The following is a 69,437-nucleotide window of genomic DNA, read 5'->3' on the forward strand; positions in this document are numbered from 1 at the left end:
TCAACATACAGATTGAATAACTATGGTGAAAGGATACAATCCTGACACACACCCTTCCTGACTTTAAACCACACAGTATCCCCTTGTTATGTTCGAAAGACTGCCCCTTGGTCTATGCACAGCTTCCTCATGAGCACAGTTAGGTATTCTGAAATTCCCATTCTTTGCAATGTTATCCATAATTTGTTATGATCCACACAGTCGAATACCTTTGTGTAGTCAATAAAACATAGGTAAATATCTTTCTGGTATTCTCTGCTTTCAGCCAAGATCCATGTGACATCACCAGTGTTAGCCCCCATTCCATGTCCTCTTCTGAGTCCGACTTGAATTTCTGGCAGTTCTCTGTCGATGTCCTGCTGCAACTGATTTTGAATGATCTTCGGCAAAGTTTTACCTGCATCTGACATTAATGATATTGTTTGATAATCTTCACATTCTGTTGCATCACCTTTCTTTGGAATAAAACCAAAACTAAACAGTTGCCATTGAGTTGATTCTGACTCACAGCAACCTTATAGGACAGAGTTGAACTGCCCCTTAGGGTTTCTAAAGAACTTCTGGTGGATTTGAACTGCCGACCTTTTGGTTAGCAGCCAAACACTTAACAACTAAACCACCAGGGCCTGTTCTTTGCAATAAACCCCAAAACACCAAACTTGTTCCTGTCGAGTCAATTCTGACTCAGCAGCCCTATGGAACAGTAGAACTGCCCCGTACGGTTTCCAATGAGTGGATGCTGGATTTGAACCACTGAACTTGCAGTTAGTAGTTGAATACTTAACTACTGCACTACCAGGGCCACTAGGGTTAGTAGACAGGCACAAATATGGATCTCTTCCAGTTGGTTGGCCAGGTAGCTGTCTTCCAAATTTGGCATAGACGAGTGAGCACTTCCAGTGTCGCATCTCATTGTTGAAACATCTCAACTGGTGTTCTGTCAATTCCTGGAGACTTGCTTTTCGCCAGTGCCTTCAGTGCAGCTTGGACTTATTCCTTCAATACCATCGGTTCTTCATCATATGCTACGTCCTGAAATGGTTGAATGTAGTCCAATTCTTTTTAGTACTAAAAAAACAGTGACTGTGTATTCCTTCCATCTGCTTTTGATGCTTCTTTCTCTCATCTTCTTCTGATGCTTCCTGCATTGTTCAATATTTTGCCTGTAGAATCCTTAAGTATTGTACCTTGAGGCTTGAATTTTTTTCTTCAGTTCTTTCAACCTGAAAATGCTGAGCATATTCTTCCCTTTTGGTTTTCTAATTTCAGGTCTTTGCACATTTCATTATAATACTTTGTCTTCTTGAGCCACCCTTTGAAATCTTTTGTTGAGCTCCTTCATCATTTCCTCCTTTCACTTTAGCTACTCTACGTTCAAGAGCAACTTTCTCAATCTCTTCTGACATCTCGTTTTGGTCTTTTCTTTCTTTCCTGTCTTTTTAATGACCTCTTCATGTATGATGTCCTTGAGGTCATTCTACAACTCGTCTGGTCTTCGGTCTTTAGTGCTCAATACTCAGATCTATCCTTAAGATGGTCTCTAAATTCAGGTGGGATATACTCAAGGTCATATTTTGGCTCTCGTGGACTTTTTTTAAACTTTCCCCAGCTTCAACTTGAACTTGTGTGTGAGCAATTGATGGTGTGTTCTGCACTTGGCCCCTGGCCTTGTTCTGACTGATGATATTGAGTTTCTCCATCATCTCTTTCCACAAATGTAGTTGATTTGATTCCTCTGTATTCTGTCCGGCAAGGTCCACATGTATAGTCTCCATTTACATTGTTGAAAAAAGGTATTTGCAATGGATAAGCTGTTGGTCTTGCAGAATTCTATCATGCGATCTCTGGCATCATTTCTATCACCAATGCCATACTTCCCAACTACTGATCTTTCTTTGTTTGCAACTTTTGCATCCCAGTCATCAGTAATTATCAATGCATCTGGATTGGATGTTTGATCAATTTCAGGCTGCGGAAGTTGGCAAAAATCTTCAATTTCTTCATCTTTGGCATTAGTGGTTGGCTTGTAATTTTGAATAATAGTTGTATTAACTGATCTTTTTTGTTGTTGTCGTTAGGTGCCGTCGAGTCAGTTCCGACTCATAGTGACTCTGTGCACAACAAAACAAAACACTGCCCGTTCCTGAGCCATCCTTACAGTCGTTGTTATGCTCGAGCTCATTGTTCCAGCCACTGTGTCAGTCTGCCTCATTGAGGGTCTTCCTCTCTTCCGCTGACCCTGTACTCTGCCAAGCATGATGTCCTTCCCCAGGGATTGATCCCTCCGGACAACATGTCCAAAGTATGTAAGACGCAGTCTTGCCATCCTTGCTTCTAAGGAGCATTCTGGTTGTACTTCTTCTAAGACAGATTTGTTCATTCTTTTGGCAGTCCATGGTATATTCAATATTCTTCGCCAACACCACAATTCAAAGGCGTCAGTTCTTCTTTGGTCTTCCTTATTCATTGTCCAGCTTTCACATGCATATGATGCAATTGAAAATAACATGGCTTGGGTCAGGCGCACCTGAGTCTTCAGGGTGACATCTTTGCTCTTCAACACTTTGAAGAGGTCCTTTGCAGCAGATTTACCCAATGCAATGGGTCTTTTGATTTCTTGACTACTGCTTCCATGGCTGTTGATTGTGGATCCAAGTAAAATGAAATCCTTGACAACTTCAAACTTTTCTCCGTTTATCATGATGATGCTCATTGGCCCAGTTGTGAGGATTTTTGTTTTTTTATGTTGAGGTATAATCCATACAGAAGGCTGTGGTCTTTGATCTTCATTAGTAAGTGGTTCAAGTCCTCTTCACTTTCAGCAAGCAAGGTTGTGTCATCTGCATAGCGCTGGTTGTTAATGAGTCTTCTTCCAATCCTGATGCCTCATTCTTCTTCATATAGTCCAGCTTTTTGGATTATTTGCTCAGCGTACAGATTAAATAGATATGGTGAAAGGATACAACCCGGACACACACCTTTCCTGACTTTAAACCAATCAGTATCCCCTTGTTCTGTCTGAACAACTGCCTCTTGATCTATGTAAAGGTTCCTCATGAGCACAATTAAGTGTTCTGGAATTCCCATTCTTCCAAATGTTATCCATAGTTTGTTATGATCTACACAGTCGAATGCCTTTGCATAGACAATAAAACACAGGTAAACATCCTTCTGGTATTCTCTGCTTTCAGCCAGGATCCATCTGACATCAGCAATGATATCCCTGGTTCCACGTCCTCTTCTGAAACTGGCCTGAATTTCTGGCAGTTCCCTGTCGATATACTGCTGCAGCCGTTTTTGAATGATCTTCAGCAAAATTTTGCTTGTGATATTTTTCTATAATTTCCACATCAGGTTGGATCACCTTTCTTGGGAATAGGCATAAATATGGATCTCTTCCAGTCAGTTGGCCAGGAAGTTGTCTTCCATATTTCTTGGCATAGACGAGTGGTCACCTCCAGCGCTGCATCTGTTTGTTGAAACATCTCAATTGATATTCCATCAATACCTGGAGCCTTGTTTTTTGCCAGTGCCTCCAGAGCAGCTTGGACTTCCTCCTTCCGTACCATCGGTACTGATCTTATTGTAGGCGTATGGATATTATCCAATCACTGACATAGTTGTGCTTCAGGATAGGTCTTGAAATCTTCTTCTTGACAGTGAATGCCATGCTGTTCCTCTTCAGTCTGTCCTTCCCAGCATGGTGGACCATGTGATCGTCCGATTCAAATGGCCAATATCAGTGCATTTCAGCTCACTAATTCCTAGGATATCGATTTGTGAGTTCCATTTCATTTTTGATGACTTCCAATTTTCCTAGATTCATACTTTGTACATTCCACATTCCAATTATTAATGGATGTTTGTAGCTATTTCTTTCCATTTTGAGTTGTGCTACATCAGCAGATGAAGGTCTTGAAATCTTGACTCCATCCACGTCATTTAGGTTGACTCTATTTTGAGGAGGCAGTTGTATCTTGAGTTGTTTCCAGCCTGAGGGGTTCACCTTCCACCACTCTCAGACTACGTTCTGCTGCTATTCATAAGATTTTCACTGGCCAGTTTTTTAAGAAGTAGATCACCAGGTCCTTCTTCCTGGTCTGTCTTAGTCTGAAAGCTCCAGTGAAACCTGTCCACCATGGGTGACCCTACTGGTATTTGAAATATGGGTTGCATAGCTTCCAGCATCACAGCAACACACAAGCCACCACAGTATGACAAACTGACGGACCAGTGGCGGGCACAGGGGATAGTGGTGAGCAATTCAGCTAGGAGAAGAAAAAGTGCATCAGAATTTACCTATAGGGGAAAAAAATGCGTATCTACACCATTGGAGTGGGATGACTTTTTGTTCCAAATGCCCACCTGTGTTTGTGTGCGTAAGACTTGATTGCAGTTCAAAAAAGGAGCAAGAAAAGATTGCCTCTTTCCTTTCAGGTAGATTGTTGAAACTGAAGGCCATTTTAAGCCCCGCCTCTTGCTTGCTAAATCCTGTGGTCCAAACCCTAAATCTTCTTGGGTATGTTAACCTTAAATTGCTGCTTTTGCTTGCTTGCTGTGTGGGAATAGCGGCCAAGGACAGTATTATCAGACCTTGACTAATCTCTAATTGCAGCAAGCAGTGAAGGTCTAGGCTTTTCAGACTTTTGAAATAGGAATTCGAGACACTGAAACTTGTGCTGGTGGTGTTTTAAATTGGGACTTGCCGTCATTGATGATACCCTGGGAGAATCATCCATAAGAGACTACCTTAACGGATCCTAGATGTCAGCCTAGCTGTTCGCAAATGTGGTGAGGTGCTTTTGGCTTCTATTCTATTTTAGCTGGTTGCCCCTGTTTTTTGTTCTTCTAATTGTTCTCTCAGCAGAGGCAGTGAATGGAGAATTCTTCCTAAGGTCAGCGTTTAATTAATTGCGTCGCTCTGGCTGCTGTAGTAGTACATCTTTTGGAATATATGGCATCGATCCTACTATTAACATTGGCTAGCGGTTGCCAGCACGTCGACACCGGTCCTCCGGAGACTGCCCGCAGTCAATGACTTGAGGGGGTGGCGCGTTCTGCAGTTTACTATCTTCTTGAGCGGCGGCCGGAGGCGCGGGACCTACCCGATGATTTGATTGGGTCTTGCCCCCGTCCATCATCGGCAGGCTCCCGCACTGACTGTTTTGCAGGAAGCAGAGCACCGCCTCTGGAAACGAGGAGAGTGAAGGGGCGGTGAGGGGAAACGTTGTCCCTATTTCTCTCCTCATTGGATGGCTGCTGTGTCAGTCATCCTCTCCTCTGCTCCCGTTGGCGGGAAGCCTCCAGGCCGGTAGTGTGGACCTCGTAGTGCCCCTCCCAAGCTGGGATAAAGGCGCGTGACGTCTCAGACATTTGTTGTTGGGGTTCGGGGCTTATTAATTATTCGTTCGGTATTTGAAAGGGCTGCAGCGATTGGTGGCTGAGAGGCCTGGTCGATCGTTTCGCTGCTGGAGAGACGTGTCACGCTCTTCGCCGCTGGAGAAGTTTCGCATAAATTATTCCGATGAGGGGCGGGGCGGGGCCACGCATAGATTAGGCAAATGAGCCGGGGGAGGGAGGGGAAGCCGGCTAGGAATTAGCCTAAGTTATTAAAGATGGCGGCGGAGCGGAGTCGCTCCCCGATGGACTCGCCGGTTCCAGCCTCTATGTTCGCCCCGGAGCCCAGCTCCCCGGGGGCGGCCAGGGCCGCGGCGGCCGCCGCCCGGCTCCACAGCGGCTTCGACTCGGACTGCAGCGAGGACGGCGAGGCGCTCAACGGCGAGCCGGAGCTGGACCTCACCAGCAAGGTAGGCCCGGGCGGCGGCGGCGGGCGCGAAGGGGACGGGCGCCGGACCGCGGCGCTTGGCCATCGGGCGGCGGGGCCGAGCCGTGTCCGGGGCAACGGTGGGGCAGCCCGGGAGCGCGGGAGCGGGCGCAGCCGCCGTCCCATCTGCGGGAGAGAGGAAGGGCGCCGAGCCCGCCCACCTGCCTGACGCCGGGAGCTGCGGCGGACTCCCGGGGCGAGGGGTCCCCCGCGGCCGCTTTCCTGCCCCGGTGGCGCCTACCCGGCCTCCCCCCGAGATACAACCTTGGGCTCCGCCACGTGGAACCGGGGCGCCCGCCGCCGGCCGCACTCCCGGCGGTCGCTGTCCCCGCGCGGCCCCGCCTCCCCATGTCCCCCTCCTTCCTCGGGTCCCCACCTGTGAGGACCATGGAGTGCGATCCTCTCCCTGGGGTCCTGGACAGCTGAGGGGCGGAGGAGGCTGGGCAGGGGGAGCAGGATGGTCGGGAAGATCAGGTAGTGGAGGGAAGGGCAGGGGTGACAGCTGCAGGCTCTCCCTGGTGTCGGGAAAGGAAACAGAAAGTAGCCGATCAGCCGGGAGAAGGGTAGCCGAGGAACCTTTGCTTTGCGAATGCGCCCAAAACGAAATTGAGAGCTGGGCATAACCCGTAATCCTGAGAGTGGAACCTCATTTTATAAGGATGGAATAATGAAAGATGTTCTAAAGCGTGTCTTCTGAGCTGTTGAGAAAGTGGGCAGGCTTTAAGGGTGCACCATCTGCTTGGCATTGTGGGGGATAAAAAGTAAGTCTAATATGTGACTGGTGTTTGAAGGTGCTTGCCATTCTAAAGGTGCCGACTGGGGAGTCAGACAGGATTCACTTTCTCGGCCTGCCACTTAAAAAAGGCTCTGTGACCTTGGAAAAGTTTCTTAACGTCTCAGTTCTCCAGCTACATCATTTTAGGAAAGTACAGGTGCACTATGAAAATTAGAAACACGTATGACACCCAAGACGGTGCCTGATACGTACTAAAAGCACAGTAAAAATGTTTGAAATGAACTGAATAACTGATAATTCCCTATGCAGAATGACTAGCAGCAGGCGATGGAAGAGAGAATACAAATACCACTGGCTACCTGTTGTTGGACAGTTACAATAGAGATGTTTATCAAGCTTGAAAGAAGTTTGAAACTTTTCAGTCTGGTGGTGACATTGCGCAAAACTTGGACCTGATTGGAGAGAACCTTCCCTGCAACCTAAGCAAGCCAACTCTCAACTGCTCTCTCTCCCTCTAATCCCAGCTGAGCCCTTGGAAGCCAGCAAGCCACTGCTTAGGGCTTATCACAGTGGCCCTGAGGCTGTAATGAGGATGGCCAAGTTTGAAGAGAAGGATCATCAGGGAAGTATGTGAGGCAATGTGACAGGATGCAGAAGACCCAGATGGCATCCAGGTATACAAGTCCAAGCTCTGATGAGCCAGTTCAGGAAGTTGTAAGAGGTGCACCCGACTCCCAAGCAGATGAGCTGGGTGTCAAGACACGGTCAAGGTGCTGAAGAAACCTGAAAACAGTGGGAAGTTGCAGGGACAGAGTTGCAAAGAAGGTAGTACCTTTGTTTCCTGACTGGCTTGTCAAATGTTCCAGGATGAGGAAGTGTTACTTCATCACATAGCCGGGGAAATCCTCCCTATTTTAAAATTGAGATGTGGAGCTCTGGTAGTGCCATGGTTAAGCACTCAGCTACTAACCAGAAGGTTGGCAGTTCGAGCCCACCAGCTGCTCCAACGGAGAAAGATGTCTAACAGTTTGCTTTCATAAAAATGACAGCCTTGGAAACCCTATGGGGCAGTTCTACTCTGTCCTGTAGGGTTGCTATGACTCCACAGCAATGAGTTTGGTTTTGGGTTGGTTTACACATTTATATGCAGAGCCCTCGACTGCTAAAGGTCGCTGGTTTGAACCCACCAGCTGCCCTGAGGGAGGAAAAACCTGGCAGTCTGCTTCTGTAAAGATTGTGACCTTGGAAACCCTATGAGGCAGCTCTCTGTCCTACAGGGTCTCTAGAGTCACAATCGGCTGGATGGCAGTGTGTTTCATACTGAACAGCTGAGGTTGTGAAGGAGAGAAAGGTGAGTTGAATAGGAAAACATTAGAAGCTATAGTTTGTACACTTGCTGTAATTAAATGTGGGGACCTAAGGCTCTGAGGCGGAGCCCTGATGGTACAGTGGTTAAGCGCTCGGCTGCTAACTTAAAGGTCGGCAGTTGGAACCCACCAGCCACTCCACAGGAGAAAGATGTGGCAGCCTGCTTTAGGGAAGACTACGGCCTTGGAAACCCTGTGGGGCAGTTCTTCTCTGTCCTGTAGGGTCGCTATGAGTCGGAATCGACTCGACAGCAGTGAGCTGGTAAGGCCCTGAGAGCTTTCAAAAGGAGGAACGATGAACTGGGGTGGTTAGTCTCATCCAAGAAAATTGGAATGTTTTTCTAGGAACAATTGGGTAAAGAAAACTTTTGTAATTACCACTTACTAAGCTATAGACTAGATGGCTTACATATTATATTATCTTAGTCTGCCTTTATAGCTGCCTTAGGAGGTAGTATTATCTCTGTTGGTAGGTTGAAAAACTGAGACTCAGGTTAAGTTCTTTCTCCAAGGTCACACATGAGTGGTCAGAGAATGGAATCTCACACACCTGTTAGGATATGGCCCCCTCCAAAGAAGTGGTTGATGCTTTAATGTGCTGGGCAGAAATTTCCCAAATGATGCTGCTAATCTCCCCTGCTGGTGATGGTATTTGGTTGACGAAGATAAGTGTTGCTAAGATAAGTTTTCATTGCTTTTTTCCAAATAAGATAGCCAAGGCCAGATGGAAGGGAATTCTTTTGTTATTGCTGGAGTGATTGGCCTGTGGGTGGAGGGCATGGCTGTATGTGAGTTTCCAGATGCAAGTCACAGATAGGTGGTGTTGACATGTAAGTGTAAAACACTGCTCATCAAGTTCTACCCACAATGCCAGATTCTCAGTCATCCTGGGTCCTGCCCCATGATGTGTGAAGCAGCAGAGGCAGGCTGCTTGCACCCTCTTTTCTGTGGGTTGTGGCTCAGGCAGTGCTCATTTTAGTATATCATATAGCTGATATAGGGCTTTAGGCTCAAAGGCTATTTAAGAAGTGGAGAGAGGCTGTGTGGGGGCTGGGAATCTGTTTCAGGTTGGGGGGCTGTGGGTTTCAGTCAGGGTCTTCAGTTCTTTGCTTAGGCTACTTGTCAGCTTTGGCTGTGGTGCTCTTCTAGTAAGTGTGTTGGTTTCTCTTCTAGCTGGTCCTAGTGAGCCCTACGTCAGAGCAGTATGACAGCCTACTTCGACAGATGTGGGAGAGGATGGACGAGGGATGCGGAGAGACCATATATGTCATTGGGCAGGGATCAGGTGAGCATAGTTTTCCTTTCACTTTGTTTTTAAAAATGACTTAGAGCACATTTCCCTGCCTTATGAACTTTCCTGCTCATAGATCTCAGTTGCAGTGATTCTTTAGTGTCTGCAGAACTGTTTGGGAGGACTCAGAAGTGAGAGTGATGATGTTAATTTCCACCTTAGTGGTCCTAATATGCTTGACTCTGAAGAATCACTTTCCAGTTGGTTTTACAGATGCTTCCTTTTTATCTCCAGTACTCCCATTTGCATAAAGGGAAATACAGCATACGCAAGGGAATTTCTTGTCCAAGGTAACAGCCAGTTACAGTTCTAGAATTAAGCCCCTGTCCTGGGCGGCTCCAGGTCTTCCCCTCTAAGCCCTGTGCAGAGATCCTATTGCTACTTATTTCCTGTTTAACAGAGATCTCCACAATTCTTCTTAATGACAACAAGGAAAGGAAGGCTAGATTCTTCTCTTTAGTCAGGCTGCCTTGCACCAGACCACACTGACCATTCACTGTGGACAGCTGTGATAACAGAGGTTCTCTTCTTTCCCCATTAGATCCTTTCAGGCATGTAGGCTTGTTAGCATTCTGGAAGTGACCAGTTATTTCCCTCCAATCTGCTTATTTCATTTTGATAGAACCTACTGTTTTGTTTTTTCCTACTCAGCATTTTTTTAAGATTGTACTTTAGATGAAGGTTTACAGAACAAACTAGCTTCTCATTAAACAATTGGTACACGTATTGTTTTATGACACTGGTTAACAACCCCAAGTCATGTCAACACTCTCCCTTCTTGACCTTGGGTTTCTTATTACCAGATTTCCTGTCCCCTCATGCCTTCTAGTCCTTGTCCCTGGGCTGGTGTGCCCGTTTAGTCTTGTTTTATGGGCCTGTCTAATCTTTGGCAGAAGGGTCAACGTCAGGAGTGACTTCATTACTGAGTTAAAAGGGTATCCAGGGGCCAGACTCTTGGGGTTTCTCCAGTCTCTGTCAGGGCAGTAAGTCCGGTCTTTTTTTGTGAGTTAGAGTTTTGTTCTATATTTTTCTCCAGCTCTGTCCAGGACCCTCCATTATGATCCCTGTCAGAGCAATCAGTGGTGGTAGCTGGGCACCATCTAGTTGTGCTGGACTCAGTCTGGTGGAAGCTACGGTAGTTGTGGTCCATTAGTCCTTTGGACTATTCTTGCCCTTCTGTCTTTAGTTTTCTTCATTCTTCCTTGCTCCCGAAGGGGTGACATCAGTGGAGCATCTTAGATGGCCGCTCACAGGCTTTTAAGACCGCAGACGCTACTCATCAAAATAGGATGTAGAACATTTTCTTTATAAACTATGTTATGCCAGTTGAGCTAAATGTTCCTGAAGACCATGGCCCCCACAGCCCTCAGCCCAGCAACTCGGTTCCTCAGGGAGTTTGGGTGTGTCTGTGGAGGTTATGGAAGCCACTTTTTTAGAAGTAGGCAGCCCCTATGCCATAATCCCAGATTATACTGTGGCCTTTTTTTCTGGTCGCTGCCAGTTTACACCCTCAATACAAGTTTTGCTTAAGCTTATCCTCATTATGACATTATCTTTGCTGAAATGGCAGCCGGGATTTTTAATGATTCTGAATCTAGTCTATGCCAGCACTTGACTGTCATCTTTGCAGGAAGCCCAGGATGGGCCTCAGTGCATCACGATAGGGCCAATTTTCTTTGCGGAGTGTAGGCTTTGCAAAGGCAGGTAGTATTCTCTTGTAATCTGAGTTTAAGACTGATGAAATCTCAATATCATTCCTTAACTCGTTTGACAAACATCTATTAAGTATCTTCTGAGAGCTGGATACTGTTACAAAGCACTTTTGGATACTTAAAGCCTGGTCCCTGCCCCAAGGAAGATGGCATACACACAAATACCATACTTGGAAATGCTGCAAGAGTGACACAGACAGAAGTGGCTAGATCTCACAAGTACTGCCATGCCTTCCTTTGAAATGTCTTATATTTATCCTTTCCTTTACACTTGCTGCCACCTCCCTAGTATAGAGTCTTATCACGTGAAAGAAGGCATGGCCAGAGAGATAGGCAATCCAGGATGTTGCATGTCAAGAGATGGAGGGAATTGGTCAGCATCTTCAAGTGCTAAGAGACACAGCAAGGTCAGTGTAAGAAAAAGCCATTCTACTTGGTGACTCGGAGATCATTGATGGCCTTTTGAAAGCTTTTACGTCAGGTACACACCTGTCCTGCTGTAATAGGATCACTTCATGCTTGTAGATTTTGCTGTTATTATTAGGTGCCATTGAGTTGATTCTGACTCATAGTGGCCCCGTGTACAACAGAATAAAATGCTGCCTGGTCCTGTACCATCCTCACAATCATTGATCTGTTTAAGTCCATTATTGCAGCCACTGTGTCAGCCCGTCTCATTGAGGGTCTTCCTCTCCTTTGCCGACCCTCTACTTTACCAAGCATGATATCCTTCTCCAGGGACTGATCTGATAACATATCCAAAGTACATGAGATGAAGTCTCACCATTCTTGCTTCTAAGGAGCATTCTGGCTGTGCTTCATCCAAGACAGATTTGTTCATTCTTCTGGCAGTCCATGGTACATTCAATATTCTTTGCTTAATTTGTAGAATTTAAATTTAATTTGTAGTCTTAAGCTGTAGAATTTAAGGAACCACATATAGGTCAATCTTAACAAGTGTTAGGACTATTCTTTGAAGACCCAGAATCTTAAGGCCCTTTCTTCCCCCTCACCCTTAAATATGGACTCTTGGTGAATTTTACCCTGCATCTTAGTCATCTAGTGCTGCTGTAACAGAAATACCACAAGTGGATGGGCTTAACAAAGAGAAGTTTATTTCCTCACAGTAAAGTAGGCTAAAAGTCCAAATTCAGGGCGTCAGCTCCAGGAGAAGCCTCTCTCTCTCTCGGCTCTGGAGGAAGGTCTTTGTCCTCAATCTTCCCCTGGCCAAGGAGCTTCTCAGGCGCAGGGACCCCAGGTCCAAAGGATGCGCTCTGCTCCCAGCGCTGCTTTCTTGGTGGTATGAGGTCCCCCAGTCTCTTTGCCTGCTTTTTTCTTTTATATCTCAAGAGATTGCCTCAAGACACAGTCCAGTCTTTAGATTGAGTCCTGCCTCACACAACTGCAGCCCATCCTCCCTCGTTAATATCACAGAGGCAGGATTTGCACCATACAGGAAAATCACACAATACCGGAATCACCGCCCAGCCAAATTGATACACACGGTTTTTGGGGGACATGATTCAATCCATGCTACTGTGCCTTGGCAAATCACAACTAATTAATCCTCCATGACAAAGCATGAGAAAATGTCAGACATTCATTAATACCTCTCCTACACACCCAAGCATTATCCTTGCATCTCCCAATTGGAAGCTATTATCGGTAGTGACTCCTTCCTGCTGGAATTCCTTAGAGGCAGAAAGAGACCATAACTAATTATACAAGTTAAACCTCAGAGGACTAAACTAGATGGCCCTCAGGAGTCAGCTTCATCACTGACTTCTTGTGTGTTCTTGGTGCTTTACCTCTGTTTATCACTTCCGTCATCTGTAAAATGGGAATAATGACATCCTTCTCCACCCTATCTCAGAAATTTTGGTTGGATAAATTAGACATTAAAAAATTCTAAGCAATGCACAGGAATTTGTCCTTTAAGAATACATTTTTAATTTAAGATGGATATTTTAATAGGAAGCAATATGGTGTAGTAGTTTGGGGTCTAGAGCCTGGCAGGTCTGGGTTTGCCTGCTGGCTTTTTCCCTCATCATAAAATGGGAATAAGAATAGAATCTATCTCATGGTATAATTTTTTTGTTTGTTTGTTAGGTGTCATCGAGTTGGCTCCGACTCATAGTGACCCTATGTACAAGAGGACAAAACACTGCCCGGTCCTGTGCCATCCTCACAATTGTTATGTTTGAGCCCATTGTTACAGCCACTGTATCAATCCATTTCATTGAGGGTCTTCTACTTTTTCACTGACTACCAAGCATGATGCCCTTTTCCAGGGATTGGTCCCCCCGATATACCTCCTGGTATAATTAAAAAAAAAAAAAAATTTTTTTTATTATACCAGGAATAGTGAAGATTAAATAAGAATTCAAGGAAGCACTCGGCATATCGTAAGCACTATAAAAATGTTAGCTAGTATTAGTAGTTGTGGTAGTAGTTTTTAAGGATCCCAAGTTATAGCTGATTTACCGTGAGATTTCTTTCGAAAACAACCTTGTTCTGTCAACAGATCCTAAGTCATGACTTTTTCAGAGGTGGATCCTGTGTTAAAAGTTCAGGGAACATGGAGGAGTGTTGAGTCTTTGTAGGGAAATCAGGAAAGGCTTCAAAGAGGGGACGCCCCTTGAGTTGATTCTGAAGGATGAGTAGGAGTCTTCCAGGTAAGTGGAGGCAGGAGTAAATGAGTAGGGAAAATCCCATGCTTAGAGGCATGGAGCCATTGGGGATTGTGGAGTATTTGGTGGACTACAAGCAATTCAGTAAGGTAGGAATGTAGAGTGTGAGGTGGGGTGAGAGGAGGAAAGGCTGGGTAAGTTGGCAGGGCCCAGATCCTGAGGGTCCCTGAGTACCATGCCAAGGAGTTTAGACTTGGAGCCTAAACATTGCGGGAAGTCCTTGGAGCTTGTTGTCCAGGAGAGTGTGTATGGGGCCTGTAAATCTGATGGCAGGACAGAATTCTGATTAGATTCGGGCATGGCTGAATATGTGGCCCTTCGTGATTGACCTCTGCAGCTCTTCTCCCTGGACTTTGTCCCGTGTGCTACAAAGTGAGGAATGTGATGTACGTTGGAGAAGGGCAATGTGATTGATGGCATTTTCTGGGAGCCCTGGGTGGACAAGGTGACATTGGTGATTGCCCCTTAGGCTTTTCAGGGCCTGAAAGCACTGCTTTTCACTGTAGCAGAAGCAGTGAGATTTGATAGAATCAGGAGTCTGGCAAGAATGGCAGGGTTAGTGGACCTTCTCTTAGGAACTCTTCGAACAGCTTCTTCTCTAATCCAGAAGGTTTTCAGTGCTTACTTGGCCAGGCATTTAGAAACTCCTCAGCCTAACCGTTCCCTCTTTTTTCATTTTGCAAACATTTTAGAACTTAATATAGGAACGCCACCCCTTGTGGAGCATGGTCCCTATCTTCCAGGTGCTTTATGTATAGTGTGTGTGTGTGTGTGTGTGTGTGTGTGTGTGTGTGTGTGTGTGTGTGTGTGTGTGTGTGTGTGTGTGTGTGTGTGTGTGTGTGTGTGTGTGTGTGTGTGTGTGTGTGTGTGTGTGTCGGGGGGCAGGGGAGGGCAAGTATCCAAATCAACACTCCAGAGGGTGGAACCCAGTTGCCATCTAGTCAATTCTGACTTACGGCGATCCCATGCGTATCAGAGTAGTGCTGTGCTTAATAGGGTTTTCAGTGGCTGATTTCTTCCAGGGTGCCTCTGGGTGGATTCGAACCTCCATCCTTTTGGTTACTAGCTGAGCGCATTAAACTACCAAGGGATTCCACGAGGTAGTAGGTGGTAAATGCCGTAGGGAAATAGAAACATCTGTGAGGGTTCTGAGCTGAATGGTAGGAGTTTGATAGGTGGAGATGTGCTGACAGCATCCTAGAGATGGAAACACATGAACAAAAGTACAGAGCTGGACGTGTGTAGGGAGCATGGGGGATGGTGAATGGCCCACTTGCACTGTGACAAAGCTTGGAAGGGGAGAGCTAGGACAGGGTATGTAATTAAGGGCAGAGACCCTTAAGGAATTGAGACTGAACACTGCTAGGTCTGGGAGCCATTCAAAGGCTTTGACTAGGACGTGACAGTATTAAGCTCTGCTTTGTTTCGGAGCTTGAGTGTGTGCCTCTATGTGAGGCTGGGTTAGTTAAGACCAGTTAGGAGTCTGTGTGGGCATTCTGAATCAGGCTGGTGGCAGTGGGGTTGGCAAAGAGGAGGGATAAGCAGGGACAAGGGAAAGAAGGGCAAAATATAAAGTTGGAATTAGCAGGACGGGATGATGAGAGGATTAAGCTTGGGTAACTGGAAGGATCGTGTTGTTGTTATCAGAAATAGGGAAGGCAAGGGGAGGAACTGGTCAGATGTTTAAGAGGAACCTTTGGTAGAGAAAAAGTCTAGGTTTAGAATCAGAAGACCTGAGCTCACATGAGCTGCTCTGCTGCCTTGCAGCTCTGGCCTCTCTGGGTTCTGTTTACCCCACTCTTAAAGGGGAACCACAATGCCTGCCTCATAAGCCAAACCTATTGCCATCGAGCTGATTCCAACTCATAGCAACCCTATAGGACAGAGTAGAACTGCCGCATAGGGTTTCCAAGGAGTGGCTGGTGGATTCAAACTGCTGACCTTTTGGTTAGCAGCCATAGCTCTTAACCACTGCACCACCAGTGCTCCCGTAGGACTGCAGGAAGGGCTAAAATGCTTTATTAACGTTGTTTTTGTGTGTTGTTTAAAAAGGGCACGGGTGTTGAGTTTGGACATTGGACATCCAGAAGTTATCTTCCAGGCAACTGGAGATTTAGTCTAGAGTTCTGGGAAGATCATGCTAGAAATGAATATTTTTGTAGTTTTCAAAATGAGAGTTAAAACCGTAGAACAAGATGGCCCAGGAGAAAATTTAGAGCAAAGAGAAGAGGGCCACTGAGATGACCACTGTAGAAAACTGGCATTTAGGGGACAGGGGCAAGACTAGCCAGGAAAGGAGAAAGAGGAAGCAGAGTAGGGGGAGGCGAGCAAGCAGGGTGGGAGGAAAGTGTTTCCTGAAGGAAAAGCAAGGTGGCCAGCACTGTCAAATGCCCCAGGGGTCAAGTAGAGGACATGGGGTAGAGTGGTTAATAGGTCTTTGAGGACTTTTGAAAACTGCAGTTTCTTCTAGAATTTTCCAACTCAGAGTAAGTAGTGAGGAAATAAGTCAATACGTGTCGATTACTCTTTTAAAATGCTTGGTGGTAACAGGAAGAAGAGAGATGGTAGCCCAGTAGATACTCAGGGGAAGGGAAGGAGGGTAGTTTTCCTTTTCTTAGTTTAGGAATGGCTTGAGCTTGTTTGTAGGGAGAGAAGTGGAGGAGAGGGGAGAGTGATTGGTGCTGAAAGGTCTCTGGGAAGTGCCAGAAGGGAAGAGGTTGGGCGAATGCTGGAGGGATCGGTCTAGGGAAGGAGCAAGGATGCTGTCTGAGACAGGAAGGCAGGAGGAAACACTGAGGGAGGTGGTGTGGGAATGAAATACCATGACACATGGAAAGTACCTGACATGGCGGTTGTTGTACAGTAGGTGCTCAGTAAATGGTTAGTTGATTGGTCCCACCCTCTGTCTGACTCCCTTCCTTATCCTAAGTGCAGATTCATTTTTCCAGCTGTTGGCTGGACATTTCTGATGAGCTATCTCAGTTAAAAATCTATCTCTAAAATAATTCTTAAATTCTCTCCCCATTCTTCTCCACCTCTTTGCCTGGATTACTAGCATCCCTTCCTAACTAGACCCCCCTTTCGTCTCTCGCTTGCAGTGCACGCTGTACCACTGCTCAGCAGGTCTTTCTAACCCACAGCGTTCTGATCATATTACTCTCCTGCCTCAATCCCCAGGGTTTCCCATTGCCTGGTACATAACGTGTGTGCTGCTGCCTGATGTCACTCTGTCTTCCCAGCTTCCCACCTCTCCTGTGGTCTCCTGCCACTCAGCGTCACGTTCCTGCTCCCCGCGTACTGAGCTTCTTGCTGCTCCCTGAATATGCCATGATCTGCCATGCTGCATGCTTTGCTCCTCTGTCTACAGCGTCCTTCCTACTCTCCCTGCGAGCTCATTTCTAATGCTTGGAGACCAGCCTGTAGTCAGCACCCTGCAGAGCTGTCCTCGCTTTCCCCAGGCAATGCCACCTGCTTCTATTTTATTTCTCTTTGTGCAGGTCTATAGTAGAGCATTCAAGCTATATTGCAATTAATTAATTTCCTGTCGGTCTGTCCCCCTGGGCTATGAGCTCACTAAGGGCACCTGTATTCCCAGTACCCAGCGTGAGGCTTGGCATACAACCTAGTAGAGTCTCAGTGGTTGTTGTTAAATGAATTAACAGATGCCCTGTATAATGGGGAAGCCCATGGCATTGTCAGGTATGATGTGTGCTGAGTTTTTGAGAAGTATCAGGTAGAGAGAACCATCTTCTCCTCCAGTGCCCGTGGCGGGGCCTTCGTTAGGTATGGTTGAATGCCTGGCTTGTTGGCTGACTGGGTGGCCAGGACCCCCTCTCCTGTTGATATCTGGGCTCTTGCCACCAGATGGGACTGAATACGGGCTGAGTGAAGCTGACATGGAGGCCTCCTACGCCACAGTGAAGAGCATGGCTGAGCAGATTGAGGCCGACGTCATCCTCCTGCGGGAACGGCAAGAAGCCGGGGGCCGTGTGCGGGATTACCTGGTCCGGAAACGAGTAGGAGACAATGATTTCCTGGAGGTCAGGTGAGAAGACCTCAGCAATTCAGGGTCCCTTCAGCTTGACCTTGGGGTCTAGGGCTTCACAAAGACTGGTGATTGAGCCTTCCACACCTTATGTCAGCTCCACTCCTTCCCTGACTCCCTGTCTTTCCCTTCCTGAGACGTGGAAGGAGTGTCCAGTGACAGGATGGTTCCTTTCTCTATTTCTCCACTTCCCCATCCTTGGATACTTCCATTTGGGAAGAGTGGGAGAGGGCCCAGCCACATATTCCGTGGGCTTCATTTGCTTTCCCATCAGCCCGTGAGGCTGGAAAGCCAAGGGGAGGGGAGAGAGCCCCTCAGGGGACTTCACGTTAGCATTTGTGCCTCTCTTGGCCTTGTGGGGAAACCCTGGTGGCATAGTGGTTAAGTGCTGTGGCTGCTTACCAAAGGGTCGGCAGTTCGAACCCGCCAGGTGCTCCTTGGAAGCTCTATGGGGCAGTTCTACTCTGTCCTGTAGGGTCGCTATGAGTCAGAATCGATTCAACGGCACTGGGTTTGGTTTTTTTTGGTTGGCTTTGGGGATCCTTCCTGGCAGCTTTGGGGAAGCTAGTGAAAGTTAAGGGAGATAAGTGTCGTAGTGGGATCCCAGTTCCTCTTGAATAACACCTTCTATTCCCTGGGTACAGCTCCAGGGGCGTTTCCCAGTGTGTTCATCTGTGAATAGGAATACAGTGAGCCCAAGAGGCTTGGGGGCCAGCCTGTACTTACAGGTCCGGATACTGAGGCACTGAGTCCCCTCGTCACTTGGCTTACCTGCTCTCCCTCACGTGGGTGTCTGGATTCATGTGCACACAGGGTAGCAGTAGTGGGCAACGTGGACGCCGGCAAAAGCACACTTCTGGGGGTCCTGACACACGGGGAGCTGGACAATGGCCGAGGCTTTGCCCGCCAGAAACTCTTCCGCCACAAACATGAGATTGAATCTGGTCGCACCAGCAGCGTGGGCAATGACATTCTGGGCTTTGACAGCGAAGGCAATGTGGTGAACAAGCCAGACAGCCACGGGGGCAGCCTTGAGTGGACAAAGATCTGTGAGAAGTCCACGAAGGTTATTACCTTCATCGACTTGGCTGGCCACGAGAAATACCTGAAGACCACTGTCTTTGGCATGACTGGCCATTTACCTGACTTCTGCATGCTCATGGTAAGTGAGGTGCTCCTGAGGAGGGGAGGCTCCAGCAGGGCTGGTTGCGGTATGGTTCTGGGCAAATGTTCTGAGATGAGGCCTGTTGGCTTGGGGCTTTGACTTTGAGTAAAAGTGACAAGTGTTGTAGGAATGTCCAGTCCTCTGAGTTCTACGGTCTTGTTCCAAAGGTGTGCCTTGATCTGTCTTCTAGGTTAGACCAGAAAGGAACGCTCTTAGTAAAATCCAAGGTGTCATTTGCAGACCTCTCTTCTTGTTGGGAGGGGCAGAGAGGAGGGTTTCTCCTGGGGCTTACACTTATCACCCTCAGGAATGTTCTCTCTTGGACCTTGGGCTGCTTTGAGGAGTTGGCACTCTCAGAGACGGGAGGCTTGGGAAGAAATGGAGGAGAGTGCCGTAAGGAGGCTCAAGCAGCAGTCAAGAGGGGCCTGCGGGGTGGCTTCTTCCAAAGCGTGCGGGGAGTGTCCGCCAGTGCACAGTACTTGCTGAAAGGTCTGCTGATACACAGTGAACAAGATTGTCCTAGGGCCCCTAGAGCTGACAGCCTAGTGTGACTTTGAAGCAGCTCATCATGTAGGTAAACTGAAGGGCTTCTGCACTGAACCATGTTGCTAAGCTTATGTTGTGTCTACTTGTCTTCCTCCCTGGGCAGACGTTAGGGGTCTATGAGGTCTCCAACCTGGCACACAGCTTTCACAAAAAATGAGCAAGTTTTTCTTGGCAAGCCCGTCCCAAACCCCTTCCCATTCCCCAAGTCCTCCAGCTGCCTGTGTTAATAAGTGTAGTAAACACAAGCATCTGTTCAGAGCAAACTTGATCGAGTTACCCCACAAACACAGGTTCTCAGGCAGATTCTCCCCAAACTGAAGAGCAGAGAGAGGCAGAACATATGTGTGAACGCTCTTGTCGGCTCTGTGCCTGAGGTTCTTGGGATCTCAGCCAGATTTCATCTCTCATTTCTTTGAGCATTGCCAAGGGGTCATTACTGACTTGCTTGGCTGGGCTACAGAAAGGGGTCTTCACGGTAGATCCATCAGGCATATTCGGGGGAGTTACTGGGTTTTAAAATAAGTATTTTTCTAATTGAACTGTAGTGATCGAGACCAAGTCGTAGAAATATCTCCACCCCTGATGAAATGTTAAATCTTAAAAAATTTCTATAGCAAACAGTGAAATATTTTATTATTGTTCCATGGCAATCAGTTTCCGGGGGGTAGGGTGGGGTGGGAAATCTCTAACATATACACATAACAGAGTGATAGAGCATTCACCCTCTAATCCAGGCTGGAAAGAACAAAATCAAGTGTTGGTTGGATTGGAAAGGTGCCAGGAACAGGGAAAAGTAAGAGGAAGACAGGGGAGATGACCTGGTGTAGGAAAAAGAGAACCCAGGCAGGTGTGGGACATCTGTGCCAGTGGGGTGGTGACTCACCTGTGAATTTTGATCAAATGTAAATATGTCATGGCAATTGTTCTTTTAGTTTTGCTTTAGTAAGTAATACTTTCATATCGTACACAAATGAAAGGTACCAAAGGGTTTATAGTGAGAAATCTCTCTTCCATGCTGTCACCCAGCCATCCAGTTTCCTCTCGGAGGCGACCAGTGTTTCATTTCTTGTATCTGTTCAGGGCTGTTTTGTACTCAGACCAGTACATGTTTCTATATTCTTCCCCTCCAATGTAGACACTCAGAAAAGTTGGAGGAATAGTCCCGTGAGCATCCGTAAGCCCGCCGCTTAGGTCCGACAGTCACTGACATTTTGCCATGTTTGCCTATGTATGTAGTGGATGCACGTGTGTATTTATGGGTTTTTTGGCAGAGTCATTTGTAGACATTGCGACTCGTCATCCCCAAATACTTTATTTTTAAAAGTTTTTTTTTTTGTGCTTTAAGTGAAAGTTTACAAATCAAGTCAGCCTCGTACAAAAATTTTTATACACCTTGCTATATACTCCTAGTTGCTCTCCCCCTATTGAGACAGCATGCTCCTTCTCTCTACCCTGTATTCCCCATGTCCATTCAGCCAACTTCTGTCCCCCTCGGCCTTCTCATCTCCCTCCAGACAGGAGCGGCCCACATAGTCTCATGTGTCTACTTGAGCTAAGAAGCTCACTCCTCACCAGTATCATTTTCTATCTTATAGTCCAGTCCAATTCCTGTCTGAAGAGTTGGCTTTGGGAATGTTTCCAGCCTTGGGCTAACAGAAGGTCTGGGGACCATGACCTCCGGGGCCCTTCTAGTCTCAGTCAGACCGTTAAGTCTGGTCTTTTTAAAAGAATTTGGGGTCCACATCCCACTGCTCTTCTGCTCCCTCAAGGGCTCTCTGTTGTGCTCTCTGTCAGGCCAGTCATCGGGTGTAGCTGGGCCCCATTTAGTTCTTCTGGTCTCAGGCTGATGTAGTCTCTGATTTACGTGGCCCTTTCTGTCTCTTGGGCTCATAATTACCTTTGGCGTTCTTCATTCTCCTTTGCTCCGAGTGGGTTGAGGCCAATTACCATCCTCAAATACTTTAGCATACAGCTCCGAAAAGTAAGAACAGTCTCCTACCATTAGCAGCCAAGAAAACGAAAGTAGTTCCTTAACATTATCTAATATCTATTCTGTATATATATGTGTATATATATGTATATATATATATATCCTCTCAGATGTTCCGAAAATGTCTTATACTGGTTATTTTTCAAATAATGATTCAGTTACCACTAACCATTGTTTTTTCTTTAAACCCAAATTATAGCATGCTATACTTGCTGTTACACACACCTTGCTTTTTTTTTCCCCTTTAAAAACATAACTTGGTTATTATCCCATATCAGTAGATAAGAGTTTCTTCTTTTTTTTTATATAGAACATTTTGAGTTTGTACCCTAATTTATTTAACCAGCCTTTACAGTGATATTTAAAAAGGCTTATTTTTACTGGAGGAAATAATAAGTGTAAGAACAACTGCTATTCTTCAACATCAATTTCAAGCTAGTTCTGTGCCAAACCCTTCACAGATACTTAAACCTCAAGTGACTCTCTAAGTGGATATTATTACCCTCCCATTTTACAGATGAGGAAGCTGAGTGCCGGGGTGTTAACTTGAGTGCACTTTGTTTTCCCAGATGTCTGGGTCTTTATATTCTATTGTTTCCACCTTTCCCCAGATTTTGATTAAAAAAAAACATTTAGTCAGAAGTTAAAATGATCCAGGTCCAGCCCAGCTGTCATCTATAGCCATTTTTTTCCTGGCCTGAGACATGTGCCCCACAAGCCCTGTTTGGATGGAGGCCTCAGAGATGGGCCTTTCTTTTACCCACCCTTCTTCGAGCACCTGTGCCCACCCAGCAGCATTCCATGTCTCCCTTCTCTTGACAGTTCCTTTCTGTATTGAGACAGGTGGGCAGCAATGCTGGCATTGTAGGGATGACCAAGGAGCACCTGGGCTTGGCCTTGGCACTCAATGTGCCCGTCTTTGTGGTGGTTACCAAGATTGACATGTGTCCTGCCAACATCCTGCAAGGTAAGTGAAGTTTCCAATTAACAGCAGCCTTTCTATTTGGGGCCGTGACCCATATGGACTCCTTGCTGGTCTGCTTCCAGGGCTTCAGCCCAGAATCTTCTGCTTCTTCCTCTCCAGTCTAGATCTGAGTGTGAGCACAGCCTGGGATCATCCCCTGCTCTTTGTTCCATCTGGTTCCAAATGCAGGATTGTTGAGATCCCTGGTCTGGTACCTTCTTTTAGATGGCCCCAGAAGGGGTTGGGTCCTACCCTTTAAGGCGAATACATGTGCAGAAATTTGCCTTCAACACAGGGTTGCAGGAGTAGGCCTTTGTGCGTTTCTCCTACCTTGCTGTGGATTGTAGAAGAGAAGTGCTCCTTTGGTGGGTCTCATAAGGGCCTTGGCAGGTTTATGGATGTCCAAGAGATCCTTTTGGCAGATGAACATTTTTCTAGGAAGCAGAGCACTCTGGGAAGAACATTATTCTTCTCAAGACCCTCAAGTCACTTCTTATAGGATGTGAATCTTCCAAAGACTGGAGAGATCCAATGGGCTTGTAGCTTAGAAAATAGGCCCCATGTGTGTACTTTCTACTCTTAGCAAGGACAACGTGGAGAAAGCAAAAGGCCATTAAAAGGATAGGAAAGAAAGGAAAGACCAAAACGGATGTCAGAAGAGACTCTGAAACCTGCTCTTGAGCATAGAGTTGCTAAAGCAAGTGGAAGGAATGATCACGTAAAAGAGCTGAACAGAAGACTTCAGAGGACAGCTTGAGAAGACAGAGTAAAGTATTATAATGAAATGTGCAAAGATCTGGAGTTAGAAAACCAAAAGGGAAGAACATCCCTGGCATTTCTCCAGCTGAAAGAACTGATGAAAAAATTCAAGCCTTGAGTTGTAATATTAAAGGGTTCTATGGGCAAAATATTGAAATAATACAGGACTCATCGAAAGAAGATGGAAGGAATACACAGAGTTACTGTACCAAAGGAGGTACTGAAGGAAGAAATCCAAGCTGCACTGAAGGCATTGGTGAAAAGCAAGCCTATAAGAATGGACAGAATATCAATTGAGATGTTTCAACAAATGGATGCAATGATGGAGGCACTCACTTGTCTATGCCAAAAAATTTGGGAGACAGCCACCTGGCCAGCCAACTGGAAGAGATCCATATTTGTGCCCATTCCAAAGAAAGATGATCCAGTAGAATGTGGAGATTATCAAACAATATCATCAATATCACACGCAAGTAAAATTTTGTTGAAGATAATTAAAAAATAATTGCAGCAGTACATCGACAGGGAACTGCCAGAAATTCATTCTGAATTCAGAAGAGGATGTGGAATGACGAATATCATTGCTGATGTCACATGGATCTTGGCTGAAAGCAGAGAACACCAGAAAGAATCTTACCTGTGTTTTATTGACTATGCAAAGGCATTTGATTATGTGGATCATAACAAATTGTGGATAACGTTGCAAAGAATGGGAATTCCAGAACACTTAATTGTGCTCATGGGGAGCCTGTACTGCCGAGGGCAGTCGTTTGAATAGAACAAGTGGGTACTGTGTGGTTTGAAGTCTGGAAATGTATACATCAGGGTTGTATCCTTTCACCATACTTACTCAGTGTGTATGCTGAGCAAATAATCTGAGAACCTGGACTATATGAAGAATGTGGCATCAGGATTGAAGGAAGACACAGGAACAACCTGTGACATGCAGATGACACAACCTTGCTTTCTGAAAGTGAAGAGGACTTGAAGCACTTATATGAAGAAGATCAAGGCTACAGCCTTCAGCATGAGTTACACCTCAACATAAAGAAAACAAAAATCCTCACAACTAGACCAGTAAGCAACATCATGAAAGACAGAGAAAATATTGAAGTTGTCAAGGATTTCGTTTTACTCGCATCCACAGTCAACGTCTGTGAAGTAACAGTTTAAGAAATAGAATGGGAAAATCTGCTGCAAAAGACCTCTTCAAAGTCTTGTCACTTTGAGGACTAGCGTGTGCCTGACCTAAGCCATGGTATTTTCAGTAGCCTCATATGCATGTGAAAGCTGGACAGTGAATAAGGAAGACCAAAGAAAAATTGATGCCTTTCAATTGTGGTATTGGCAAAGAATATTGAATATACCATGGACTGTCAGAAGAACGAACAAATCTGTCTTGGAAGAAGTAAAGCCAGAATGCTCCTTAGAAGCAAGGATGGTGAGACTTTGTCTCAAGTACTTTGAACGTGTTATCAGAAGGGACCAGTCCTTAGAGAAAGACATCATGCTTGGTAGAGGGTCAATGAAAAAGAGGAAGATCCTCAACACAATGAGATCAAACATAGCAAGGATTGTGAGGATGGTGCAAGACTGGACAATTTTCTTTCTGTTGTACATAGAGTCACTGTGAGTCAAAACTGACTGGACGGCACCTTAGTCATCTGGTGCTGCTATAACATAAATACCACACGTGGATGGCGTCAACAAACAGAAGTTTACTCTCTCACAGTCTAGTAGGCTAGAAGTCTGAATTCAGGGTGTCACCTCCAGGGGAGGGCTTTCTCTGTCAGCTCTGGAGGAAGGTCCTTGTCATCAGTCTTCCCCTGGCCTAGGAGCTTCTCTGCACAGGAACCCTGAGTCCAAAGGACGTGCTCTGCTCCCCGCACTGCTTTCTTGGTGTTATGAGTTCCCCATGTCTCTCTGCTGGCTTCTCTCTTTTATATCTCAAAAGAGATTGGCTCAAGACACAATCTAATCTTTTAGATGGAGTCCTGCCTCATCAACATAACTGCCGCTAATCCCATCCCATCAACATCATAGAGATGGGATTTACAACACAGGAAAATCACATCAGATAACAAAATGGTGGAAAATCACACAATATTGGGAATCATGGCCAAGCCAAGTTGACCGATATTTTTGGGGGGACACAATTTGATCCATGATAGCACCTAACAATACAACATCACCACCCACCCAAAGTTTTTATCCTTTTTGCTCCTCCAGGCTTTGTGGCATTTAACACTGGTCCGTCTGTGTGTCTCCTGCTTGCGTCATTGATGAGTGGACCGTTCTTGCCCTGGAAGCCTGGCAAAAGAGAAGCGTGTGTCCCCCTAATTCTGTTCCATTTCACCCTTTAAGAAACCCTGAAGCTGTTACAGCGCCTGTTGAAGTCACCAGGATGCCGGAAGATCCCTGTGCTGGTGCAGAGCAAGGATGACGTGATTGTCATGGCCTCAAACTTCAGTTCTGAGAGGTGAGGGGGTGGGCACGCAAGTGCTGGCTGGGGGGCACCCTTTCTGTCCACAATAACAAGTGATAGGCCAGATAGCTGGCAGTTGGGGCAGCAGGTCTCATGAAAACATCACATCAAGAATACCTCCCAGTGAATATTCAAAAATTGGGTGAGATAGAAGGTTCTAGCCTCAGCACAGAATCTCGCAGGCTGGCTGTGTTGCCCAGGGGCTATATCAGGTGACTCAGACTCTGAAGTGCCCAACTCCCCAGGGTTGGAATCACAGCTGAGAGCTGCTATGTTCTTATCTGTGAAATGGGAATAGTATTGCCTTCCCCATAAGGCTCTTGGGAGTCTTAGAAATGATGTATGTAAAGCACTTAGCACTGTGCTTGGCTGGTGTATAATTAATGGCTGTGAAGCCATTTTTATAACTTTTACTATTAATGTTTTTTTTAATGCAGTTGTTCCTCAAAAGCTTTTTAATGGCATATAAATTTTGGGATTTATTCATTAATGTATTATTTTATTCTATAAATATTTATTGGCAGTTTGTTCTGTGCCAGGCTCTTCATCTAGGCCTTGAGGATTCTGAGTTGACTGAGCCATAACCCTTGAACTATTCATCTCTTGGTCAGAGATACTGTCTTGGTAATAGCGAACTTGAGTGACTCAGCTCCTTCCCCCAAACTCTTGTTTAGGAGCCATGTGTTCAGTGCCATCTGCCTTCTGAGATGGTCAATAGTGTAGAACCCAGACAGCCTCTGGCTCTGCCCTGATGCTGTCTTTAGTACCACCAGCCAGCCAGTGGAGGGGGTGCTAGTCAGTCTCATTTCAATTTATTCATTTTATTGAGTGCCTGTTGGCATAGTGGTTAAGAGCTACGTTGGCTAACCAAAAGGTCAACAATTCGAATCTTCCAGATGCTCGTTGGAAACTCTGTGGGGCAGCTCTACTCTGTCGTATAGGGTCTTTGTGAGTCGGAATTGACTTGGCGGCAATGAGTTTGGTTTCGTTTGGTTCTGTGCAGGGGGAGACCAGGGGCTGCAGTGGTTAAGTGCTTGGCTGTTACCCGAAAGGTCAGCAGTTCGAACCCACCAGCTGCTCCATGAGAGAGAGATGTGGCAGTCTGCTTCCGTAAAGATTACCCTTGGAAACCCTATGCAGCAGTTCTTCTGTGTCCTGTAGGGTCGCTGTGAGTCGAAATTGACTCTGTAGCAACAGGTACAGGTTCTGTCCGGGCACTACTCTAGGGCTGGATGACGGTAGAATCCTTGGCCGTAAGTTGTTTAACACTGACTAGTAGATACAGGGGCTTTCAGATAACTCTGATGGGAGATCAGGTACAGTCACATGCAACAGACACAAAAAGCTCTCTGAGAACTCTCTAGAGGCTTTGAGAGTCCCCATCCAGGAGGAGCTTCATGGAAGAACTGGCACATGAGATAGGCTTTGAAGGATAAAGATTGGTAGTTGGATAAGAGGGAAGGAATTCAGGCAGAAAGATCAGAGTGAACAAGAAAATGCCAAGCTTTATAGGAGAAGGGAAAGTTCTCTGGTGTGGCTGGAGTATAGGAATTTGGGAGAAAAAAGTCTGGAGAGATGGCTACGAGCCCAAGTGTGAAGAGCCATGAATTCTGCGCAGGAATCTGGACTGTCTCCCCTGTGGTGGAAAGGCGATTGAGGATTTCAAGCTAGCACGTGTGTGCTTTAGGAAGAAGAGGCAGTCACGAGGTCCCGAAATCGGGCAGTGGTGGGGGGACAGAGCACAGGGGGCAGATTTCAGAGACAAAGCTGGGTGGGAGAAGGCCTCAGAGGGACAGAGACGGGTGGGACCGTTCACGGCAGCAGCTGCTCCCAGAGCTCCCTGCTGCTCCCGCCCGTGTCAGGGCAGGAGCTGGCCGCCTGAGCTCTCTGTCTCTCTCTCTGCCTTCACCCTCCGCTTAGGATGTGCCCAATCTTCCAGCTCTCCAACGTAACAGGCGAGAACCTAGAGCTGCTGAAGATGTTCCTCAACCTCCTGTCCCCCCGCACCAGCTACAGGGAGGAGGAGCCCGCTGAGTTTCAGATTGATGACACCTACTCTGTCCCGGTAAGCCCTGCTTCTGGACAGGGCGGGGTGGGCTCTGGGCGGGCATGTCCAACAGGCATCAGGGGGCACGCCTGTGGCGCAGGGGGCTGAGTAGGGTGGACTTACTGGGCCGGGATCTTTTCCCCTGCAGGGTGTGGGGACGGTAGTGTCGGGAACAACACTGAGGGGCCTGATCAAACTGAATGACACACTGCTGCTGGGTCCAGACCCTCTGGGGAACTTCCTGTCCATTGCTGTCAAATCGATCCATCGCAAGCGAATGCCTGTTAAGGAGGTGCGGGGTGGCCAGACGGCCTCCTTCGCACTGAAGAAGGTGAGTACAGATTCTACCTAAGACTCCCTCGGCTCCGAGAAGGCAAGCTTGGGGCCAGGTGCTTTGTTCACCGTCTCCAGTCCTCACCACTGCTCTGCCAGGTGGGGGTGCCGGGCCTTACTTTCACAAATGAAACTGTGGCTCAGAGAACCCAAGTGACTTGCCCAAGAGCACACAGTAAGTGCTAAAGCAGGACTTGAACCCAGAACTGACCGGCTTCTAAGCAGTTTTCCTTCCTCTGGTGCCTAGGAGCAGGGTGCCCGAGCATAGTGCTGAGGTCAGATTGGGTTGTTGGATTCCTGTCAAATCCTTTTTTCATTCAGCCTTCCATTCCCTGGGTTTTGGGGTGAGTCATCTACCTTCCCCTCCAACCAAATTAACCAGGAAAAATGGGCCTTTTTTTCCCTCCACCAGTCATGTCATGCTCACCCTGTGCCCCCTCCTGAGTGCTTGCCTTCCTGTGGCTCCTCACCATCCAGTCACTTCTCCCCTATTCTTTAAGGCCCAGCTAAGCGCCATTTCCTGCACGAAGCCTTCCCAACCCCCAATAGCAGGGTTTAGGCTTCCCGTGTAGCTCTGAAGTGAGCCTTGCACTGTCCACCTAGAAGGCCTGTATTCCAGTGGTGAAGGGGCCAGGGTCAGTTGGGGTGGATTCCCTTCCACAAGGACTCTGGTCCTCCAGGACACTAGGGTAAAACCAGAAGGCATTATGGTCCCTGAGGTCTGGGCTTCCCTTTCCTTTCAGATCAAACGCTCATCCATCCGGAAAGGCATGGTGATGGTTTCCCCACGCCTGAATCCCCAAGCATCCTGGGAGTTTGAGGCGGAGATTCTCGTCCTCCACCACCCCACCACCATCAGCCCACGCTACCAGGCCATGGGTAGGTGTCTAAGGGCCCTGTCAGCCCAGGAGGGCCCCGGTCAAACTCCCCCTACAAGGTGCTCCAGCAACCCGAGCCCCAGAGTGTCAGCTCCAACCAAGAGGCAAGTGTCCATCCTGGTCAGGCTGTGCTGCCCTCTGTCCCCCTCATGAGTCGGGTGTTTATTTAGTCCTGCAAACACTGACCGAGTGCTGTTCTGTGCTGGGCTCTGGAGACCCAGACCTGCCTCAAGGAGCTCACACATAGTCCTTCAGTGACCATCTGCTGACACACTGTGTGCCGAGCAGTGTTGCCAAGGTGCTGGGAACAACCATGAGCTGGGCGAGAAAGAGCCTTCCCTCAGGGAGCTCACAGCCCAGTGAGGAGGCTCTTGTGCACACAGAGTGCCCTGGGCCCCAGGAAGTAGGGCCAGGTCTGTGCAGGGTCCAGGGCATGGGGTGAAGGTCTAGCCGCAGGCAAAGGTGGGTAAGCGTGGGCACTTGGCCACCGTAGGCCTCCCCGAGGTCTTTCAGCCTGAGGGGTGCCTGGCCCTGTGCAGCTCAAGCACACTGCGTGCTTTCACTCACCTCCTTCCCCTGCCCTGAGGCCACTGGGCGCCCCAGCCTGTCCTGACCTCCCGGCTCCTTGACAGTGCACTGTGGGAGCATCAGGCAGACGGCCACCATTCTCAGCATGGACAAGGACTGTCTGCGCACTGGGGACAAGGCCACTGTGCACTTCCGCTTCATCAAGACCCCTGAGTACCTGCACATAGACCAGCGGCTGGTGTTCCGGGAAGGCCGCACCAAGGCTGTGGGCACCATCACCAAGGTAGGCCCTGCAGACCTCCTCTGGGGCTGCTTTGGCTCTGGAGACCGAACAGGCTACCCTTGAGAAGCCCTGAGACCCTCCTAACTCCCGGAGGAGGGCCCCGTTACTGCTGGGGGAGTGCTGGACAGTGCTGAGGTGTGGCCTTGGGGCCACCTTCTCTGCTCCCCTGAAAGCTGGCCCTGGACCTCCCATCTCCCTGAGTTGGGGTGGTGACCATGGATGAGAGAGGGTGGGCTGGAGGTAGGGCATTCGTCTGTAGAAAAATGGTGGCAGAAGCTCGGTCTAGCCAGGCTCAGTGTCCGGGATGCTGGGCACAGGTTCCTCAGGCCTGGCTGGGACTGGGACTGGGCCAGCACCCTGAGATCTCAGAGCAGTGGGCTCGATTGGAGTGAGTGCAAGACAGCGGGAGGGGCCTTGGGCCTGAGCTCTTCATGTACACTGGAGCGCACCTCTCACCCTCTGCAAACCCCACCTATGCCTTTGTGTAGAAGCATTTGATGGAGTGGCTGATCCCTGCTTCATACAGAGGGAAGAAAGGGCCCCAGCCCTCCGAAATCTTGGAATCAGCCTCAGGCTGGTCTTTGCTTCCTGAATAGTCTTCCTCAGACCCATCCAGAGTTGTGGTGACACTGGGGTTTCACTACGTATTTGGCAGGGAGGGGGTCATCTCCTTGAAGGCCTGCTTGCCTCTGGGACTGGCTGCTAGCACACTGTGGTTTCCTCTGGGACTCAGCCGGGCCTCCTCCTGCCGTGTCTGAGACAGTCCTTAGGCCACAAGGGGAGAGTCTGAGTCAGTCACCCCTGCATGGTAACTTTTAGAGTTCTGATAGCCAAACTCCAAATGCTTCCAGCTGATGAGGCTTCACTTGGCCTCCTGAGGAGGCCTGACCTTAAACCTCCCCCAGACTCATTATAGGGTAGAGGGATCCTGGGCTGCAGATTCTGGTGTCACCCTGCAGGGTGTCAGCCAGCTTAGCAGGGAAGAGTGCCTCAAGTGAAGCCAGGCTCCAGCAGGCTGGACCCTGGACAGGAGCTGGAGTGAGCGGGAGGTGACAGAGAGGCTCACGGATTTCTCTGTAGGGTGAGCCTTCCTGGGAGGGCACAGAGGGCTGGGGCTGGCCCCGGGATGGGCAGAGGCAGGAGGTGAGGCCTTGGCGGTCCTGGAACACCGAGTGGGAATGAGAGTAGCTTTCCATGGAAAGATCCCACTGCCATAGCCTTCCTGCCACCCACCTTGCCCCAGGACCAGCCAGGCCAGGAGCAGAAAGGGGGCGTGGCTACCAGGGAGCAGGCAGCTGAGCGGATGGCACTGGCCCAGAGCTCGGGCCTCACCCTCACCCTTTGGTTCCTGCAGCTCCTCCAGACCACCAACAACTCCCCGATGAACTCCAAGCCCCAGCAGATTAAAATGCAGTCAACAAAAAAGGGCCCCCTGAGCAGACGGGAAGAGGGGGGCCCCGCAGGTGGGCCCTCAGTAGGTGTACCCCCACCTGGGGACACAGCCACCTCTCTTGGGGCTGCGCAGCCGTCTGCAGCCAGCAGTCTTCAGCCACAGGTGAGCGTGCTGCCCAAGGCCAGGCCCGGGCCCCTGACCACTTGGGGCGGGGGGAAGTTGTGTGCAGCTGTGACTCTGATTCCACTGAGGTGACACACAGGAGAGCCGGGGGCAGCCACACGTCTGAGTTAGTGTCTGGGAGGTGCTCACAGCTCCCAGCATGTAAAAGCTCTACAGGCAGGAGCGCCTTGCCTCCTAAAGCAGTGCTCTTCAGACTGGATGTGGCCGCATAGAATCAGTCTGCTCGGTTCTTACTAGCGTGGAGCTTTAATGAAAGTAAAATACGATAGAAAAATGGCAGAGCTTCCCCTCTCATTGTGAGTATCGCTTGTGAGTGTGAGGGACGTTGCCGCACAAGAGGTTTGAAAGATACGATCTCACACGGTCCTCCCATGCCCCATGCCCCGACAGGCACACCTCCCGGAGGATAGGCGCCTCAGCCATGTCAGTGTGGTGCTAACGAGTCCTCTCCTGGCCTGATGAAGCCTGGCACCCCCGTATCTCTCTTTTCTCCTTTGGAGAGGGCAGTTTCTGCCTGAATCTGTCTTTTCTGCTCTTTCTCTCTCTCTCCTGTTGATCTCTCCTCTGGTTCCTTCGTCCCTTTCTCTTCCCACCAGTCGGCAGTATAAGTGGTGATTCCTTCTCTCCCTGTGCCTCTCTGAACAGCCCCTCAACCATACCACAAGGGTCCTACCTCCCTGCGAGTGGCGGTATGCTCAGGGTCACAGAAATCCTTGGTCAGGCGGGCCAGGACCTCACTGCCTGCTAGCTCATTCCTACCCCCACCCCGCCTCCCCCGGCTCCGGAGGGCTCGTGCTTCTCTAGCTCCTTCTCTCTCTCTTCCAGCCCAAGCCCAGCAGCGGGGGCCGGCGACGGGGCGGCCAGCGACACAAAGTGAAGTCCCAAGGAGCCTGTGGGACTCCTGCCAGCGGCTGCTGAATCTTCCCCGGCCCAGCCCCTCCACCCGAGGGATCCTCACACTGGCCACTGCCCCACCAGATGGCCAGAGCAGCTCTGACCACAGCCCGCCCTCCCCTCAGGCCACAGCCAGGGCCACCCTTGTCACCCCCACCCCTGTTTTCCAGGGGGCTTGTAATTTATAAGCCGAGGCAGGTGGCCAGACTTCCTAAGGACTGACCATCTCTCACCCCCTTTCCACCTTCCTCCTCACCCACACGTTTTTTGTACATCTGGGCCCTTAGTTTTTATTCTTTTTATTATATATCTATATCTATATTTAGTGTGTGTGTGCGTGTGTGAGGTGCAGGATGCGGCCGGTCAGGGCCCTGTCATTCTCTCCTTTTCTCCCTCCGTGGCTGGCCACCAACCCCCAGAAGCTGTCCACCTGCCTGCCCGTTAGTCCGTCTGTCCGTCTGTCTGTCTTGTAATAAAATCCTCAGGGCCTTTAGGGGATGTCAGGGAGCCGAAGGAGTACCCCACTTTCCCTGACCCCCTCCTCTACACTCGGGCCCTTCCATGGAGCCAGGGCTCTGAGCGAGGGGCTTCTGGGTTAAGTGTCTGCTGCTGTCAGAGCAGGGAGTCCCTGATCTAGGACTTGGTGGAGAGCAGTGGCTTCCCATTTTCTCTGTCCCCCTCTGCCCCCAAGTAACCTTGTTTCCTTAAGCCTAGCAACGGGTAATGCCAAAAGCTGTTAAGTTTTAACCTGTAGATGTGTGGAGGGGAGTGGAGAATGGAGTGTAGGACCCTCCCTGCCTCCAACTCTGACTCTTGCCACTGACCCAAAGACAGTGGGTGGGTTTTCCCCTTGAGACAATCCTGTGTTTGCCTGGACTGCCAGGGTCCTCCTGGGCCCTGCCGTGGCCCTCCGGGGCCCTGCCGTGGCCCTCCTGGGCCCTGCCAATCCTACCAAGCCTTGAGTCACTTGCCTTGCCCCGGAGCTGCTGCCCCCTGCTTGGACTTTGGCTCTGGATTGTGTTGGGCCTTGGGGCACTGATTACCCAGGTGGGGTCTGGCATGCTGAGGATCATGTTTTCTAGCACCTCCGGTGGGTGGGGGTGGAGGTGTTCACCTGGGCCAGGCCGGAACAGGAACCCCTTCCTCCCCATCACACCCCACCGTGTCCCAACATGGCTGCTACGGGAGCTGACTGTTGGGTTTCCCGCGCGGCAGGGAAGGGCCTGTGCCGGGTTTGGAAGCCCTGATAGGGCCATGAGGGAGAGGCGGGGGCGGGGGGGGGGGGTGGCGAAAAAGACCTGCAGGCCTGCACAGAGCTTTAAGCCCTCCGGAAGAAGCGCCGCCCGGGTGGAGGGTGCAGTTGCCCCGCCCAGAAATGGCAACGTAGGCCTGGACGGAAGCCCCAGTTAGGGTGGGTGCGCTGACAGGCTGAGATTTGTTCCTTCTCTAGCCAGGGCGGACACCCAGCTGGCGGGGTCCTTCCTCAGCCTCGCCTCCTTCCTGTCCCCCAACCTTCCTTTTTGACCCCCTGCTTCTGGACTGCTGGTCCCCTTTCCTTCCCTCCCGCCAACTATTTCTAGTTACCACTGACCTGTGGCCGTGAGCTGACCAGACCAGCATACAAAATAAAAGTTGGTTCCAAGTTGCCAGTGTCGTGGTCCCTGCCCAGCCCCTCCAGGCAGGTGCTGCCCACGGGGTACGCTGCAGCTTTGCCGTCCCTGAGCACCCAGTGAGCAGCCGGAGCAGGGCTGGGCCAGCTGGGCTTAGGTTCTCCTGGCTGGCAGGTGTGGCTCCGACACCCAGGCTCCTCCACTTGCTGTGTGATGCAGTCAAGTTACCAACCTTCTCTGAAGGGCAGTTTCCTCGTCTACAACTAGAGGCCAGTTGCTACCTCAGGCTGCTGGTGAGGATTCAGTGAGGAAATCTGTGAAACCCCTGACACAGTGCCCTGGCCCATGGGGAGGTCCTCAGTAAATGGCCACCGCACTCTACCATCCGTGCCAGCATCTTGCTCTGGGCTGGACGAGGAGTCCCAAGTCCATAGCAGAGGCCAAGAGCCGAGGTTCAGGCTGAAAGGAGAAATGTGGCAACGTGGCATTGATATGTTTGTGCTGTGGGGCTGGGGCTGTACCAGGTGGCCTCACGTACTTCATGTTCTTTGATGGTTATGACTGCCACCTATGAGGTAGGTGCTATTAGTTCCATTTTTCTAATTTAGGAAACTGAAGCTCAGAGAAGTGTCCCCCAGCAAGTGGCGGTTCCTGCACCAGCCTTGCCCTCAGCCTTTCCAGTCAGCAGCCTGGCCTTGGCCTTTCACCCTGCCTGCGTGTCTGCTGGCTGTTTTCCTCTTGCTTTTTGGCTCTGGCTCTGCTTATGGGGGCTGCTGCTGGCCCAGCCCACTGGGTGCCTTCAAAACAGGCCTGCAGTGTTCAGCACGCTTTGCTCTTTCTGCCCCCGTGGCAGGCGCTATGGAATTTGTGCCTCCGCAGGCTTTAGTCCTGGCTCTGGGAGCAGATGGAAGCTTTTGTGTGAACTCTTTTGGCCCCTACAAGTGGCGGTGGTTGCCATAACCACTTTTTTCACATTCAGAAGCTGTGCCCCCTATGCTGGCCTCTGCCATCAGACATTCGAGAGGGCCGGGCTGGCTCTTGGTGCTCACCAGGCGCACACCTGCTGGCATGCCACTGAGTTAAGTGTTTCCCTGTCATTAACGCGGATGACAGAGGTCCCCTACAGGTCCAAGCCCTACCAACTATCCATTTGGAACAAGACACCAGCCCTTTTGTAGTTGATGAAGAATAAAGTTGTTAATCCTGTCATCTTTACTGGCAGATCCTGGCCCTTCTGTACGTGCAGCAAACGTGTACGGATGTGTTAGCAGGAATAAGGCCTTCTGATGGGGTGGGACAGAGATGGCCCAGATCCCAGTCAGGACCACCGTTCTGCTTATTGGCCACCTCGGCACAGCGTGAACAAAGGCAACAGGAATAGAAGGTGGTGCAAGGGGAAGTGGAAGTTTGAGTGGGGTTGAGGGGCTTACCAGGAGGACGGTGGAGTGGGGGCTGTACGTGTGACATGAGGGGCACCTAGGGTTTGCACATGCACAGGATGGCACATGCCAGGACCAGGACAGGCACAAGCAAAGGCACCTGGCTCGGGCCATGTGGCAAGTTCCAGGAAGCCGTTCCCTGGTGCTGTTTGGGGTGTCTTTGTTGAGATGAGTTGTTGGGTGAACCGGGGAGGGAAGCGAGCAGGAGATGAGAGAGGGAGGACAGTTTTCCACATGCTGAGTGGAGAGGCCAGCTGGCCCTCGGCCCCAGGCTGGGTTTGCTCTCTGCCCAGCACCCTTCCCCTGTGGCAGTTTGTCCTCCACATGACTGGCTTCGTGCCCTGGGCCAGGTGCCATGGTCGGGGAAAGAGCTGTGAGAGACCCAGTGGGGAGCTACCCAGAGCCCTTGAGCAGGTCCTAGGAGTCACTGAGTCAGGGAGATGTTTGCAGGGAAGGATCAGGACCCGTGTCCCCTGAGCTGGCAGGTTCTGGCTCTTCAGGGGACCCCCAGAAGCATTACAGTGCGACACCTGCTTGGCCCATCCCAGAAACACGGGGCAAATATCTAATTTCTGTGGAAGAGGGTCACAACACTCAAGGTGGACGTGGTCAGTAGTTAAGAGTAACTTTTTCTACCTCTTGCTCAAACCGGGGTTTGCTCAAACATCACTGAAAAAAGCCGACTTGCCTCCTGCTTCATAGTGGGCTATCAGTGACAGCTCCTAAAACACCTCACTTCCTTCTTCTGCCAACCTGCCGCCCAGAACCAGACTGGAGTCAGCCTGGCCTCAGACCCCGCTGCCCCTACTCCCACATCCCAGTTTTAGCCAAGAGGTGAACACGGAGGCTGGGCTTCTACAATTGAGTAACTCTTAGGGGGCATTGTTTTGGCCAGCATTCATTCTCCCATTTTCCCAAGAGCAGTCTCATAAATAGCCACCACACTCCTTTAAATCCAGGGCATAATTTATTCTTTTGCATAGGCATAAATTAGAATCTGGAGATACAAAATTAAGAACCAAGAGTGCAGCATTTGTGACAGGAGAGCGCGAAACAAAACCTGGCTGACTCGGGCCGGGCTGTGCAGGGGGCGCCCTGGAGGGCTCAGCCCTGGCACAGCAGCCCTTCCTGTCCCTTCCCAACAGACCAGAACCAGTGGCTACATCTGGAGCCGTTGCCCCAAGCCCTTCTGGCAACCAGGTTCCAAGGAACTGAATTATCACCCAAAGCCCCCCAGAACGGGGCTAGGAAGTCAAGCCCTTAGCTTTTCTTTCAGTTAAAAAACAGACCTTGAAAAATATATACATAATACAGTTGGGCCTGCTGGGTCTAAAAGCCCCTCCTCACCCCCCTCCCAACCCAGTGTAACTGCCAGCTCCTCCCCCAGCCCCCACCCTGACTCCCGTCCATGGAAAATGAGCCAGAAAAGGAAACAAAATCTGAGCAAGAGCTGAAAGACCCCAAAGGGTAGCCTGAGGGTTAGGGCCTCCTTACAGCAGGTGCCTGAGTAGGTTTATGGGGGGCAGGATCGACCGTGACACCCAGAATGTCACCATCATCACTGGACCCCACAAGAGCCTAGGGAGCTCCTTGCTTCTCAGCCTCCCAGCTGCCCCCAGATGCTTGTGTGCCAGCGAGTCAACTCCTCTTCACAGCAGCCCTGTAGGGCAGAGCAGAACTGCCCCGTAGGGTTTCCTAGGCTGTAATCTACAGGAACCCATCTCCAGGTCTTTCCTCCCACTGAGCAGCTGGTGGGCTCAAACCACTGAACTTTCGCTTATTAGCCAAGCACTTAACCGTTGTGCCACCAGGGCTCCTCATCCCCACATGTTAGTGGTCCCAAAGAGCCGATGGGGTTCCTGACCCCCGGGGAATGTGGTGAGCTCGCCCTGGGGCACTGGCAGGCCATGGCAGGAATGGGATGCCGAGTGGGCCTGCCTCAGCGGCAGGGAAGAAAAAGCAACTCTTCCCAGCAAAGGAGAGTCCCGTAGGCCTGCCCTGGCCGCTCAGAGCCACACAGGGCAACTGCCCTGATGAAGTGCACAGGACCCAGTGCCCTCTAGGGTACGAGAAGTCCCCGGCCCCACCTATACCCAGGACAAATAACAGTGTGCAGATACCCCTCAGGGAATCCGGGGCCAGGCTTCCTAAATGGGCAGCAGCCACACTGGAAGAGCCCAGCAACCGTACACCAGTGCTTCCTCTCTGGGCTTCAGTCCGTGCTGTGCTGAGCCCCCTCCCCACACAGGAGCAGCTCTGCTCATCTGCCCAGGCCCTGGCTTGTCCTGCCGGCAGCTTTGGCACATGCTTCGTTCCCATGCCTCTGGCAGCAGCTCCTGGGAGGCAGCCCCATCACCAAGGCCCAAGGCCAGGAGGCTTCCCCTGTCCTTTGTTGAAGCGTGTTCATTCATTACCCTTCCCCGTGATATGGTACATATATACACCCTCCCAGGAGGGGGACATCAACCCTGGCTGACATGAGGACAGCCAGGAATAAAGGGAGACCGCCGGGCTACTGTCCACCCCAAGCTGCCCATTGCTCAGGACAGCCCTGTGTGTCCTCTTGTGTCCACCGGGGCAGGAGCTCTTCTTTCTTGCTCCTGGAAGTTGGCGCTAATCAAGCATGTGGGGAAGTGGCAGGGTCCTGCTCACCCACCCCAGAGAAGGCAGATGCGGCGTGCTGAGAGGGGCAGCCCAGGCCCACGGGCTGGCCTCCTGGTGGCTGGCGGCAGGCACGAGCAAGAAAGCCTAGTGGGCAGGGTCCCCGTGCACCCTGAAGCGGTAGATGCAGGTGTACTCAGGGTGGCCCCAGTTGGTCAGGATTCGCAGCTCCACCACCTGGTATGTGGCCATTGTAGGGTCCTGGGTAGAGAAGGGAGGTATCAGGAGCCTCGGTGATTCCTCTGTGCCTTCGCTGACAGAGAAGGTGAGAGGTGGTGGCACCTGCCTGCCCCAGGGCCTAGAAGGTGCCCCTCCTACCACCTTCCTGCTCCCCTGGAGCTCTGAGGAGAACCGGGCTACAAAAGCTGCTGCCTGTGGGCCAAGGAGCCCCAGGGCTCCAGCATCCCTACAGGGCCCAACCCTGCAAGCCTGTGCCGGGCCTGGCCCACAGGCGACATAAAAACAGTCTTGTACTAGGGACCATGCAATCGGGAACAATAAGATACAAATTCATCCAAAATGATCAGTTCAGAGTCGCTTTTTTGTCATGATGCTATTAATAGGTAGAACTACCTTCATGGGGCGCTTAATACTGGTTAATGTTATAAAACAATCTCCTTAACTCAGCAGGATTTCTCCCTTTCCTTCTCACGCCCCCATCCAGCCCCTGGCCTCCAGGCTCTGGCCTCTATGTCCACAGTTTTGCTGGCTCAGGCCTGGTGCTCTCCTGGCCAGGCAGTCCTGTCTCCTCCCTGGCCATTCTACACACCCTCCTGTCCCCTCCCTGCTCCTAAGGCCTGGGGGTTCCTAGCTCAGTCTACCAATCGCCCTGAGAAACCCCAGCTGCTCCCCACACTCCAGCGACCATCTCTGTGCTGACGACAGCTTCGCCTTCCCATCTAAGTCCACACCGATGTCCCCTGGACCCTCTCACTGGCGCCTCCGCTCTGACCAGACCCGTGTTCTGCATCCTGCTGCCTGGAGCTGCCTCATCTCCACCCTCCCCTTCCCTGCTCCCATCCAGTCTGAGGCGCAGGACCCACCAAAGGTGTCTGACTCACCCTCTCTCCATCCCACTCCCAACACCCTCACTCGCACCTCCTCCATGTGGATCTGCCTCCCTGTCTCCAGGTGTGGCCCCTTCAATTCACCACTGACACATGGTCACAGTGACCTTTCCAAAATGCCATCATATTGCCACTTCTCTACCTAAAACTTGCACCACCCCCAGCCCTGAGAGCTGAATTTTGGCCATACCTGCCTCTCCCGAGCCTCTCTTCCCACCTTCTAAACCTCACGATGCCCCCACCCCTCCACCCAATTCCTCCCACCAGGGATTCTTCTAGGGTGGTCCTCAGGCCACCTGCATCTAAGGCAAAAGAATTGTTAAAATGCAGATTCCCAGGCCCAACGGCCCTAGAAATCAGAATCTCCTGGGGTGGAGACTGGGAACCTGCATTTCTAACCGAGGGCCTGATGCCCACCAGCGCTTAAGACAGGCGGCCTCCCCTGGGCCCCAGCCTTGCCTCAATCACTGAGCTGAAAGGAGGAGAAAGTGAGTATGCGCCCTCTGCTGGCAGGGCAGGATCCTGTACCTGAAAATAAAATGTCTGGATGGGCTCCCCGTCCTGATCATAGGTGAACTTCCCAAGGAGCCTCCCCTCCTGCTGCAGGTCTTCCTCAAACCCCTGCAAAGACAGCAAAGGAATGGCAGGAGGGAAGGCGCCTGTTCTTAGCTGTGGCGGGGCCACCTGGGAGGGAGGGGCGCAGGGATGGAGCAGGGAGAGGACCCAGAGTGTGCAACAGATGCTCCCCTCTCCCTCCCTCCCTCCCACACCTGCCCCTCACACCTCAGCGGGTCAGGCACAGCCTCTGCAGGACTGAAGGAGGGCCTGAGCCCTGGACACAGGCAAGGGTGCCCTGCCTGGAACCGGGGCTGCTGTGTGCCCTGTGACAAGTCACTTAACCCTCTTGTGCCTCAGTTTCCTCCTCAGGAGCCTGAGACAGCTGGGACTGAAGCGTCCCCTTCCCACTCTGTTCTTCGGCTCCAGAATCTGCTCCCCTGTCCCCTCCCCGAGTCCCTTTATTCTGAACAGAGAGCCCCACAGGATCCTCCTGCAGCCCCTCCGGCCTCCACATGGTTGGCTACTCACAAAGATGGCAAAGTCCTTGGGGGCACTGGAGATGGTGCTGTTAGGTGACAAGGATTTGGGCACGTGCTCCAAGGTGACGGCAGTGGGGCGGATGCGGGCAGAAAGGCGGACCACGGCAAAGCCCTGGGGGCCCTGGAAGGCCCAGCAGTTGCCCGGGTGTACATCTGGCTGGAATGGAGGACAGTCACGTCACAGGGGGTGCTATGACTGAGAAGCCCCACCCACATCCAGGATAACTGCTGAGCAGTGCCTGGCCCTACCCAGCCATGCAGGCGCAAGAGGAGAATGACTCTGTGTTAAGACCTTGGGTGGGGCTTACCTGGAGGATGACCCGGGGCGACTGGGAGTGGTACCACAGGGGGATTCCAAAGAGACTGAGGAGGGCTGTCTTGGTCTCATAGGTCTCGGAGCATCGTGTGCTGATAACACTGGCCCCTAAAATGGGAAAGGCAGGCAGAGTGGGCACTGGGGCCTGGGTGCCAGTGGGGGAGAAAGACCAGACAGCCACCTCAGTTCGCCACTCAAGGAAGGCCCGGCATGCAGGGTGGCAGCTGCCACAGGAGGGACTGTTGCCTTTCTCTCTGTGGATGAGGTCAGATGCCCAGCCCTCTCTTCAGATCTATCCCGGCCCCACAAAGCAGCTGGCAAACGTCAGCACTTCTGGCCAAGGACAGTGCTCTGAGCATCCCAACCTCCCTGACCTACTGTGACCTGGTGGCCAGTTCTAGGCTGCTTGATCTCCACTGACCTCCAGCCTTGCTTGCCTAGCACCTCTGCAGCCCTGGCTCATGCCAGGAGCTAACGGGACTGGTGGTGAGATGGAAGGCAAAGCGGCCCACCTCCTGATTCCAGGGCGTAGTCCACCATCCCAATGCGGTCCTCGCTGTATCGCTTCAGGGCCTGGCTTACAATGTGGTGTACCTGCTAAATTTAGCACAAGAAGAGACACTCAGTGTCGTGGACGGAAAACAGACATCCTCCCCCATGCCCCCGCCACCCCCGGGCTGGGCACCCATGCGCTGAGCCCTCATATACTTACACTATACTGGTGCCTGTGAGGCTGGGTGTCTGGGCACACACTCCACTCAACCTCGGTGTACCTCCACCCACCCACCCACCACCCCAGCTCCAACGCAAATATCACAGCCCCGCCTGTCACTTCTGTACTAGAACACTCCAAGGAGATGGCAGCATGGGGCTACACAGGCTGGGGTGTGTGTGTGTGGAGCGGGGAAGGCATGTGTCCTCACCTCCTCCGTTACCCCGATCATGCCTTCCTTCTGCAGCATCAGCCCCAGGCTGGCCGCGGCCTCCTTCACTGACTTGCCCTGTGTCTCTGCCATGTGGGCGAGGATCCTGCTTTCCAGCTCCTGCAGCCGAGCTTCTATCTCCTCTTGCTGAAGGAGTCCTGCGCGGGTCCCCCCACCTCGGAGCAGGAACTGAGCGATCCAGGCAGGGAACTGAGACTCCACCTGGGGACGAGAAAAGGTCTCACTCCAGGGGAGGCTCTTGGAAGAGCCAGAGCTCGGAGTGGGGTGGCTCACTAGGGTGAGGAGTTAGAGAGGGAGTGAGGCCCGCAGGGAGAGCCGGCACATGCCTGGTTGGTGCCTCACAGGGGACAGAGCTATGAACAACCCTTCCTGAGTACCCATGGAAAAACAGGAAGGCCTCTCATGAAAGCAAGCCTGTACAACGCCAAGTCCAGAGGTGTGGTCTCACGGGAGTAACAGAGGCTGTGGGGCAAGGGTCTCTGCTGTGTAGATTCCCAGGACAGAGGCTCTCAGAGGAGAGGGCGTTCGCCAGGAAGCTGGCTGGTTGCAACTCACGTCATCACGCACAGCCTGGATCTGCTGGGGCAGCTGGTCCACGCGGTCCTCCACAGAGCCCTGCTTCAGGGCCAGGGCTGCCAGCTCCTGCTGCAGGCCTGCCAACTGGCCCTCCAGCCGTCCCAGCTCCTTCAGGGAATTCTCCTGGAAGGACTCCTGGGTCATCCTAGTCCCAAAGAGAGAAGAGTAAGCCTTGGATGTCTCTTTTGGAGGGTAAGGCCATGACAAAGAAAACAAGAAGGCCCAAGAAAAAGAGTGTTCGTGATACTAGGATGTGTGTCCTCCACTTGACAGAAGGCGAGAGGGTGTCAGGCTGACTCTTGGAGCTTCCAGGGGTACAACGCAGTCCAGGGGGCTATGCATTGGCTTGCTTACCCCAAGGAGCTAACTTTGAGCCTGTCTCCTCTCTAAGCCCCCAGCCCCTGACTCAACCTCAAACCTTCTGGACAGTTATGGACATCCAGGACATGGGGTTGAGGGGGGGCAACGTGCGGGCTAGACAGGGAAGACAGTGTGTCCCAAGGTTACTGCTGTGCCCACCACCACCATCAGCCAGCCCCCACCCACTAGCCTCACAGGCTCTAAGCAGCTAGTCCTGAGCTAGGTTTCCGCCACCCCCTTCTCTACTTAGTCACACGATCGAACTCTGCCTTTTAGCTCCACTCCCCAGTCCTGCCTGGGCCAGGTGACAGTGCCCATTACCTTTGCCACTCTGACTTCAGCTGCTGGAGACGAGCCTCAGACTCCTGTAAGCAAGAAACAGCGAGCTCAGAGAAACTGGCCCCCGGAGCAGGATCTGCTCTTTGCTGGCAGGGCAGTCTTTGCTAATCACACCCTGCCCCGGTATCCCGACTCCTGCAGCAGACTTCAAACTGGTCTCCTGGGCAAAGTTCTCATGACAGTCTCACCCACATCCAACGCACTCAGACATTCACACATTCACTGTCTACCCAGCACAACAGGCCGTTTGAAAACAGCCCTCCCTGTCCTCAAGCACCCTCCCAGTGAGTCCCTCAAGAGCATTCCCATTGAGGTGAGTTCGGTTCAAACAAACCAGTCAGTCACCCCATTCTACTTCTAAGTGGACACTTTGGAAGGACCAAGGGCCCTAGGTGTCTTTTTCAGTCCAAGAATAGATGTTGAATTGGTTCAGGACCCCACTGTAGGCCCCTGGGTGGGCACCTCCAAACCCGCCTGACCTGGGAAGCCTGGACAATCTTTTTGAAGAGGTCTTCTGAGTCTTGTTGATGTTCTGCTCTCAGGGCCACCAGCTCTTCCTGTTGAACAAGGAGCAGAGACACAGGATTTTACAGACTCGGGCTTGCACGTCTGGTCTGTGGAATTTACACTGCAGTTCAGCCCCAGCTCTGTGTGATCCCAAAGCTAGAGCCTCTCCTTTATACTACAGTGCACCTCTGTAACACGCGAGACTCCCGCCTGATCTTTACTGCATATCGATGTGGTGTCAGGTGCTGTTGGCACCTTACTTATAACCTTGTATCCTCACTACCGTGTGGAGCAGGTATCAGTGTCTCCATCTCAAAGAGAAACAGGTTCAGAGAGGGCAAGCGATGGCCAAGTGGTGGAGTTGTCCGAGCCCCAGAGAGGCAGTGTGTCTCTCACATTGGGGTGTATGGTGCTGACCCCCTCCACCCCACCCCACCCACCACTGACAGTTATGAGTTCCCATGGGTGTCACCCACCCAGGACACCCAGGCCCCTCCTCTCCCAACCTGGATCCGGGCAGCCATGTCCCTGCGGAAGTCCTCCTTCAGCGCAGCCTCGCGGCGGCTCACGAGCCCTTCCAGGAGCACCAGAGTGTCCTCGTGGCTAAGGCCACCACCGCCACCGTCACCGCCCTCACCGGCAGCCCCCTGCCTCAGCTCCAGGCGCTCCAGCCGCAAGGCCTCCTTCTGCCAGTTGGAGGAAAATTCGGCAGCAAGTGCTTCCAGGCGCCGCTCCAGGGAGTGCACCTGGGACAGGATGCGCTGTTCAGCCTGGTGGGGCGGGGAAGAAAAACACCAGAGAGGTGAGTGGCCCATGAGCATCCTCAGGCAACTGTGCTCCCTGAAAACGGGCCATCCGGAGACAGACTGCACAGACAGGGAAAAGAATCTAGAAACACCGAGAGGTACACACGCCCTGGGGCTCCGTCTACCTGCCCTAGGGGCAGGTGAGCTCAGCAGGGCAGGTAGATGCCCTGAGAGAAAGAGGCACAGAGGGCCGCAGAGGAGGGCTGGGGTGAGAACTGTGATCCTGGGAGGACGGCTGCCTGGCGTTGACCTGGGTGCTGAAGCCTATCTCCCTTACCTCCCCACCTGCGCAGGTGCAGGGAGAGTAACCCGGTGGGGGCGGGAGTAGCCAGAGGAGGGGCTGAGCAGTTCAGCTGCTGAATGTAAACAGCTTTCACTCCTCCCTTGATACCCCAAACCCAAACCTGCTGCCATCGAGTCGCTCCTGAATCACAGCAACCCTACAGGACAGGGCAGAACTGCCCCTTAGGGTTTCCAAGGCTGTAATCTTTACAGAAGCAGACTGTGGCTGGTGGGTTCAAACCACTGACCTTTCAGTTAGCAGCCGAGCGCTTAGCCATCACACCACCAGGGCTCCTCTCCTCCCTTGATAACTACGGCTAATAACCAAATAATGTGGAAAGGCTTATTGCTTTCCTCTTTAATTGGACGCCGTGAAGACGATGGAATAAAAATCATTTGGACGTGAGGGTAGCATCTGACAGCGTGTCATGAATGCTGAGAACCTTGTTGGCTTAACGAGAAAAATCTTTGCCAAGAGGAATTAAAAAACTCTGTTTGTCAACTGTCAATTAGAGGGCAGGGGCCTCCTAGTGGCAGAGATTGCTTCTGATTTTTAAAAATTCCATTTTTTGAACAGGCAATACATTTGCATACTCAACAAACAAACAGCAAAAAGTCACGTCCCTCCCTCTTCCCAATGGACAGCGACCTCCCAAACCAGGCACCTATTGTCGTTAGTATCTTTATGCAAATATGCGTTCATTCCTTAAAAAAACCCAGAACCCAGTTACTTCCCCCTTTTTACATAAAAGGGAGTCCCGAAAATGAATGGCTTTAATAATGACTAAAAAAGAAAAAGTTAGAGATAACAGAATAGGTCATAATTTATAAAATAATAAGATCGTGATCAGGAAAACAATATCCACAAAAATAAATGGTTAAAAATGTGATACCCAAGTAAATTCAGCAGGACGCAAGGGAAGTCCAAACAACTATAGTTAGGAGAATAAAGAGATTTACATTTTTCAAAGTTTTAAAGCTTTGTATGCGCGGTATAAGGGGGGTGGGGAATCAACCACAAACACAGGCAGAGGGCGGCTCGCTCACCTTCTCTGTCACCGAATTGCTGCTAAACTCTTGGGTACCTACAAGCCTAAGAACAAACCCAAACCAAACCCCCTGTCCTCGAGCTGATTCTGACTCACAGCCACCCTATAAGACAGAGTAGAACGGCCCCATAGGGTTTCTAAGGCCGTAAATCTTTACAGAAGCAGACTGCCACATCTTTCTCCAGCAGAGCAGCTGTTGGGTTCTAACTGCTGACCTTTCAGTTAGCAGCCAAGCATCTTAACCACTGCACCACCAGGGCCCCAAGCTTGAGACACTCACCTGGAAATGTGAGGATGAATCTCTGGGCTCCCACACCTCATGCTGCCTGCTGTGGCCCTTCGCTGCCCACCAGGACACCACGGCGGGCTGGAACGTCTGCAGCCCATAGGGGTAGAAATACCAGGCGCCTGTACACAGGGGACAAACTGGTTACACAAGGAGGCCACACAAGGAGTCACGAGCAGGAGAGGACGTGGCCTGCCTGCCACCAGTCATTAGCGGCCTGTCTCCTTCATGTGAGCCGAGCCTCTGCCAGGAGGAGGTGAGAGGATGGAAGTCCCTTCTTCCTGAGTAGCCACTTCCACCCAGCATTCTCAGAGGTCCCCCTCAAGAACCCTCGTCCTTCTGTAGGTGGGGAAACTTGGGGGAAAACATGGGCTTTAATAACTTCAGGATGATGGGGGAGGCAGACCCCAGAGGCCTAGATGGTGGCTGTCAACCCTGGTTGTAATCAGACTCAGCTGGGAGCTTTTAAAACATACCACTGTCTGGCCTCCCTCCAGAAAGTGAGTTAATTGCCCTGGACTGGGCTCTGTGCAGGTTGTTTAAAATCTCCCCAGGTGACTAATGGGCTGCCGTGGTGAGACTCAGGGAACCAGAACGCACCGCCCTCGCCAGGAGAGGCCGCATGTGGCCCCAAGCAAGAGCACCGGGGTGGCCACACAGAGACGCTTACATCTGGATTCAGGGCCACCTCTGTGTGATGAAGAAAGCTTGGCGGCTAACCAAAAGGTTGGTGGTTCGAACCTACCATCTGCTCTGTGGGAGAAAGATGTAGCAGTTTGTTTCCATAAAGATTACAGCCTTGGAAACCTTATGGGGCCGTTCTCCTCTGCCCTGTAGGGTCACTAGGAGCTGGAATTGACTCAATGGCAACAGGTTTTTGGGTGTGTGATATATTTACTCCTGAGCTCTGTAGAGGGAGGAGGAGAGACAGACCCATGGGCTGGAAGCCACACGGTGAGAGGTCTCACTGCTCGCATGTGGTGACGTCTCAAGGGGACCAGGATATAGAGCCTTTTCCTCATCGATACTTGAGACAAGATAAGGGAGCGTGAGATGGTGCTGATTACCCACAGGTTGGGAGCAGGTGCATCAGAAGCACCTGGGCTGTAAGTCAGACCCGTACGCCCTGCAGCAGGTCACGCACTCTCCACATGTACCTCGGGATGTGACAGTGACATTGGCTCTACCAACTCCACAGGCTACAGTAAAGGGTGCTTTCTGTCTCCGCGACTTTCAGGCGGGCAGCCCATCAGAGTCCCCCGGGGAGCTTTGCAAACCCTACTGTGTGGGGCCCCAGACCAGACCAACAAGCTCACTCTCTAGAGGGTGGGGCCTCCAGTGGTATGCTTTAAAAGTTCCCCAGGTGACTCTGCTACACATCTCAATCACGTTAAACTGAGACAAGGCCCATGAAAGTGTGTCCTGAACAAAATGCTGTGCAATGATAAAGGATTGTTATTATTTTAAGGGCCATGCCCAGTTTCCACTGGATGGAACAAGCTGTTCTTGCAACAGGAAACAAGGAAACCAACACTTGGTAAATATTCTACTTTGTTATTAATAAATCATTGATAGGCACTAAACCTATCAGCTCCCTAAAAAAGTCTGGTCTTTCTTTATACATTGGTATGATCATGAAAACGGAGCACGAGGCCCATATGGGTAGGTAAGAAACTCTTGTGAAATTGTCAAATGAAGGCAAACACAAAATAAGTATATTAACATAATAATTACAACTATGTAAAAATTTTGAAAGCCCAATGATAGAAATCAGAACGACACAGAGAATCTTGTAAATAACTGGTATCTTAGTGTAAAAAGGGGTGCTTATTTCTCTATTGCTTTATTGCTTTTATCCTAAAGACAGCTAAATATTTAACTTGCTCTTACATGGACAACATCCTGCTTTGGAACGGAGGGACACTGACTGCTGATGAGAACGCTGCCAGAGTCCCTGCTTTTTACCTGAACCCTCCTGTACCAGGGCGTGTGCCTGCCCAAGTGGCACAAAGGATGAACAAATGTGCCCTGTAGGAGTGTGGTCCCCCCGCTCCAAGGATAAAAGCAGGGGTCTGCGGCAGTCCCCTTCCTCCCCGGGCACCTGAGACCACGAAGCTGCAGTCAGGGAGGGCCGGCTGAGGACTTGGACCTGTGCAGGCTCCGTCTGCCCCATCCGTCCTGCCTCTGCTTCCATCCCTTTCTTGATCACACAGGCTGTCACATTTCCACTCAGTGCCACCTTGTTCACATTTCTGCCCCACCCCTGGCCAGCCCCACCCCTGGCCAGCCCCCTCTGCCCTTTCCCCCTACACCTGAGGCTGCAGGAGACCCAGGTGGGCACAGCTCACCGTAAGTCAGGCAGGTGAGGAGCAACAGCAGCAAAAGGAACCAGAGAAATGTCCTCAGGGACGAGACACGCCTGGACCACACAAGAGGGGGGAGAGCAAAGACCGGGTGATGAGAGGGGGGCTCCAGGACCGCCATATCCCCCCCGCCAAGGTCCCTTGGGGTTTTTCTTAGTGTTGCACTAGAGTTGACGGTGGACACCCACAAACTCCTCATGCCACAGCCAGAGCGGATACTTCAGAGCTTCACCTGCAGGACTCGAAGTAATAGGGACAATCTTGGCTCTGAATTTTAAGATGTTATTAAAAATAATATATGACCTTTGAAAAACCTAAAGTTTTCATACATAGAGTTCCTCTGAGTAAGCAAATATGGAGTCCCTGAGTGGTATAAATGGCTAATACGCTTGGCTGTTAACTAAAAGGTCGGAGATTTGAGCCCACCCAGAGGTGCCCTGGAAGAAAAGCCTGGCAATCTATTTCCAGAAAATCAGCCACTGAAAACCCAGTGGAGCACAGTTCTACTCTGACACACATGGGGTCACCATGAGTCAGAATCAACTGGCTTGGTTGGTTTTTTTAAGCAAGCAAATATATTTAAAAAATGCATGACTTCTTAAATGAACTTATTATTTTTTAAATGAGGACTTTTTTTGGTGACACAAACGCATTCTTGCCCCTCCTCTCAGCATAGTTGGTGCCCACCCTGAACCAGGTTACAGCCAGAGGGACCCTGACTGACTTCCTGACTCAGTTCTCTCTCCCCTGCCCAAGGGGCAGGCTCCCAAATCCTGTTGGCTTAGGAACAAGCTGACAAACCCACAGCAGCCTCCTGTATGAGATGGCGGTCCAGAGTGCCACAGGCCAAGGGAAAGTTTAACTTTCAGGGAACCCCACTTCTCGGCTGGAGCTTAAGGCCTAACCAGCAAGGGTAAGGCCACCCGGTTCGTCTGAGAACCAGGAAGTGGCTGGGCTGGTGAGGCGTTTCGCAGGAAGTACTCAAGAGGAAACGGCCCCCTGTGCCTGGAGTACTGCCTGTAAGGCTGTCAGAAGAGCAGAAGTGACCCTGACTCTGTTCTCTGTGAGGAGGGACAGGCCCTGGGGCACCCACTAATCAGAGCTCAAAGTTGGCTGGGAAAGAACCAACTTGAGAAAAACCAGATGCAGGTTTGGACACTTTTGCCATCTCCTCTGTCCTGGGGCTTTCCCGTTTGTTGTCAAAACTGAAGTCACTAACCTGGTTAAAACGAAGACGTCGAGAAGGGAGGCAGCTGTGGTCAGGCGGTACCAGGTGGTGCCAACCCACCAGTAGAGAAGCCCGAAGAGCCTGCCTGGAAAGTGACAACACGGGCTCAGTCTCCATCCGGCGCCCTGTGGCCTGCAGGGGTGGTTTTGAGCAGCGCTCTCTCCACCTGTGGTCCTCTCTGCCTCCACCCCAACACCAACCTGCCAGCGTGCCTCTGTCCTGCCCCATGTTGCCCAGTCCCTCTAACTCCACCTGCCTGCGCCCCTCTGTCCTGCTCTGCAGCTGCCCACCCCCTTCTAGTCAAGGGCCCTCGCAAGGCCCTCAGTGACTTCTATCACACACGAGCTTCCCAGTGGTCCTGCCGTCTCTCAGTAAGGCTGGGTGCCCATGGCAGGGAGATGGAACATCCACCTAGAGAACACCCACCCGCAAGCCAGCACCCACCTGGAGAAGTGACCACCATCCAGAGAAAAGAGCCTGCCCGAGAGACAGCGTTCCTTAGCCGTGAACCTGAATTTTGCTGGTCCATCTCTGCCGAGTAGCCTGCAAGAATGAGGTGGGGAAGCCAGCTCAGTTTGCCCTCACTTTTAGGAAACCTGGGATATGGAGACTGTGGTAATTGCCTTCTCCCCTAGACTCCGACTGAGACCATGCGCCAGCTCCTGCCCATCCCCAGAGCTTCCAAGGTCTTTCCTGATGGAGCAGGCAGCGGGGCTTTGCTGAGGAATGAAACAGGTTCTCAGTATTTTATATCCCACTAGAGCTTCTTACTTGCACACCTCTTCTCATGAACAACCCTCAAACCACCATCCGGAACTAGGCTAAGGGATCACGCATTCACTCAACAAATGATCACAGAGCAGCCACAGTCTGTGAGGTGCTCACCAGACACGGTGCTCTTGCCGGCTGCCCTGTGCTCCTTCCCCAGGCTTCCCACCAGCTCCTCAGCGGTCGCAGAGTCTGCGGGAGCCTCCCCCGGGGCCTGAACGGAGAGGAAGCACCCCTACCTACATAGTCGTCCTCAGAAGAATAACCCGAGGAGGAGCCCAGGAAGTCCTCGGAGCGCTTGCTCTCCACAAGGCCGTTGATTCTGCTGCTCTCGGTGCTACCTGTGCCCCTCCTCCTCCTCACCCGCAGGTCCTCACCTGGGGACAGAAGAGCACCGATCACCCAGAGCCCCTTTAAATCCGGCCTGGTGCATGGCTGCTCTGAGAAGAGAATCCCCAAGGACCTCCCGGGACACTCGAAGGGGCATCCCAGGAATCACTCAGCCTTTCCTCAGCTCTCCAGGCCCACGGATCGTGAGCTAAGACAGGGCGCCCCCCTCCGTCTCCAAGGCTTACAGCAGCCCTGTGGCTGCTTTGTCATCTAAAGGGGTCTGGGAGGCAAGCAGGCTCGACCTCTCTTTCAAGGGTGTCCGAAGTCGGGGAGCCCCTCCTCTGGCTCAATGATGGTCAGTAAACCCCTCAGTAGGAAATTCTGAATCATTAGGTAGCTCCCAGAGGAAACAAACCAAAAACACCAAGCCCGCTGCTGTCGAGTCAATTCTGACTCACGGTAATCCCCACGTGTTACAGAGTAGACCTGAGATTCATAGGGTTTTCTTAGCTATAATGTTTATGGAAAGAGCACTAGGCTTTTCTTCCACAGTGCTGCTGGGTGGGTTTGAACCACCAACCTTTTCGTTAGCAGCCTGAGAGCAAACCGTTTGTACCACCCAGGGCCTAAAGGAAGCACCAAAAAAAAAAAAACCAAACCCAATGCTGTCGAGTCGATTCCGACTCATAGCGACCCTATAGGACAGGGTAGAACTGCCCCATAGAGTTCCCAAGGAGCACCTGGTGGATTCAAACTGCTGACCCTTTGGTTAGCAGCTGTAGCACTTAACCACAACGCCACCAGGGTTTCCTAAGGATGCAAAGCCCCAGGAAAAAGACTGCGGACACTCACTCCAGTAGGGGTCGCTGTGCAGCTGGTCGTCAAGAATGGAGCTCCTGTCGAGGAGGGCGCTCCTGGCCAGGGAGGCGGCCCGGGGGCTACCTACGAAGGACTCCTTGATCACAGACTCGCTGTAGTAGGAGGTGTGAGGGTCAGAGGACGGGGCCAGCTGCGGCGCTGGGGAGAGGCGCTTCATGCTGCTGGATTTCCTCTTCAAGGTCCTGTGGGAAGTCCACCATGAGGGGAGGGAAGGAGGCAAGGGCAGCCCAGCAGGGACACTAAAGAAAGCCCGCTAGCGCCCTCAAATAGTGCACCACCAGTCTTGTTGCCAGGCAACCAACAGCTCCCACTGATTCCGGGTTGTCTATGAATTGCAGGTACGTTCTCTGGTCTCGTTATTTCTAAATCTCACAAGCAGCTAGGCGTGATTAGCGGTAAGTGTTGGAACCAGGATTCAAAGCCAGGTCTCTAATTTCAAAGCCTGTTTTCCTCCCATGCTTCTTAATACAGTAGTCATTCCTACAGCCCACTGAACACCCAGACACATCTGACCTGACGCCCCCTAGAGCTAGCAAAGCCACAGGCTGTTATCTGAGCCCCACCTCTGGCAGAGGGGCGGGACAAGGAGGTGTGCCCACCCTGGCCCTCCTTGCCCAGGGCCCTGCTGACTTGCTCCTTTCCTTAGCACTTCACTGGGCAGCTGCCAAGGCCCCAGCCCAGTGAGATGTGCAGGCCTGGGGTCAAACAGGCACCCCCTTGTATAGCAGATGGTGTGCCTGTGAACCCAGCTTGCCTCTCGGGGTTTCCGGCCTGGCTTGTGCATGAAGCTGCCTCTCCCCACTTCCTGTTCTCTGCACATGAGGGCAGCCCTGGCTGACAGAAGGGGGAGGAGAAACACACTGGGTCCTGGAACCCTGACATGTGTGAATAGAGGAAGGGTGCCCCTGACCAGGGCACCTCGTCTCTGCCCACAAGCAGCTGCAACATGGAGAGGCTGTCCACGAAGCTGCCCACCCATCTGCTCTGTAGGCGGCTGCCATCTACAGGGCCTGGGCTGTCCCAGCCTGCAGGGGTCTCTTGGGTCCCTTACCTGAGAGGACTGTCTTTAAACAGGGTGCTCTGGCTCCCCGTGATGGAGCTCCCGCCACTGCTGCTGCTGCCCCCATCATCGTCCCCCTGGGTGTAGCGCGTGAGGCGCTGGCTTCGCCGAGACATGACAAGGTGCACGTGGATCCTTCCACTGAAGAGTCTTGGGAGAGAAAGGAGAGCAACGTGTGAGACTTGGGGCTGCTCTCCAGCTCCTTCCTGGAGAAGAGGTAGAGGAACTGCTCCACAGCTGGGGGCCAGACGTGGGCATTTATTAAACCTGCCCAGCTCTGCCCACCCTGCTGCATGCAGTCTGAGTTCCTTGCCTGCCTCGGTGCTTGCTTAGCACCTGTGTAACCTCTTTCATGAGGACATTGGTGGCTTAATGGCAGAATTTGTGGGAGACCCAGGTTTGACTCCTGGCCACCACCTGTCTGTCAGTGCAGGCTTGCGTGTTGCTATGGTGATGAACAGGTTTAGTGGAGCTTCTAGGCTAAGATTAGGAAGAAAGGCCTGGCAATCTACTTCCAAAAAACAATCAATGAAAACCCCATGGACCACAATGGTCCAAGCCACAACCAATCACGGGGATGGTGCAGGATCAGGCAGCACTTCGTTCCATCGTGCATGGGGTTGCCATGAGTTGGGGGCTGACTGGACGGCAGTGAACAATAACAACCACCTCTTTCATGGAGCTTTCTACAAGGTTTTTTGGCACTGAGCTTCTCGAGAGCCAGAGTTGGGCCTCCTTCGGCTCTACACCTTTGGCACTCAGCAGAGAATCTGGCATGTAACAGGCACCCAAGGAACGCACAATGAGTGGCACTGACCCTGCAGTCCAGCCATCCATCACACTGCCCTCTCCTCCAGCTGCGTCTGTGTTCACTTGTGCCGCTTCCCTCGGATTGCACCTTCCTTTCCTTACTGCGCATTTATCCACACTGACTCAGGGCCCCAGCAAAACTTAACTCCAGAAAACCTTTCCCTGGTAAACCCTGCCTACATTCTGATGGTGCCTGCATATTGTACTACAATATTTGTACATCTTGATATGATGAGGATGACACAATACTTTGTTAAATGCCAACTAGGTACCAAGCCCCTTACATACTCCATTTCCGAGCCTCACAGGCAAGGGAGGTATTGTCACTTCTATTTTAGGGAGGAGCCTAAGGCGCTGGGATGATAACAGCCTGTCCACAGTCACCCAGCCTGTCAGTGACACAGCACGGACTGGCGCTTTGATCTGACATGGTGGTAGGGCCGAGACCTTTCCATGCTGCCATAAAGTTGTCAAGTTGTTTCAGGAATGCCCTTATATCCCCAACTAGAGTCTTTTACAGCCCCAGATATGCTCAGAACAGGCTGGATACAGAGTAGTTACACAAGAATCTGTTAACAAACTAACCAAACCGGGAGGTGGAACCGCCAGTGTGAAATTACAGTCAGTCCCGGCCTGCCTGCCCGCCACCAACATGGCGGGAAATCAAGCTCTGAGATTGATAATGAGGACCCAAGGAGGCCAAAGTGAAGAGCCCGGGCAGAAGGCGGTGTTCTCCGGACACGTGGGAGACTTATTTATAGGCCTTCCAGCTCCAGAAACCCAAATTCACAATCTCAGATTGCAAACATGGGGAGTCTCCTCTCAGGGCCTTCAACCTACCCCTATTACAGAGTCATTATTGTAGCCTAGACCCCCCTCGAGAGTTTGTGACTTTTTATCATTTTTGATACTCCTGGGTGGTACATAAATGACTACTTCTCTGGGTTGTGTGGTGGGCATAGACTCTTTAACACATCCCAACCCAGACTATGGAAACCAGAAGGTCTGGTTAGTCCAGGCAGAATTCTAGAAAGTCCTCTTCTGAAGAACAAGCAGCCACATGTCCTGGTTTTATAGGTATCTTCCCAGGTACGATGCCCACCCAGCATCCGGCATCTGTCCCTGGGTTCAGCCAGTGTTGGTCAGGGAACTGGATACAAATGTAGTAGCCACAGCAGGAAGCTGTCCTTTTCTATATTCCATTCCTTATACGGTAAATCCACTCCCACTTCTGTTGTTGTTGGGTGCTGTCAAGTCGATCCTGACTCACAGCAACCCCATGTGACAGAGCAGAACTGCCCCATAGGGTTTTCTAGGCAAGTTACAGGAGCAGATCACCAGGCCTTTCTCCCACGGAGCCCCTGGGTGGGTTCAAACGGCCAGTCTTTCAGTTAGCAGCCTTTCAGTTAGCAGCCGTGTAGAACTTAACTGCTGCACCATTAAGGCTCCTACTCCCACCAACACCCGCCCCCCAAAAGAAAACACCTCAAGAAGCCCACCCACAGCTCTTCCTCTTAACCCCTGCCCTGCCAAAGTGGATGCCGCCTTCCCCTGGGGCAGAAACAAAGCAACACTGGGGCTGCTGCTGGCTGCTCTAAATATTCTGGAGAAGGTGTGTGGGGGCCCCTGAGAACTGCCAGCAACCACCTCCACCCTCTCGGAGAAGCCTCTCAGACTTTCCCGTAGGGTCCTGGTATCACAAAACAGAAAGCCAAAGATCTTTAGCATTTAGTTTGGGCTTCACAGGATGAAACACACCAACAAGGCCCGGTCCTCCAAAACAAAAGGAAGCCTCTTGGAGCTCAAATATTTTGCTTGTCAGAAAAGACATGCACAAACAGACACCCCCCCGCCACTCTCACCCCCCCCCCACACACAATAAAGAAACCCTCAAATAAAACCACTGGGTGGAGGACAAAAATCCCTCCCACTTCTGAGCTTTTCTCAACTCCGCTCTGACCTCCCCTCACACGCCTGTATCACAGGCACAAGTATCCATCCAGTCTTTAGCCTTAACCCAGATCTTGGGTATTTCCCACGTGACATTTTCACACTACATTCCCTCGTGGGACCTGCAAAACCCCCAGGTGTGAACCTCCCTGTCCCTTCATGCCTCACCGGCTGAACCTGGAGAGATTTTTACCAAAGGCGCAACCGCCCTGGCTCTCTGCTTTAGGTCACAGATCCCAGTCCCCCGCCCCTTTGTTTTCGTTTTTTTAAGGAAGAGAACAAAATGGACCTTCCTCCTGCAGCCCTGGCCCCGGAACCCTGGCAGACGGCGGAGGCGACAGGGAACTGCCTGTCCCTGGAACTGTCTTGCCTGGCATGCGAGACGCAGGCACTGCCCAGGGCCGGTGGGCAGCCCGGGCTTCGCTCCCGGTCTCCCGGGAGGCTCTCCCGGGGAAGTCCCGCCTAGAGACGTCCGCCCTCCGGGCTGACCAGTAAGGCCCCCGGCTCTGGGGGCGGGCGCACCGCCGGGAGATGAGTCAGGGCCGCTGGCGCGGGCACCGCTCGGCCCTCCCCGCCCGGTCCAGGGGCGTGTGCCCGGCGGGGCTGGAGTCTGGCCCAGCCTGGCCGGGACCAAGAGCCAGGCCCTGGGCAGCTGGGCCCTGGCCGGAGCGGCCCGACGATGACCCCGGGTCAGGCTGGGCCCGAGGCCGCCGGAGGCGGGCGCGCGCCAGCCCAGCACCCTCGCCCTGCGCGTCTGCCCCCCGGAGACCCACGGCCGGCGCCCCGTTACCTGCTGCGCGGCTCCTCCGTGCGGGCCGGGGACGTCCGAGGCCGGGCGCGCCCTCTTCTCGGGCAGGAATCCGCGAGCGGCGATCGGCGCCGGGCCGAACGGGGCCGGGCCGGGCTGGAGCGCAGGCGGCGGCGGGCAGCGCGGAGCCTGGGCGGCGGACAATGCAGCCGGCGAGGCCCGCGCGGCGCGAGTGGGGCCGGGCGGCGCGCGTGGCCGAGTGTGTGCGCCTGTCAGTCAACGCTGACAGGCCGCGGCCCATTGGGCAGGCCCCGCCCGCCGTCACCGCCCACCGCCGCCCATTGGGTGGTTTGAACACAAAGGCCCCGGCTCGCCCCGCCTGGAGGCCCACGCGTGGGGGCCCGTGGGCGGGGAGCGAGGTTCTTCGGCTTCCGTCGCTGGAGCCGGCGGCCGGGCGGGAGGCCGAAGGTCGCCGGCCTTAGCTGCGCACTTGACCCCTGTCTGTGGTTCCAAACAGCTGCCAGAGCTCCCGGAGCACTCCCTCGTGCGCCTCTGCTCACCGGGCCGGTGGGTGCGCAGGTCCCTATGCGCCCCTCGGGCCGCGGCGTCCCAGCTTCTCGCTAGCCAACAAGTCAGGGGTGGTGGGACCTTAAAGGCATCGGGTGATCCGGGGACACTGCCTCCCTGAGGATGGCTCGCGGGATGGGGGCAGGGCAGGGGAGGTAGAAGACCCCGGCCAGGGAGCCACCTGGACGGATGGCTTTTAGCCCTTAGCAGACCCTCTCGTGGAAACCCTGGTGGCGTAGCGGTTAAGTGCTACGGCTGCTAACCAAGACGTCGGCAGTTCGAATCTGCCAGGTGCTCCTTGGAAACTGTATGGGGCAGTTCTACTCTGTCCTGTTAGGGTTGTTGTGAGTTGGAATCGACTCGACGGCAGTGGGTTTGGTTTGGGACCCTCTGTAAATGTTTGCGGAAGGCTTGCTAAACGCCTGGCACTTACACAATTGTCCTCCTAACCAAGCATTTCTACCCCCATTTTATAGACTGAAGAAACAGGTTCATAGAGGTGTTAGGTGATTTGCATAAAGCCACACTGCTAGGAAGTGGAAAAGTTGAGATTAGACGGTTCTCTCCACTTCCAAGCCGAAGCTCTTTGAAATTTTAGGGTTGGTTTTGGGATTCCAGACAGGGCAGGAGGTTCTGCCCCAGAGTGGTTTTCACAGCAGGAGCACAGTTCACGCTGAGAGAAGCCAGGACTGGCTACCTCCGCCTCTGCCTCACTCAGATTTGCACACCTTGTGTGGAACAGGTGCTCAGAATTCAATCAGTAAAATGGCACCTGGCTTGGGGGTCTTGTCCCTGGCTCCCCTCCGACCGATTTTACAGTGCACAATTCTGGGCGAGTCACTTCCTGTGCAACCTTTTTGAAGGGAAGATGAAACAGAGTGTCGTTATTTCACTTTTAAAGTGCTAAGAGGAAACGAGACAAGAAATGTCAAAATCACTGAGACAGGTACAGAAAGAAGCCGGTGTGTGTGTGTGTGCGCGCCTGCGTGTGCGTGTGTGTGTGTGTGTGCGCAAACCTAAAGCCTTCATGCTTTCTGCTCCAGCTGGACTCTAGAAACAATGGGCCTCCACTGCCCCACCCGGAAAAGAGGGGCCTCACCTGCCCTTACAGCGTCTTGAAGACAACAGTGCTGCAAGTGTCGTTCCTGGGGCTGGACCACAGGTCCCTGAGGACAAGGATGGGCTCATGTCTGAATATCTGCTGAATGTGGAGCGAAAGAAATGGGAACTCAATGCAGACTTAGGGGCATTCTCCAGTGAGGGGAGGGGCCCTCTCTTGACTCTTCTCACCAGGGTGTTTTACTCCCCAGTTCTGTCCCAGTCAATTCCGATGGAGTCCCCACATCCCCTCACCTTTATTGTAGAGTCTGTTTCCTTCCTCTCTGAGGGTCCTGGCAGGCAGTCCTCTTCCTGGTACGTGCCCGTCTGTGGAGTTAAGCAGGGGTATACCTCCCACTCATCCCAGGTAAAGGTCACGCCCACAGGCTGTCTGAAGACAGGTCTCTTGTAAGATGTATTGCCTCTATGGGCCTGTAGTAGGGCTGAGTAAGGGACCCCAGAGATATTAGCCACTGTCTGTCTGTGGGTTTGTTGTACTGTGGTGGCTTGCATGTTTCCATGATGCTTGAGTTTATGCCACCGGTATTTCAATTACCAGCAGGATCACCCATGATGGACAGGTTTCGGTGGAACTTCCAGACTAAGACAGACTAGGAAGAAAGGCCTGGTGATCTGCTTCCAAAAATTAGCCAATGAAAACCCTGTGGATCACAACAGAGCAACGTCCAATATGGTGCTGGGAGATGAGCCCCCTAGGAAGCCCTGGATTCTCACCACTTGTAGCTCCATGATCCTGGACCAGTCACTTTACCTCTCTGAGCCATTTTCCTCATTGCAAACTGCAAATTCAAATAATAACTGTTTTGCCCACCACACTGACTGTGCGGCCCCTCTTGTGTGTGAGCTCAATTGAGGAAATGTATGCAAAAGCCTGTCAAGTGCTGTTCAAACACAAAGGACTTTTGCCACCTGTAGTCTCTGGGGGAGAGGTTTCTGGAAGTCAGTGGGGGTTAGGTGAGTCCTCTGGGCTTCCACCACAGTGGCACTTCCCACCCTTTACCTGTCTGCCTCCCCCAAGGCCTCTGGACATGTGTCCCAATGACCTGTCCACAGTCCGGGCTCAGTGCACTTGTGTCAAATGAGCACAGGGGTGCAGATGAAGCACCCAGTCGCTTTCCTGCAGTCCAGGCCGCATGCCCTCCTGCATGCACCCTGCTGTTCTGTTGCCAGCATGTCTGCAGCCAGTGGCGTCTGTCATTTAGCCATTACAGGTGAAATAGGCTTGGCGGGGGGTGGTGGGAGGGAGGCCTTTAATGTCATGCTTCCTAGCTGTAGGAACACGTTTGGCAACTTTGGGGCCGAGGGGGCGCCTACGTCTGAGGACCTTGGTGCCCCACAGTCAGTCCCCAGGGGATCTGGCATGCACTTCCTGTCCCACCCCTGCCAAGAGCCTCCTCTGTTTGCAGAATCTTTCATCCGGAGAGCTCAAAGAACTTCCTCACCCCGTTGCAAGTGCGGTTAAGCCGTTTTATGGAAGGTGAAGTCCAAGCCGTGGAGGGAATGGCACTGGATCCAGGTCACAAAGTGGACCAGCTGGGGCACCAGGGACAGAGTGTGCATCCCTGACAGTGGTGGGACACTCCCAGCCATAGGCCATTTGCCCAGACTCTTATGGCATGGCTGCGTCTGAGTCATCGCTGACACCCACACCTACGACAGCCCTGGCTTCCCAGAATGCTCAGTCAACACACATCAGCCATCCGTTGGTCTGCTTTGGGCTTCTAAACCTTCAAAAGCCTAACTCCCTGCTGTGGCCTCCAAAGCCCTTCAGATGCAGACTCCCCGTGGGCCTCGAGAACACTCTACCGAGCTGAGCCCTCTCTTCCACTTTGCTCTGTGGCCTCGCCTGTATCTGTCCATGCCCTTGCCCGCCCTGTGCCCTTGGCCTAGAATGCTCTTTCCTGCCTCCTCTGCCTGTTGAAATCTAGTCATCCTTCCTGAGTGGCTCAAATGTCACTTCTTCCTTGAATGCCGCTGCCCCCAAGTTCCCAAGGAGGAAAGAACAGCTCTGGGTCCTGCACTGCGCTTCCAGGTCTCATGTGTCCTTCCATCCACGCACTCCTCCCCCGACCCCATGTTCTGTGTACTCACTTCTCTCTCCAGAATAGTGTGCTCGCTCCGTAAGCAGGGGCTGTGTTTACTGCTGGTCTGTGGCTCAGCCACCTGGGAGTACGGAGCTGTGGCATCAGACTGCTTCTGTCCGAGTTCCATTTACTAACTGCGGGGTCTTCGATGAGTTACTCCACTTCCCTGTGCCTCGCTTTCCTCATCTCTGCTGTTACAGTTGTCAGCTGCTGCCGCGTTGGCCTCCACCTCACGGCGACCCCATGCACCGTGGAACAAAACACTGCCTGGTCCCGTGCGATCCCGATGACCGCTTGCAGATCAGACTATGGTGATGCGTATTATTTCTAGAATGGGAATACATGTAATCTAAAGACCCACAGGATCTCTAATTGCCACGAAGTTATACTGGAGTAGGGTGAGATCCATAGGCTGTCTAGAATGGGAATATTTGCTCATAGCCCACAGGTAATCAGAAGGACTAAAAAACGAAAAACCAAACCCATTGCCGTTGAGTCTATTCTGACTCTTAGCAACCCTATAGGATGGAGTAGAACTGCCCCATAGGGTTTCCAAGGAATGGCTGGTGGATTCAAACTGCTGATCTTCTGGTTATCAGCTTAGCTCTTAACCACTGCGCCACCAGGGCTCTATCACGAAGACTAGATGAGCCTAAGAGCCTTTGCGTGGTGTAAATGGTTAACATGCTTGTCTTCTAACGGTAAGGCTGTAGGTTTTAGTCCATCCAGAGGTGTCTTAGAAGAAAGACCTGGTGTTCTCTCTCTGCAAAACCAGCCACCGAAAACCCAATGGATCAGGAAAGGAGGGTGAGAGTGGTTGCTCCGCTCAGAGAATGTGATCCATGTCACTGAATTGCACATGTAGAAACTGTTGAATTGGTGTATGTTTTACGGTGTATATTCTCAACAACAACACAATTAAATTTTTAAAAAACATAGTAATAATAATAATAAAGAAAGCGCTGTGAGGCACACAGTTCTATTCTGACACGCATGGAGTCATCATGAGTTGAAATTGACTCATGTAGTAATTGATCCTGGTAGCTGGGCCTGACACTCAGTAAGTGTAAGCTCTGATCATCACTTGTCACCTCCCTCCCCGCTCTAGCACAGCGCCTGGCCAGCCAGTGTCTGCTGACTGCGTGGAGGAGTGGCCTGACCTGTTGTGCACCCAGAAGGGAGGACAGTGCCAGCCCTGGGCACTCTGAGTGCACTGGCCCATGGGTCAGAGCTCCTGGGCTGACTTTGTGGGACTTGCCAGATATCTATTTGAGGTTGTCCCTCCTAGTAGCTGACTCTCAGCCTCTTGACACACTCATGAGCTGCTCCACCTCCCGTAGGGACGTTGCTGGCCAAGGAGCGCAGTGGTCCAGAGTGCATGCTTGAGATCTAGATGCTTCTGGGTAGTTATCTTGGGCAAGTTATTTAATCTTTATCAACCTCAATTGAAGGAGCCCTAGTGGAGCAGTGGTTAAGGGCTTGGCCACTAACCAAAAGGTCAGCAGTTTTAACCCACCAGTCTGGTTCTGTAAAGCTTACAGCCTTGGAAACCCTATGGGGCAATTCTACTGTCTTACAGGGTTGCTAAGAGTTGGAACAGACTCGATGGCAACAGGTTTGGTTTTTTTGCTTCAGCCTTGATTTCCTCATCTGTAAAATGGGGATGGTATTAACATATCTATTTCATAGGGACTTAGCACAGTGCCTGGCACAGGGTAAGTGCCCAGCACGTGTTAACTCTTTTTGTTTATAAGCATTTATTCTACAAACACCTACTACATGCCCATTCTGACAGTAAGACATGGCTGCTGCTCTCTGGGGGCTCAGTGTCTGTTGGAGAAGACAGTTCGTTACAACAGAGTGGGATATGTGCCCCAAAAAGGTGACACAGGGCTCTAGGGATCCCCCACTACCAAGGCCTCAGTATGACTTTCATGGGTCCTTGGCACTTTTGCCTTCTTGGGCCCCTTCCTCCATAAAAAAAATATTAGAAATTCTATTTTGCCGGTATATTGGTGGTATAAAGACTAATGTAATTCAGGGTGGATTTATTAATTTTTTCTTCTGATTAAAAAATAATTAAAACGTATCCATGAGTCCCTAAAAGTCTTGTTGGCCCTGGCACCGTGCCTGTTATGCCTAATGGGGAAGGTGGCCTGGCCATGTGTGAGTCTCCTCTGGCTGCCGTAAGCAAAGCATACAAAGTGAGAGGCTTATAAGAATAGAAATTTATTGTTTCAGAGTTCTGGAGGCTAGAACTGCAAATCAGGGTGCCGGTGTGATGGTTACGATTGTGTGTCAACTTGGCTGGGCCATAATTCTCAGTGTTTGTGTGTGATCACCCATGTTATGGTTTGAATTGTGTCCCATAAAAATATCTGGCAACTTGGCTGGGTCATGATTCCCCGTGTTGTATGACTGTCCACCATTTTGTCATCTGATGTGATTTCCCTATGTGTTATAAGTCCTATCACTGTGATGTAATGAGATGGATTAGGGGCAGTTATATTGATGAGATCTACAAGATTAGACACTGTCTTAAGCCAATCTCTTTTGAGATATAGAAGAGAGAAGTGAGCAGAGAGACATGGGGACTTCATACCACCAAGAAGGCAACGCCAGGAGCAGAGCACATCCTTTGGACCCAAGGTTCCTGCACTGAGAAGCTCCTTGACCAGAGGAAGATTGAGGACAAGGACCTTCCTCCAGAGCTGACAGAGAGAGAAAGCCTCCCCTGGAGCAGACACCCAGAATTCAGACTTCTAGCCTACTAGACTGTGAGAGAAGAAATTTCTCTTTATTACAGACATCCACTTGTGGTATTTCTGTTATAGCAGCAATAGATGACTAAGATAACCCCCATGATGGGATCTGCTGTGAGTAGCCAGTCAGTTGAAAGGAGTTTCCTTGGGCACGTGGCCTGCATCCAAATATAAGTGGACATTCTGGCTTTTGCCCTGTCTGTATCCTGAAGCTGCATCTTGTTCATCTGACCTCCGGTTCTTGGGACTTGAGCTAGCAGCTTACCTGCCGATGTTGGGATTCATCGACCTTCACAGCCTGTGAGCAAGAGTCCTGCTCTCCGACCTGCCGATCTTGGGTTCGCCAGCCCTTCGGCTACGTGAATCAGGAGAAACCTGTATTCTGATCCACAGATGTGGGACGTTCCAACCTCTACAATTGCATGAGCTGTCTCCTTGATATAAATCTCTCCCTATATATTTATACTCTTTACTGGTTTTGCTTCTCTAGACAGCCCAGCCTAAGACAGCCAGCAATGTTGATTCTTCCTGAGGCTCTGAGGGAGAATCTGTTCCAGGCCTCTCTCCTAGCTACTGGTCATGGTCAGCAAGCCTTGGCTTGTGGATCACTCCAATCACTTTCTCCATCATTTTTTAAAATTGTACTTTAGATGAAGATTTACAGAGCAAACTAGTTTCTCCATAAACAATTAATACACAAATTGTTTTGTGACATTGGTTGCCTACCGCATGACATGTCAACACTCTCCCCTTCTCGACCTTGGGTTCCCCATTACCAGCTTTCCTGTCCCCTCCTGCCTTCTTGCCCTTGCCCCTGGGCTGGTTTGGCCAGTTAGTCTCCATTTTGTTTTATGGGCTTGAAGGGTGAACCTGAGGAGTGACTTCAGTACTGAGTTAAAAGGGTATCCAGGGTTTCTCCAGTCTCTGTCAGACCAGTAAGTCTGGTCTTTTTTGTGTGTGTTAGAGTTTTCTTCTACATTTTTCTCCAACTCTGCCTGGGACCCTCTATTGTGATCCCTGTCAGGGCAGTCAGTAGTGGTAGCCAGGCACCATCTAGTTGTTCTGGACTTGGCCTGGTGAAGGCTGTGATAGTTGTGGTCCATTAGTCCTTTGGACTAATCTTTCCCTTGTGTCTTTGGTTTTCTTCATTCTCTCTCACTCCAGACAGGGTGGGACCAGTGGAGTATCTTAGATGGCTGCCCACAGGCTTTTTAGACTGCAGGTGCTACTCACCGAAGTAGGATGTAGAATTTGCCTCTATCTTCATGTGGCCGTGTTCTCTCTGAGTCTTTCTGTGTGTCTTCTCTTTTATAAGGGCTCCACTTGTATTGGATTAGGACCCACCCTGCTCCAGTACGACCTCATGTTAACCGGCAACACCTTCCAAGATCCTATTTCTAAACAAGGTCACCTTAACAGGTACTGGGGGATTAGGACTTCAACATATCTTTTGTGGGGACACAATTCAGTCTATAATACCATGACTCATAACCCAGATTTAGGGAGTCAGGGAAGCTGCCAGAGAAGGTGGCAAGCAGGAGTGTCCAGGGGAAAGGGGGGAAAAGAGGGTCCTGGGCAGAGGGAACAGCAGGGAGAACGCTTAGCTTGTGGTAAAGTTGCCAGATCTCCCAGGCCCATGGGATGGAGAACCCGTAGGACTACCTGAGCCCCATCCCAGCGCCTTCTCTGGAACCTTCACCTGCGTCTCCTGGACTAGCCTGCGGTGCCCCAGCAGAACTCAAGCCCCTCCCCAGCCCCAACCACAAATTCATTCCTTGGCCACCTCCTCCTCCAGGCTGCAGTACGCTCCTCCCTGCTCCAGCCTTAATTCTCCTACCTGTAGAATGGTTATAGTAATTGCTGCCCTTCCCTTCCCCACCAGGTGGGAACAAATGAGCTGGTGAGGTGGGAACCATCCTAGGCTTGGGGGAGAAGGCGCTGCACGAGGCCCACAGAGGAGGCCTGTCCCCCAGCAGTGTTGTCCTCAGTGTGGCTGGCACTCTTTCCCACGCAGGGATAAACATCAGGGGCCTTCTCACAGCACCAGCTGTTGGCCTTGCAGCCTGCCCATCGCCAGTCACTGGTGTGATCTCTCAAGAGGGTGCTGGGATGGTGGCTGGGTTGTTTTGGTGTGGGGACCCCCGTTCACTCAGTTCTCCTTCATCACCCTTCACTCTCTGTCCCTGTTCCCTCGGGATCAGCCAGGGTCCTTCAGGTGTATGGTAATCTGGGTGGCTGGCCTTGGTGCACACAGGTGGGGAGAGGCCAGGATGCAGAGCCTGTTGGTGAGCATCTACTGTGCTCAGTCCTACTGGCTGGGCACCTGGGTCAGCACCTCCAAGGGCCCCAACTGGTTCATACACGGTGCATGGCCTGTAGCCCCAGTCCAGGGCCTCCAGGTGGTCAGAGGCTCCTGTGTGTTGCTGCTCAGTCGGTAGGACTCGGTGGCCAGGAGCTGCAGGCGAGAGAAGATTGATGTCTTGGTGCTGCAGAGTCGGGGCAGGGCAGGATCAGCTGAGGGATGGACCTGGGGTGACCCTTCCCCTCACCTGTCCGAGAGAGGACTGACCTCTAGCAGGTGTGTGTGTGCATGTGGTGTGCATGTGTGTGCATGTGCGTGTGTGTGTGTGTGTGTGTGTGAGAGAGAGAGAGAGAATAGTGGACAGCACAGATTATATCGGGTTGCCACTGGGAGGCGCTGCCTCTCTGAACCTTGGTGTGCGCGTCCACCCAGCAGGGTGAGTGACATGGCTCCAGGTCTGTCCCAGAGCTTCCACCCCAGGCTCAGACCTCTCCACTGGAGGTGGCTGCCCCCGCTTTGCTCTCTAACCAACTCCTGTGTCCCAGGCTGGCTAACCAGGGCTCTTCCCACACAGACTAGCTGAGTCTGTCCAGCCCTCAGGACTCGCTGGGAAACTGTTAGATGGTTCCACGCCCAGCCCAGGGCCTCTGCACAAGGGCTGCTCAATCAGGGTGTGTACCTGTGTGTCTCTGTGTGTGTCTGGGCATTGTCTGTGTCTTGTGCATATTTGTGTCCCTGTGTTGTTTGTGCCTGTGTATCTGTGTATGTATGTGTGTGTCTGTATATATGTATGTGTCTGTGTGTATGTGTGTCTCTGTATCTGTGTCTGTCTATGTGTGACTCTGTATTTGTGCATGTCTGTCTATGTTTGTCTGTATGTCTGCGGGCTGGGTTGAACTGCTCATCTCTCTAACCAGCTCCTGCGTCCCGGGGCTGGCTAACCAGGGCTCTTCCCATACTGGCTCCGAGGGTCTTGCGGGTCATCATCTTTCTCTGGACTGCTCCAAACTCTGTTTTCTCCTCCTTTCCTTCCCTCCCTCTGCCCCACCCAGCCCCCACTTCTCTCTTTTACCCCATCTTCCTCCTTTGTTTAATTCTGAGCAGCTTTGCTCCTGCAGCCAAGGTGGCTGTGGTCATTCATAATTCCCTCTTCCTCTTCTGGCCTCACAGCCCACACCTTCCCTCCCCCCTAGTTCTATCCCTAGAACTAGGCCCCTACTTCTACCCTCCCACCCCCCACATTCAGCCTCCCTCCCAGGACCTGTTCCTGGAATCCTGTGCGCTTTCTGCCTCTCTCCCTGTCATCGTTGTTAGCTGCCATTGACTTATGGGGGCCCCAGGCACAAAAGAGTGAAAGGCTGCCTGGTCTTGCACCATCCCCGTGATCAGGGCGGATTGGACCATTGTGATCCATACAGTTTTCACAGGCTGCTTTTCTCAAGTAGGTCACCAGGCCTTTCTTCCTAGTCTTTTTTAGTCTGGAAACTCCACTGAAACCTGTCCAGCATCATAGCAACACAAGCCTCCATTGACAGGTGGCAGTTGTGCACGAGGTACATTGGGTGGGAATCGAACCCAGATCTCCTATATGGAAGGTGAGAATTCTGCCCCTGAATCACCTCTCTGCTCATGCATCTCTCCCTAGGTTCAAATCATTCCCCTTAGCACCCTCTCAGAGTGGTGCCACTTCCTTGCCAGCCAGCCAGTCCCCCTGCCCCCTTGGGGGCTTCTATTATGCTGTTGTCTTCCCCAGTTCCAGAAGTTGACTCTTGGATGATCCCTGCAGCTTCCTAGCTGCCTGCTTCCCCTGCCTCCCCTCTGCCCCGACCTCCACAAAGCTGCCAGAAGGGCCTTCCTTAATCACAAGCTGGACCTGGTTACCTGCCTCCAGCTTATAACCTGCGTCCCATCACCTGGCCTAGAAACCCTCAAGACTTGGCCTCTCTCTCCCGCTCCAGCCTCTTGGCTGCCCACGTCCCACCTATACCTTAACTGTGCAGTGAAGAAGTAACACGGCAGGCCTGAGATACAGGCCAGCTTGCTAAGTTGGCCCTGGGCTGGTGTCTGGAAACGTGGATTTCAGGAGGGTCCCTACCATTCCCAGGACTGATCAGAGTGGCTCACTGTACCCAAACTGTTTGTTCAAACAATGTGGTTTATGTTGAACACCTGCTTTCCTCCTGGGAGTCTGGGGTTTTGGTACATGCTAGGTAGAGGGTGGAGCCCTGGTGGTGCAGTGGTTAAGAGGCTGGCTGCTAACCAAAAGATCAACAGTTCTAATCCACCAGCCGGTCCTTGGAAAGTCTATAGGTCAGCTCTACTCTGTCCTATAGGGTTGCTATGAGTTGGAATCCACTCGACGGCAATAATTTGGGTTTTTTTAGGTCATGCCTACATGACCAGCCCCCAATAAAAACCCTGGGCACTGAGTTCCCAGTGAGCGTCCCGGGTAGACAACATTTCACACGTAACAATTTGTTGCTGAACATTTTAAGTGTGTCCTGTGGGACTCCACTGGGGGAGGACTTGTCCACAATCACAATGCACATTTATATACACTGGCATGCTCAAATCTTTCAAATCCTAGTGAAAATGGCCTCTCCTCCAGGAAGCCTACCTGGATCCCAGGTTGGGCTGTGTGTGCCTTCACGATACCCCACGCCCTTGCTTTCTTAGTCATTAGCACTGCAGCCCACAAGAGACGGCTGGTGTGTGAGGGTCATGTTGGGGGCTGACCTGGAGCAGGTACCCAGACTGAGCGGATGGAGCCCAGCAGACCAGGAGCAGTGTGCACCATGAACCTGGGATGGTGTCGGTGTGTGGGGGAGTGAGGGGCAGGGAAGGCCTCAGGATGTGGCTCAGGATGGAGTTGGCTCTGGTCTAGCCTGCCGCCCCAGGCTGGGGGCCCTGGAGCGGTGGGCTCAGCTGCAGAGGGGAAGACGGCGTTGTAGAGCTTTCTGTCAGTTGCGATGTCTCCAATCTCCTTAGCAATATTTGCCATCTGGCCCATGGCTGGGGGGGACCCTCCAGAAATCTAGGATCCTGCCCCGGAAGACAGGGAAGAGAAGGGAACTGGCATTTATTTAGTGCCTGCTGCATGCCAGGCCTCAAGCTGGGTACTTTTCTAACACATATTAGCTCATGAAATCTTGGAACTCCAAGGTGTAGGCTGATTATCTCCATTTATAGGAAGCTGGACTCAGAGAGGTTAAATGACTTGTCCAAGGTAAACATGTGGGGAGTGGCAAGGCCAGAGGGTCTGCCCCTAAAGTGGGTACCCTTTCTGCCCCCTGCCTCTGTGGTTCTCAGGCACCGAACCAAGTGTCAGGGGGAGAATCTGCACCCTTACCCTTCTGCCTGGGGCCTGGCCAGGAAAGGCTCACCTATCCAGGTGAAAAACCATGATTTCTGAGTTGTGTCACTCCAAGTGGGAGAAGTAGAAGTGGGCAGGGGTTTCTTATATCCAGGTCAGCCTGGTATTAGACAGAAAGGCTTTCGGTGGGGAGAGGGGCCTGTCCACTCCCCATCCAGCCCGCCAGCCCAGAGCGCTGTTGCTGTCGAGTCGATTCCAACTCATAGCAACCCTACAGGACAGAGTACAACTGCCCCACAGGGTTTCCAAAGAGCGCCTGGTGGATTCAAACTGCTGACCCTTTGATTAGCAACTGAGCTCTTAACCACTGCAAGCTCTTAACCAGTGCGTCACCAGGGCTCCGGTGTAGGTGCCTTGGAGCCCAAGGCCAGGAGTCTTGCGCTAGGCCGGGGCAGCCGCCCTGCTGGCTGGAGGGGGTATTGCAATGTATTCATCTGCTGTGTGCTGTTGAGTGAATTCTGAGTTTTCCTGGGATGTACTTACTCTTTCCTGGGAGCCCTGGTGGTGCACTGGTAAAGAGCTTGGCTGCTAACCATAAGGTCGGCAGTTTGAATCCGCCAGCCATGCCTTGGAAACCCTATGGGGCAGTTCTACTCTGTCCTGTGGGGTTGCTATGAGTTGCAATAGCAATGAGTTTGGTGTCAACAGGGCCATGCTCTCTCCAAAGGCTCTAGGGGAGAACCCTCCCTTGTCTCTTCCAGGTTCTGGTAGACCCAGGTGGTCCTTGGCTTGGGGCAGCAAACTCCAGTCTCTGCCTCGCTGGTCACATGGCCATTCTTCCTCTGTCTGTCCCTGTGTTTCTTCTCTTGTTATAAGGACACCAGTTATATTGCATTAGGAGCCACCCCATCCAGGATGAGCTCATGTTAGCCAATTACTTCTGCAAAGACCCTGTTCCCAAACAAGGGCACCATCACAGGTCCCAGGGTGGGGATTTGTGTATATTTTTGGTGGACATAATTTAACCCATAACACTCAGCATCTCTTCCACAGCCCCAGGGACAGAATCCTGCATCCATGACAGAGCTGTGTCACCACCTCCCTGGGTCTCAATTTCCTCATCCGTTCACGTGGATGATGGCCTCTACCCTGAGAGAATGTTGTAAGGATGAAATGAGAACAGACCCAGAGCCTCGCTCCTGAATACTCACTTCCTTCCTTCCACAAAAGATCCTCAGGAGGGCCTCGCTGAAGGTGAGTGAAATGGCCCAGAAAAGTGGGCCCAGGGTCTCTGAAGAGCACTGGACTGTGAGTCTGCTCTGGATTCACTTCTCTGCTTGGCCCCATTGGCTGTGTGCCATGGCAGGTGACTTAACTTCTCTGTGCTTGTTTCCTCTCCCTGCCTCACCAGTGCAAGCAGGGGTGTGTGAGTAGCTTTGGAGGAACATTAATGGAATGGGGTTTGGGGGGGGCGTGGGGGTAGTGCAGGGCAACTGTCCCTTCCCAGAGTGGTTGTACCCTTGTAGGGATGGAGGGACACTGCTTCTCGAGGTGACACTCCCAGTGGACGAGGACCAGTGTGCACTGTGACCCTGGGATGTCTAGGGAGAACTTTCTTGCTTTCTAGGAAGAGCCCCCGGGGGTTAAGAAGGGCTGGCCCTGCCCACATGTTCCTCTGGGGGTTGGGGTGGCCATACCTGAG

At 51.7% G+C, this 69,437-nt stretch overlaps 2 protein-coding genes across 4 annotated transcripts; one reads left to right on the forward strand and one right to left on the reverse strand.

Moving 5' to 3' along the window:
- The first annotated feature begins 5,580 nt into the window (after window positions 1-5,580).
- GTPBP1 (GTP binding protein 1) lies at window positions 5,581-33,378 on the forward strand. Of its 2 annotated transcripts, XM_049884452.1 has the most exons (13): window positions 5,717-5,807; window positions 6,870-7,234; window positions 9,101-9,212; window positions 17,485-17,665; window positions 18,479-18,827; window positions 22,210-22,333; window positions 25,454-25,568; window positions 27,495-27,639; window positions 27,770-27,952; window positions 28,698-28,833; window positions 29,465-29,643; window positions 30,998-31,198; window positions 32,045-33,378. In XM_049884452.1, exons 3-13 carry the CDS (start codon window positions 9,152-9,154, stop codon window positions 32,135-32,137), a joined length of 1,767 nt encoding a protein of 588 aa, XP_049740409.1. In that variant the 5' UTR covers window positions 5,717-5,807; window positions 6,870-7,234; window positions 9,101-9,151; the 3' UTR covers window positions 32,138-33,378. The 2 variants fall into 2 exon arrangements, with proteins under 2 accessions (XP_049740408.1, XP_049740409.1); XM_049884451.1 differs by lacking the exon at window positions 6,870-7,234 and having other exon boundaries at window positions 5,581-5,807.
- Window positions 33,379-36,527: 3,149 nt separating this feature from the next.
- Window positions 36,528-55,830, reverse strand: SUN2 (Sad1 and UNC84 domain containing 2). Of its 2 annotated transcripts, none has more exons than XM_049884449.1 (18): window positions 55,631-55,830; window positions 52,072-52,230; window positions 50,994-51,202; window positions 50,051-50,188; window positions 49,488-49,586; window positions 49,035-49,128; window positions 47,801-47,871; window positions 45,447-45,574; window positions 43,536-43,799; window positions 43,002-43,079; window positions 42,505-42,548; window positions 41,803-41,968; window positions 41,227-41,448; window positions 40,816-40,900; window positions 40,296-40,411; window positions 39,977-40,144; window positions 39,419-39,511; window positions 36,528-38,024 (listed from the first exon to the last, which is right to left on the reverse strand). In XM_049884449.1, exons 2-18 carry the CDS (start codon window positions 52,194-52,196, stop codon window positions 37,911-37,913), a joined length of 2,214 nt encoding a protein of 737 aa, XP_049740406.1. In that variant the 5' UTR covers window positions 52,197-52,230; window positions 55,631-55,830; the 3' UTR covers window positions 36,528-37,910. The 2 variants fall into 2 exon arrangements, with proteins under 2 accessions (XP_049740406.1, XP_049740407.1); XM_049884450.1 differs by lacking the exon at window positions 55,631-55,830 and adding an exon at window positions 55,130-55,293.
- Window positions 55,831-69,437: the final 13,607 nt, after the last annotated feature.

The sequence above is a fragment of the Elephas maximus genome, chromosome 4 (assembly GCF_024166365.1).
Source record: "Elephas maximus indicus isolate mEleMax1 chromosome 4, mEleMax1 primary haplotype, whole genome shotgun sequence".
Classification (NCBI taxonomy): Eukaryota; Metazoa; Chordata; class Mammalia; order Proboscidea; family Elephantidae; genus Elephas; species Elephas maximus.

Coding starts and splice junctions, on each gene's coding strand:
- GTPBP1 (XM_049884451.1), top strand. CDS start 5,616: ATGGCGGCGGAGCGGAGTCGCTCCCCGATGGACTCGCCGGTTCCAGCC. Junction 5,808..9,100: donor AGCTGGACCTCACCAGCAAG/GTAGGCCCGGGC, acceptor TTTCTCTTCTAG/CTGGTCCTAGTGAGCCCTAC. Junction 28,834..29,464: donor CCCACGCTACCAGGCCATGG/GTAGGTGTCTAA, acceptor GCTCCTTGACAG/TGCACTGTGGGAGCATCAGG.
- SUN2 (XM_049884449.1), bottom strand. CDS start 52,196: ATGTCTCGGCGAAGCCAGCGCCTCACGCGCTACACCCAGGGGGACGAT. Junction 47,872..49,034: donor GACGTCTTCGTTTTAACCAG/GTTAGTGACTTC, acceptor TGTGTGGTCCAG/GCGTGTCTCGTCCCTGAGGA. Junction 39,512..39,976: donor CCAAGGACTTTGCCATCTTT/GTGAGTAGCCAA, acceptor CTGTCTTTGCAG/GGGTTTGAGGAAGACCTGCA.